Source organism: Indicator indicator, chromosome 4, assembly GCF_027791375.1.
Source record: "Indicator indicator isolate 239-I01 chromosome 4, UM_Iind_1.1, whole genome shotgun sequence".
NCBI lineage: Eukaryota > Metazoa > Chordata > Aves > Piciformes > Indicatoridae > Indicator > Indicator indicator.
In genome coordinates this window covers 5,217,625-5,288,892 of record NC_072013.1, presented here as the reverse complement: position 1 = coordinate 5,288,892, position 71,268 = coordinate 5,217,625, and the positions used below count along the sequence as shown (strand labels likewise).

Sequence of the window (71,268 nt, the reverse complement as noted above, 5' to 3'; positions counted from 1 at the left end):
AGCTGGTTTGTTGTTCTGTGCTTCTCAAGGTTTGTCCTCTAAACAGAGAAGAGAAACACTCACTGCAAGTGTCCCATGCAGCCTTTAAAAAGCTGCATTTCTGCTGTGCCAGGAAGCATGCTGGGATGCAGCAGGGCAGAGGGGAGATCACCACGCAGGCTGTTCTCACCTGCCACTAGCCCCCGTTTGGGTCAGATATTCTCCTGTGGTGGGTTGAAATTACCCCCCCAACACAAAACTGCCAGACCAGCTCAGTTGGAAAGCAAATGAAGCTGTATTTACAAGCACAACTACAATCTAGAAACATGGAATTCAATGAATATGTACAAAATTTACTATATTTACAGGTATTTACAATTTATAAACAGCACAAGAAGCCAAACCCCTGGCAAAACCAGGGGTTACTAACTGCTTCCTGCTCCCTACCCTCCCCATTGTACACAGGACAAGAGGGAGAAAGGAAAAAAGCAGAGAGAGTTGTTTGTTAGCACTCAGCCACAACAAAGCAATGCAGCCAAGGTCAGAAAACCAGAAGGTAGTATCTGCTAGAGTGAGGAAGCCAAAAAGAGAAAGTTATTTTACAGATCTAACTTTTATGTTAGTTATTATTTTCCTTTTCACATCCCATGGTGATTTATTTACATTCTACTACTTTCTGTTCAAGATCTGTGGAAAATTTTCTAGGCACAGCCTAAAACTACCACAACTGCTCAGTCCAAACACTGCTGTGAGCATCTGAAACAACCTCAGATACTCATGAAAGGAAAGAGGAAGCGTGCCTGTGGCAGCTCTCTCTGTGTACAAGTGTGCACACATGCATGCACACACACACTGTCACCAACCCTGCCAGCTCCCTGAAATCTCAGGGCTGCTGGCAGGATACAATTTGTCTACCTCCAGACCTAAATGTGTGTTTCCCACTCCATGGGCAGCTGCTGCCAAATGCCCAGCTCATGTTTTGTTTTATGAATCCCTTGCCTCTGTGAGGCTTTATTATTATTATTATTTCAGCTAAAATGGATCCATAACCTTGTGGGACAAGGACATCAGCCTGGCTGGCAGTGCACATGTTTTCCTGTGCTCACATTCTCCCTCCTCCCCACAATTACTTTTCACACAGCACAGAAAATAAAACATTGCAGAAAAATATGACTGCCCCCTCTCCCAATAGGAGGTCACTGAGGCTTGGACTAGCACAAGAAAAAGAAAGCCCAGGGAAAGAGCTGCTCCTTTTTGATTTACATGCTGTCTGGGCAACAGGGGAGAGTGCTGAGTGGAAGGAAGGCACTATGAGAGCTGCTAATTGAGTAACTGTAGCTCAGAGCTGCAGAGAAGGTGGCAGGAGCAGGCACGAGAGGCCTTCTCTGCTGGCTGGCAGCAGCCCTTACCTTCCACTCCTTCCCCTGGGTTTGAGAGCGACAGGACAGATACATTTGTCTGCTTTTTGACATTGCATAGCACAGTCACTGTGCCTCTGCCACAGCCAAGTCTGCCCTCCAGCATTTGCCTCTTCTAGTCATGTTTCCCCTCAAACCTGGAAAGTTTAATGTAGTAGTTGTGTGTCTGGGTAGAAAACTCTTTCCTTGAGTCTGTGTCCAGCTCTCCATGGTGCTGAGTTGGGAGGGTGAATGGTGTTGCTTGTGTGCCTTCTCTCCCTGTTTGTGCTGGGCCTGGGATGCTTGGGTTGAACATGCCCTTAGGTGCAGTCCAACATTCATTCTGTTCACACCTGAACATTGAGGCTCTGAGACTGAAATCAGCAAGAGTCAAAAATGCTCCTCCATCTCACAACTGAGTGCCAGGTGCTGAAATCGTCAGGGTTGTGCTAGGGGCATACATTGTCCTCTGTTGTGGCTGGGCTCAGCCAGGGACCTGCTGTTCCTTGCTTCTTCCTCTTGCCATGCTGAGCTTGCACTTGCTGAACTCCCTCTCTGCCTGGATGCAAACTCCAGGCATGTTCCGAAGTGCAGCAAAACTTCATGTCTTCTGGCACTGGCAGTTACCCACTCTCCATGTTCTTGCTGAATCATGCCTGATTGCATGGCCATGCTGGAGCTTGGGCAGCTGCAACTGGAGAAGCAGGGTGTGGGCAAGACCTGAGCCCATTTCACCTACATTCTTTAGTATTTCTGAACCCACTCCAGTCTGGTATAATCATTCCCCTGCTCTGAGCACCACCCCTCCACCTCCTCCATGGATGAGCAGATATTCTTTTTTTTCCTTGTTTTTCTCCTGCTCAGGAGGAAGGTGATTACTGCATCAGTCAGAGCAGGCAAGATGTTTGTTTCTGGCTGCGAGGGAAGCTCAGAGGGGGAGGACAGGCAGAGTCCCTCCAGCATCACTAGAGGTCTCTCTTTATCTGTATGTGCTTGTCTGCAGGGCAATGGGAGAAAAATGCACTACTAGCTCAGAATAATTTCTTCGTCTGCTTCTTGACCTGTCACAGCCTCACAGAACACGTAAGCCCAGCGAAGTCGTAAGGCTGAATTCTGGCTCAGTTTCTCAGGATGTCATCTGCTTGACAGTGTCTTCATCTGGGATCTGCCTTCTGCTGCTCAGTGCTCCCATATCCTTCCAGCACCCTGCTCAGCACTGCGGGGCTCTGCAGCTGGGTGGCATCGATAGCCTTTTGCCCTTGGTCAGCCCATCCAGGCACCTGCTAAGAAAGCCATTTGCCAAAACCACAATCTGAGCTTTCTAGAAACTGAGTAAGATTTGGTCCTCTCCTGACTCATCCAGGCTCCCAGATCCCTTCTATGCCCACCTGTGCAACACCTGTGTGCTAGATGGGTGCTGTAAAGTCCTCCAGCATCTCAGGAAAGAGGAACAGCAGCAAAACCTTGCTGCTGCTTTGGAGATGACACCAGTGGAAAGAGGGGGAATGGCAGTAGCCTAAGAATTTTTGGAGGATTGGTTGTCTCCCCTCCCACATTTCACAATTTCAAGCAAAATCTTCATCTTCAGGCTACCTGGAACACAAGACTTGCTCAGGAGTTGAGGTATCCCCATTTATGAGAACACTTTGCTCAGGACACTGCAGCTTCTTTCTTTCTTGTGTTTTCTATGTGCTGTTTGGTGACAGGCAATGATCCACAGCCTGGTGTCTGTAGACACCAGCACTTCCTTTTGATGTGAAGGCCTGGGCACAGCACTGTGGAGAGTGAAGCTTCAACTCCTTTCTCAAGAGGAGAAGGAAAGTTTGTTTCTAATACTGTGTGTTCTTTCCTGTAATGTGGTGGTACACAGCAGCCATCACTGCTGTGCAGGCAATGCATCAGCAGCCTCTGGCCTCAGAAGTGGTCCTGCAGGGTGTTTTTATCTAGGGCAGGAGTTACCCAGCTCCTGTAGCTGGCCTGGCCTTTCAGGCATTGAATATGCTAGAAGCAGCTCTGGGAGTAGGTATGTGGACTTCATGTAGCTTCCACCTCAGCCCTGGTGCCGTGTTGAGCTTGTGTGTCTCCTGTGCAAAATGACCAGTAGCAGGGGTGCAGGATGTACTCATACAAGGGTGTACAGTGCCAGTGTACTCTGCACTGGTGAGGCCACACCTGCAATACTGTGTTCAGTTTTGGGCCTCTCACTACATGAAGGACATTGATTTACTGAAGCATGCCCAGAGAAAGGCAACAAAGCTGATGAAGAGTCTAGAGAACAAGTCCTCTGAGGGAACTGGGGGTCAATGAGTTTGGAGAAGAGGAGGCTCTCTACAACTACCTGAAAGGAGGCTGTAGTGAGGTGGGGGTTGGTTTCTTCACTCTAGTATCAAGTGACAGAACAAGAAGAAATTGCCTCAAGTTGCATGAGGGAAGGCTGATATTGTATATTAGGGAAAATTTCTTTGTTGAAAGAGTGGTCAGGCATTGGAATAGGCTGCCCAGGGCAGTGTTGGAGTCCCTACCCCTGAAGGCATTCAAAAAACCATGTAGACATGGCACTTCAGGTCATGGCAATGTTGGGTTGATGGTTGGACTTGATGATCTTGAAGATCTTTTCCAACCAAAATGAGTCTGTAATTCTGTGTGCTGCAACTTTTCCTAGCTCTTCCAATCTCCTATGCTCAGCTTCTTGTGCAAAGTTCTCCTTTATTCTCCTGATTGTTTGGGGTTTTATTCTTATAGGTAAAGTGGGTAAAGTTTGTCCTTAGTAAGGTGCTGATGTAATGAGGTAGGCTGCAAAGCCAAGCTGTCCTTCAGAGCTCTGTCAGTGCCCAGTCTCTTCTGAGCAGTTTTCTGCTGGGTCATCCCCCTCCACCAACACTGGCTTGCAGCCCTGAAAGCCCAAGGTAGCAGCTTCATTGGCAGCCACCAATATGATCTGCAGCCCTTGGTGGCAGTGATTGAGCAAAGTGAGCCATGTGGGTCTGGTGGTGTGAAGTGGTCTTTGGAGCACTCCTGCCAGGGCCTGGGAAGGTGGAAGTACTGTTGACAGAAGTGGTGTAATCAGTTTGCAGGTAGCTAGGGATGCCCATCGTGGGAGACTGCTTGTTTTGGAAGCTTTGGTAGATTAAATACTTGTCTTGTTTTGCATTCATTGACTGCTTCCCCTCCCCCAATATGTATCTTTGCTAACCTTCCATGAGGAGAAAGTCTGGCAATTCAGGACATGGCATGGGAGTGACTTTGGAAATGGAGTAACTCCCTGCAAGTTTCATAGAACGGCTTAGGCTGGAAGAGACCTCAGAGATCATCTAATCCAACCTCCCTGCCATGGGCAGGGACACCTCTCAACTAGACCAGGCTACTCAAGGCCCCATCCAACCTGGCCTTGAACATCTCCAAGGAGGGGCATCCACGACCTCTCTGGACAAACTATTCCAGAGTCTTGCTGCCCTCATAGAGAAGAATTTCGTCCTAAGATCCAATCTAAACCTATTCTCCTTCAATTTAAATCCATTTCCCCTTGTCCTATGGGTGGACACTCTTGCAAGGACTCCCTCTCCAGCCTTCCTGTAGGTTCCCTTCAGGTATTAGAAGGCAGTTATAAGGTCCCCCGGAGTCTTCTCTTCTCCAGGCTGAACAATTCCAGTTCCCTTAGCCTGTCCTAATAGTAGAGGTGTTCCAGCCTTGAGATCATCTTTGTGGCTCTCCTCTGGACTTGTTCCAACAGATCTATGTCCCTTTTACGGTGGGGGCACAAGAACTGGATGCAGTTTTCAAGGTCTCACAAGAGCAGAGCAAAGGGGGAGAACAGCCTCTCTGGATCTGCCTTCTTGTGATGTGTTTTGATGCTTCATCCATGTGGTGTTCCCCTGCCCCCATCTGCTCCTTTGCTCTAGTTCCTCTCTCTGTACTAAACACCAGCCAATCCAGTGGGGTTGTAATATCCCATGCCAGTAATGCTTTCTAAGAAGAGCTTACATGTGCTAGTTTCTTACAGAAAATAAAGATGGATGCACCTCAGTTTGGTTCTTCGTGGTGAAGTTCTACCAACTGCTTCTCCTGTCTGCACATGAATCAGATTTTTTATTTTATTTTTTTATTCTATCGCATGGCTAGATTTGCTAAATAGACTACTGCTAGCTTTGCTGCCTGCTATGGGCTCTTCTGTGAGGAGCACTGCAAGGTGAGATGGAGTTAGATGTTCCTGAATGCTGGAGTCCTGTTTGGAAACTGGTGATGACAGTGATGCAGAAACCTGCCTTAATGCACCGAAGGGGCAGAGTGATGATGTGATGGCTGAAGACTGCTCCTCTATCCTTGCTCCTGGAAAGGTGAGATGCAGTGGACCAGATTTGGTCCTGCTAGGTCTCTGCAGCCCAGAGAACTGCTCTGAGACAGCTGCAGAGTGGATGTTGGGATGTGCTATTGTCATTTGTCTTTCTGATAGATCTTTCCCTCGGATAATATCTGTTTGATGGAGCTCCAAAGGAAGAAAGTGCTTCCCAGTGAAGCTTTTCTTCTACATACATGTAGCCTCAGGTCAATAAAATAAACTAGAATGGCAGAGGAGAAAGATGCTTTTGTTTCCCAGGCCAAGAGGTGTGCATAGAGGCCACTGTGTAATAGCCAGTCCAAACATACTGTTGAAAGAACCACTGGCAAACCTCATGTCAGGTGGTCTCCCTCCCTGTCCTGTGAATCCCAGACTGGATGTTCAGCTACAGGATGCAGGGTGAAAGACTTGCTTGGGATACAGAGATCAGAATTTGGTGCTTGGAATTGGACGGCCTCTCTGTGGGGGAGAAACCAATACATTAACTGAGACCCGAAACCCAGAAAGGGCAGACAAGAGGGATGCCACATCAGCTCTTTTCAGTGTGTTACACTGGTATGTAAAACCTTAAACACATTTATCCTGTGACCTCTCATCGACCAGGGAACAGGAAAAAATGAGCAGATACATTGTGAGCTAGTGGAGGAAGGGGTCTTACCTACAGAACAAGCATTTGCCTTCCTCTACCAGCTTCCAGTGCTGTGCAGTTTATGCACAGATGTTAAAATGCCTGTTATGCATGAGGGAAGTGGAAAGAGTAACAGAGAGCTGCTGCTGCTGGTATTTAGGACACCTAAAAACCTGTTTGTGAATACACTTAACCCCTTACTCTGCTGTGTCTGTGCACCTCAGAGATTTACTGCAGGTGTTTGCAGGCATGCAGACAATTATCTGCCTGCATTTCTCTGTGTGCTGATGTGCTGGCAGGTGCCTCGGTCTTTCCATGTACCTGTGTCTCTGCCTGTGGGTACAGGACAGTGCCATAACCAGGAATGTCTTGGAGCCAAAGCTGCTGTAGTAATTACAGCAGATAAACTGCTCTGCTTGAGGGTTGCAGTCCACAGCAGGCTGTGAGGCAGGCAGCCTGGCTTCACCACCAAGTCTATTCATTTTAATAAGAGGGACACCCTGTGTTATTAAGAAGAGTGTTTATTACTGTCGCTGCACACTGACAGCAGCTTCCATCATCGTTAAAAGGCAGATGGGGGGGAGGAGGGTAGAGAGCTGTGTGCTCCTGTCTCACAGGCTAGGACCCAGTTGGCAAGGAGACTGGGGGCTGCAGGGCTTCCCCTTCAGCCCAGAGCAAAGTTGTCAGTGACGAGGAGGCCTTCAGGAAGGATGGAGAGGGAAGTGTGGGGTCCTGTTCAGTCTTGTCTACAGGCCCAAGGAGTTTTGCCTCCAGGTCCCAGCCTAGATGAAGTCTCTTCTGTGTGGGAGGCAGATTTCCCTGCCTTCACAGAATGTTAGGGGCTGGAAGGGACCTTGAAAGCTTATCCAGTCCAACCCCCCTGCCAGAGCAGGATCACCTATACCAGATCACACAGGAGCACATCCAGGTGGTGTCTCCAGAGAAGGAGACTCCACGTTCCCCCTGGGCAGCCTGTTCCAGTGTTCTGTCACCCTCACAGTGATAAAATGTTTTCCTCCTGTTTCCATGGAACTTCCTATGCCTCAACTTCCACCCATCACCCCTTGTGCTGTCATTGGGCATCACTGAGCAGAGCCTGGCTCCATCCTCTTGGCACTCCCTTTACATATTTATAAATATGAATGAGGTCACCCCTCAGTCTGCTCTTCTCCAAGCTAAAGAGACCCAGCTCCCTCAGTCTCTCCTCATAAGGGAGTGTTGCCTTGTGCTGTCCAGAGCTGAGGGACTGAAGACAGAGATGGGAAAAACAAGGGGGGCAGCAGCAGTAGGTACTCAGTAGGGCAGGAAGGAGCAGGACATGCATAGATGCTGCTGTGGCTCTGCTGAGCACTCTGCTTGGTCCAAGAGCAGGTCTCAGCACCTCTCTTCTCCCCCTTCCCATTTAGCTGCAACAGCAGCACTGAGCTGTATGGTTTGTAAAGCCCTGTCTGGGGCCCCTCTCCTGGCACATGAGCAGAGATACCTTGGCATACAAGAGCAGGCCCTGGCCCAGGGAATGGCACAAGCAGACCTTCACCCATCACTGCCTGGACACATCTCTCGTTGTAGCAACTGACATTTCTTAAACATGAGAGGATATCTGCTGCAGTGCTGCAAGTGTTGTGAGTTTGTAGGTGTCAGGGGAATGTGAGAGGAGGTGGTCAAAGGTGATGCTTATGAACATACAGCGTCAGTAGCTGGATGTGTTGGTGTTTTCACCATGCAGATGAGATCTGAAGTCTAGAGGAGCCCCTGTGATTGCAGGACAGGATACTGACAGGGCGCCAGTGTAAGAGGTCTGCAAAGTACCTTCCTGCTCTGCCCCCTGTACTTTCACATTTCTGAGCACCTGAGACATGGTAGTTCCCAGATAAAGATTCTTATGGAGCTAAATCCTTCCTGGGCTTCACCTTTCTTGTGTTCAGTCAGAAAGAGCTGCATCCAAAGTTGGAAATAGGCTTCATTACTTTGCTTCTTGAAGAACAAGGGAAAATCATTGATGTTTTTTAGCTTTCAACTGAGAGCTACAATTCCCGCTACCACTTTCAAATAAATTTCCTTACCACTTTCAAATAAATACCACTTTCAAATACTTAAAATTTCCCTGTCTTCCTCCTAGGTGTTTCTCCTTCATTTTCTCTTCCAGTATATTCAAAACTGCCCTGGCTTTTATCTCTGGGCTTCCTTCTTCCAGCACTTCTGGGTTAAAGCTCCTAGACTTCTGCTCTCTGAAGGTGCAGCACTAGGGGAGTTACAGCACTACTGGGAATATCAGCTCTCCCTTGCCACCTTCCCTTGAGAAATATATGGATGAAGGCAACAAGTTGAAATGTAGAAACCCTTGGTGATGACTGTCGAAGGATGGAGTTGATGGTCCAGATGGGTCTTTCTGGTGCACTTCGTCCACTGCAGCACCCATCATAGGTGTTAGTGGACCACGCTCCCTCCTGTACAAAAGTAAAAGGTCTCTGCAGTCCCAAGAGGAGCACTTCTGTCCCGGCAGAGGAGTGATGGGGGATTGTTCTTTGGTGGAACCCTCAGATGTCCTGTATCTTTAAAATGGCAGCACTGACTGATGTACCAGTGATTTCATCCCACCATGCACTAAGTGAGTGCAAGGGAGCAGGTAGAAAGGAGATATATGGCAGAGAGCCTGCGGGTGAGGAGAAGACTGGGGGGGATCTTGGAAGAATGTGCTAGCTGGGGAGAAACCTGTGTCTTGAGCCAGCTGTGGGTGCTCTGATGTGCAGATCCTGCTGCAGTTGTGCTCAGTGGAGATGGAGAAGTACAACTCTGGGGTCTCTTTTCCTGTGTGACTTAGTGCCTTGCTCTGACAGCTAAAGCTTTTGCTGGTCAGATGCCTCTGGCAGCTGGGGACTGCTCTGGCTGCTCCCCTGGCCCTAGCCCACCTCGTTGAGGCTCTCCAGCCATGCATGACATTAAGGCTCCTCTAGGTCTCTTCAGGTTTCGCAAGGTTGATTGGGACCAGCTCATGTCACTCTTGGCCACTTCCTCATCACCATAACTCTGGGCTGAATAACAAGAGGCCGAGAATCTGCTAACGCAGGCCCCGGCAGAGTGCCCCATCACTCTCTTTTATTCGCCCTGCAGATTTATGCTGCCTATCTCCCTTCCCTTTGTCCACCATTGGGGCCCTATAAGTCATGTCCCTGGGCTGACAGGTCACGTGGCTGGTGGCGCTGCCCTGTCAGAGTGACTGATGCCAGGGGGTGATTAAAAGAGAGGAGGGGTGAGAGGTCAGCAGCAGGCGGCGTGATGCGAGCGAGGGGATGTAATTATCACTCCCGTGACATACTGCTGGGGGCTTTCATGGATCGTCACCCGGGCTGCAAGTGGGGAGGGAGGTGCTGGAGAAGGGGGGGGGAGTGGATGGACACAAGGAGAGAGCGGGCAGCAGGGTGATGGGAGGCAGGGCCTTTCCATTTCTGAGAGGAACTAGGAAGTGTAAACCACAGTCTGTGCTCCAAACAGAACTTCTAGCCTCCAGAAAGACAGGAAAAGCATTTGGGCTCAGGAAGCAGCCCTCACTTTGGAGAGGCTTTGGGCCACTTTAAGATGTTTTAAGTTTGCTCTGCCACTGCACCCCACTACTGACAACACAACACAGGCAAGAAGAGAGCCTTCAGACACTCAGAAATGAGATGCGTGAGACTTCTGGTGGGGGCAGTTTGACAGAGAGGTCGTCAGGCTCAGTTACCTGGTGCTCTGTGCTGACACTGCCTGTTTTCCTCTGTAATTCCCATCTGGAGTTTTCTGTGGACAAGATGAGGTTGCCTAGGTGAATAGTCTCCCAGGTACACCATGAAGGCTGTATTTGGAATGTTCCCTTTCTGGCCAAAAGTAGAGATGGGATGTTCAGTGGAGCAAAGAATGAGGAAAAGACAGATCTCTGTCCTGGAGAAGGGGATTTTGAGTGGAAAAGGAGGACAGCCATATGAATGAGAAGTAATTTAGAATGCTGGTTGGAAGACAGGGGCTGAAGAGGCTGAGATATCTTAGCAGTGGCTGTAGTCATGAGTATGGTCAAGCTCCAGTGCTACTGAGATTTGGGGCAAGAACAGAAGATCCATGGGAACATTTTAGACAGTTTACTGTTTCTGTCTCTGATCTGATTTGGGTAATTCCAGGGTATCAGAGTTTTCCTGTGGATGCTGCTTGTGCCTTCCTAAGGCTCCATTGCTTAAACTTCAGTCTCCAGTTTGCTCTTCTTGCAACTGGGTGCCACTTCATCAACATATTCCCTAAGCTAGAACTGAGAGCTGCCAACTACCATTTTCCAAGAGTGAGTATACATGGGAACATTTCCAGTTCCCATGTTTTCAGTAACTCTAACTGTCTTGGTGAGCCACACACAGGTATCTCTCACTATGGACAAGCCCAAAATTTAGTATTAGGACCTTGGACTATGTGTGGGAAGGTGGTGAACATGCAGTACTGTGCTGTTGTGCCCTCAGAAGCAAGGGATACAGGAATATCCCCTCAGAGTAGGCTAGTGGTCCACCTAGTTCAATACCTAGCCTCTAATAGTGGTTGTCACCACTGTATGTGACAGGGAAGTTCATGAAGCAGGCAGATGTGCTTCACCACTAAGATCTTGCCCTGGACTTCTGTAGTTGGAGGATGGTGATGCAGACAGCTGTGCTTAGTGCCACTCTGAGCTTTTGACTCTTTCTTTGACACTACAGGGAATGACAGCCCTTCAGACTCAGGGGATGGATGTGTAAATCAGAGTTACTCTATTCCTCTCTCAGAGGAAGAGATGGAACTTCTTGGTGATCCACAGGTCAGGGATATATTTTGTTCATGGTACTTCCTGATTACATACAGATGTCAGAGGGCAAAAGCTACCTGAAATAAAATAAAACCAATCTGAACCAGAAAGAACAAAAAGGAACCAACCAACCTCAGAAGCTTCTCATATAATTATTTCCACACTGGTATGGCTCTAAAGGCAGCCAGAGAAGTAATTTATGGTTAGAGGGAAAATATTTCTGAATAAAGTAAATATTATTCATGCAGTCTGAATTAAAGACTAAGTGTATTCTAAATATTGTCTTTTTTGCCAGTCCTGGACAGAACTATTGTCATACCTCATTGAAGCTCAAGGGCTCAGAGCTTAATTTATCATGAAATTACCTAAACTTAGAAAGAATCACAGAACTCAGCATTATCTGCAGCAGGCAATTTTCAGTCTCCAAATTATGCATCTTGGCCTTTAATGAAGAGAAAAGGACACACTCCTTCAGATTCTTAGCAATGTCATGGTAGATGTATAGCAGCTCTTCTCCTCTTTGCTTCACTCTGTCATAGCCATGCTGAGCAGTATAGACAGGAGTTAGCTAAGGTCTCATATTATCATTCACATGCTAGTGTGGCTCCACTGTTAGGTGTTTATTTCTGAAAGGGACTATGTATTATGGGTAGTACCCATCAAGTTAGAAGAGTGTTACTGATGCATTTACAGCTTCAGAAAAAATATAGCTGAAAATTCATCTAATCCAGCCCAAAGGTACCTATGTGATTCCTTCCAGATGCTTGCCTAACTTGGTATTTATTATGGTGCTATTACAGCCTCTCTAATCAAATTATTTCAAAACTTGACTAAACAGAGAGCTAAGTTCTCTGAGCTTTCTAAATCTCCTTCCATGCAGTTTAAAACTACTCTTTCTCCTTTTCTCCTACTCTCCAAGACCCTGTCTCTTCAGAGCAACCTGCTATGTATTTGAAGGTTGCCATCATGTCTTCTTCAGTCTTTTTTCCTTCTCTGGACTGAAAAAAAAACTCAGTTACCATCTTCCCTGCAGACCAGGATTTCTATCTCTTCAATCATTCTTGCTTAACTTCCTTGGGTCCTTCTGGCTTGTCCCCTTTTTTTATCTTGAACTTCAGTGTGCAGAGAAGAACAAGGAAAGGCCAAGAAGTCCAGCTCAGGCCTTATTAACGCTAAGAGAAGCACAAGGATTAGTTCTTATGCCTTACAGACTGTTCTCTTGTTTGTGCATCCCAGTACATTCTCTATCTTTTCACAACAGCTTGTCACAGGGATTTGTCTTCAGCTTGTGATCCACTGTTTCTCCTTACCTCCATTTCTGCAGTGCTGCTACCTAGCTGATTCTTCTCCATACCTATGGCTGTGCAGTAAATTATTCAGGCTCAGAGGTACTGGAGAAGGGGGTATACTAAGGAATCATACTGGTCCGTCTCCTTTATTGCTCTGAACATGCATGCAATATGTCCTGTGCTGAGGAAACGTGGCTCTGCAAGTCTCTCACCTTCTGTTTGGTTGTATAGGCCCTTGTGTGATTCCGACCTGGTGGCTGAGTGTGACCTGCCTCTGCCAGACCTTTTCTCCAATTTGTCAAGGTCATTTTGGATTCCTACCCCATCCTACAATATCCACTCAGTCCCTTCCATCTTAAGTAATCTGTACATTTATGAGCTAACTCTCTGGTACAGTGAAGCTTGTGTGACTACCTCCTGGAAAAAAGGAAAAGATTACACCTCATTGGGAATCAGCCACAAAATCTATTGAAAATTAGAAAGGTGGGGAGTGGGAACTGAAAATTATGAACTGAACCAAGCATTGTCCACTGACCATCTTATTTAGTGATGTTGAAAAAGTTGCCTTTTATTAGTGTGACTTAAATCCTGTCACTTGAAGTACCAGAGACTGAAACTGAATGTGACTGGGAAATGAGAGACCAAGACTAATGCCGAGTAGAAAGGTACACATCCAAGATATTTTGAAATCATTAACTCTAATAAAAAGTAGGATTCCTTTCCCTTGTGCTCCTGTTTCATAAGAGTTATAGGTCATGGGCACTGGCAAGAAATGTTTGGTGAACTGCAAATTTTAAACTGAGGAGGAGTTCCAGATGTGAAATCTGAGCATTTGTGTCAGAAGCTTTAGTTGCAGGGCTGTGCTAGGATAGTACAGCATATGGACTACAAAAAGCTCTTCCACACTGAACAATTAAGTTGCAATCTCTCACACCAAGTGAAATATCCCTCTTTTATTCTGCCTTTAAGCCCAGATTCGTTCCTCAAAACTGTTTGATAAATTCCAAACAGCAACTCCACTTGAGAGAATTCAGCTCAAACAAGCAACCCATCAATGGAGAAACAGGTTAAATTTGTCAAAGAGTATTTGCTAGGTATTGCTTGTTTACCTTTATGGGGGACTGGAAGGAACAAACCAAAACAACTGTTCTTAGTCTGCACCAGTGAAGTTTCCTCAAGGAGTACAAGGAGAGAGGCTGGGAGATCTGTTTGGAAGAACTAATTTGGAAGAGAGAAGTCTAAGAAGAGATGTCAATGATGCATATAAATATCTAAAGGGTGGAGGTTATGAGGATGGGTCTGGGCTCTTCTCAGTGCTGGCCAGTGATAGAACAAGGGACAATAGGTGCAAGCTAGAACACAGGAGGTTCCATTTAAAATTAAGGAGGAATTTCTTTACTTTGAGGGTGACTGGAACAGGCTGCCCAGAGAAATTGTGGAGTTCTCTTCTCTGGAGACTTTCAAAACCTGCCTGGATACACTTGTGTGCCACCTGATCTAGTGTAACAGTATAAAACCATTACATCTAGGCATAGTGTGGGGGTTGGATTAGATATCTCCAGAGGTCCCTTCCAACCCCTATCAAAAGGATACAGTGGTGAAGAGAGGGACTGGATGTGGATAAATAGGGAGAATGAGAGTAACAGATTGGAGTGGCAGATACCAGAGGGGTGGTGGGGAAGGGGGAGGAGGTGAGGGAGTGAGCCAAGAGAAGACAGCGTGACTGTGTCTGATCCACGCTGACGAGTACCAATGTTAACTGTCACCTCTCATCTCCAAACTAAATCACACCTGGAATTGGAGGCAGCAGGGAGCTGATAGAGTCAGCCTTAGAAAGCCGACAAGTCAATCAGAGTGGAGGCGCGTGGAGAGACACCAGCTTTACAGGGCTCGATGCCTTTATTCATCGCGGGATTTACAACTGTCAGCCTCCCAGGGGGGTCGGCGCACCGGGGCTCGCTTCAGCACCGCTTAAAACGGGACAGCAGACACGTTAGCGCCATCACCCTCTGCTTCGCCTTTCCTCGGGAGGGGGCGGTTCAGATTACAGGGAGCTCATCTGCCATTGCGAGTTGCGTTTGAAGTTGAATGCACCTCCTGCCATGAAAGGACTGTCTGCAGGTCAGGACCTGCAGGGCTCTTCCCTACACAACCACAACGCCCCAGACCAAAGTCAGAGGAAGGGCTGTGCAGGGTGGGGGAAATGGCAGGGCAACTGCTTGCTAACCAAAGGGCTTCAGGAGCTCTGTAGGCTGCACAAACCCATCTCATTATCTGAGTTTGTCATGATATTTATTAGAAGAGGTCAGCGAAGGCCAGACCAAGAGATCAGCCTCCCTGCCTCCTACCAGCTCTTCTCAAATACCTGCAGTGCTCCATAAAGACCCTCCTCTCCTTTCAAAAGGGCCCCCAGATCAGAACTCTTCCCTGCTGGCTAAATCCTGGGTACCAAAGCTTGTGATACAGGCTTTGAGCTGCCTGATCTCTTAATCCAGCTGTGTGTATTCATTTGAAACTGAAAGCAGCTCCTTTTTGTCGTCTGCTTCTCAGCATTAACTTCTCTTTGATGTAATTCTTGCTTCCGATGCTCTCTCCCTTCATGGGGAAGATTAGTGTGAAATTGGCCTGTTCCTCCAGAGACTGCACTGTTAAGCCTCCAACACTTGGTCCTTATTGGAAATCCTTAACCCACATCGAAGGAGGGGGAGGAAAGGCAAGTATAAGAGTCCCAGACTTGACTCTGCCAGGACTCTTTTTGCTTTCACTGCTGTGGGAGTGGGCAGCATGGATGTTGAAGGAAGTGAGGCTGTGCTCTGAGCAATTCAGGTATTTTAAAGCAGGGACAAAGATGGCATCCTAGCCACTAGGCATGTGTTCTCTCCAGTTAAGGAGAGAGGGGGTGTCAGTGGAGGGGTAATCCCAGTGATCTGTGAGCATGCAAACAGTGTGCCCAGGCTGGTCAGAGTGACATCCATGTTTTGAGATCTTAGCCACAAAAGTGGTCATTGCTAATCTGCTTTGAAGAAGTAGGCTTGGAGATGGACTCCCTATGCCCATGTGGTGGGGATGGAGCACAGGAAACAAAAATTCCCTCCACTTCTGGGAGGGAGCAGATCATCTTGGGTGCCAGTATGCAGCATGGGCAGGGCAACCAGGTGATCAGGCCTAGTCAGCACAGGTTCATGAAGGGCAGGTCCCACCTGCTGAACCTGATCTCTTGCTATGACAAGGTGACCCACTTAGTGCATGAGGGAAAGGCTGCGGATGTTATCTGCCTGGACTTTAGTAAAGCATCTCACACTGTCTCCCTCAGCATTCTCCTAGAGAAGCTGGTGGTTCAGGCTTAGACAAGTGCACTCTGTGCTGGGCAAAAACTGTCTGGATTGCTGGGCCCACAGAGCAGTGGTAAATGAAGTTAAATCCAGCTGGTGCCTGGTCACAAGTGATGTCACCAGGGCTCAGTTTAGGGGCCAGTCTTCATATCTTTATCAATGATCTGGATGAGGGAATTGAGTGGTCCCTCAGTAAGTTTGCAGATGACACTAAATTGGGTAAGAGTGGTGATCTCCTTGAAGGCAGAAAGGCTCTGCAGAGCGATATGGACAGTCTGGATTGATGAGCTGAGGGCAATGGCATGAGGTTTAACAAAGTTAAGTGCTGGATCCTTCACTTAGGTCACAACAACCCCATGCAACACTGCAGGCTTGGAGGAGAGTGGTTGGGGCAGGGGAGGCTTAGATTAGATTTTAGGAAAAAATTCTTTGCTGAAAGAGTGGTCAGGTATTGGAATGGGCTGCCCAGGGAGGTGGTGGAGCCACCATCCCATGGAGGTGTTCAAAAACTGTGTGGACATGGTACTTCAGGACATGGTTTAATGGCCATGGTGATGTTAGGTTAACAGTTGGACTCAATGATCTTAGTGGTCCTTTCTAACTCAATTCTATGATTCTATGTGGCTGCAGGGTTGCCTTGTTCTTCTTGTGGATTTTTTTTTCTCATGACAGGAGTGATGGGCTCAGTGAGGATGAACTTCAGTGAGCTCTGTAACTCCAGTGCCTGTATGTATCAGAAAGGTTACTTGTGAAGGTCTCCCTTTCCTGGCAGTGCCAGGACAGCAACCCTTGCTCTCCCTTTCACCCTGCTTCTTGTGAACCCTCACATGACTGCTTTTTGCTTATCATCCATTATCCCACCATTACATGTTTTTCTGCTTCAGCTTTACTCCATCAGCCCCTTTCACCAGTCCTTGCACCTGCTCCTGCTGCTTCCTTCTCCACCAGCCTCTCCTGCCCACACTGCTGTCCCTGGTGGCTCTTCCCTGCTCCCCCAGCCTCAGGTCCTGACATGTGTTGCACTCCAGCCCCACCATCCTCTCCTTCTTGGTCCTGCTCTGTTGCCCTCCCCACAAACACACAGTGCCATTATCTCAGGGAAGGGCCTTGAGCACCCCCCTTGGTTTAGCCTTGTGCTTTTGCGTGCTTGGTCACCCCCCTCCCTTCCCCAGGTCTGCAAATCACTCCTTCCCATGTCAGCCAGCAAATTGGTTTATCCTCCCCCCATCCCAGCTTTCATTACCTTGCCGAAATGAAGCGATATCTCCTTGGTGGAGGCTTCCCGTCGCTGCAGCCAGTACCCAAATCATGAGAGCTGGCATAATAAATGAAGACAAAGTGTCGGCGGCCTGGGCCATCTCTCCCACCGCGCCACTAGCCGCTGCCAGCTTCATTATTCGCTTAAGTTGCCGGAGAAAATTACTTAACCCTGACCCGTGTATTAGGGCCCTGTATTAATGCTGCGACAGGCGTCTCTTACAGCAAAGAACAATTTATTAGAGCCGAAACAGGCTGCTTTTCTCTGTCATTTTTCCAATCTGAGCTTTGAACACACATCATTAAACTTGTCTGACTCTCTCCCCTTCTCCATCATTCCTTTTTTATTTTTTTTAAACAGAAAGCACTGTAGAGAATGGAGATTGTTCTGAACTCACAGAGTGCCTCCGACTTTGCCCCCTCCTTTCTCCCCCCAACGCTCTTTCCTTCAAGCACAGCCCATGTCACCATCTCTCTCTGTCTAATTCACCCTCACCCTTCGCTTTGTAGTCACATTTCTATTCTTCAAACTCTTCCTCTTGCAATTCTCTGGCATTCTCTTCTTGCAGCTCTGTTTGTTTGCCTGTCCCTGTTTGTGCAGGTGCAATGTTCTGTTTTGCTCTGTGAGTTTGGCTAATCTCACTTCTTTCTGAGTGCTGATCTGGAGGAAATAGGCTGGGAAGTGCATGTTCCCTATGCCAGGATAGGGTTTGTCCCATTTTGCCCTGCCCTGGGACTCCCTGGGACACCAGAGATCATAAGAGCATCTTAGAATTGCCCCATGAACTGGTCTTAAGCATTTTTACCCCTATTCCGTTCTCTCCAAGGTGTCCACCTCACCACTGTTTGGTCCTCTACATCACCCAGCAGTACCCAAGCAGTATGAGCAACAGGAAGGGTTTCAGCACATCTGGCTCTGTGTGTGCGAGGGAGCTTTCTTCCTGGTGAGATAATTCCATATGCTCTTATGGGTCGGTTATGCTTTTATTTTTGTAGCTGAGTCTTTATAAGATCTAGATTAATGTGTGATAAAATGCAGAAATGTGGGGTCAAAATAATGGTACTGTCCCTGTTGAATCCCATACTGACAGGCCAGGCATGTGGAGGCAAAGAGAAGGTGGATAGACAGTGATGACCAAGAAAGCACTAAAAAATAGCAACGTTGGTTGTTTCAGCTCAGTAGCATTGAGATGACATGCACTGTCCTGCTTGGTTCCCCACCTTCCTTCTGCTAATTCACTTGATTTTTTTTTTTCCCTTTTTGTATACCATCTATCAACTTCCATGTTGTTTTCTCACTGACCCATTTAATGAAATGACTGTGTAGGTCTTATATCACTGTAATATTTAAGTTCTTTTTCCCTTTTTTCAGTGCTTTCCTCTGTTTGAGGAGCTGCAATCCTCTCTTCTTTCCCATCCATCTTCTTGTGTTATCTCAGTCACTGTCCTTGGTTTACTGTCATTACTTGGCTTTTTTTCCCCCCAAACACCTCCCCTTTCTGTTCCTTTTACATATTCCAGTTGTCCTCTTTCCCAGACTCATTCCACTCTAGTCACTATAATTGACACTTCAGAGCCATCAATTGGGATGGATTAGCAGGAAGCTGACCATGCAGGCTCTCTCCTTTGCCTCTCTCTGCAGCCTATCAGGAAGTAGAAATGACGAGCAGTCACACAGCCTTTTCTTCAGACCGTGTTGCTGTAGCCTTGCAAAGTTGGTGGCTGAATACTGTCTGAGGAAGAAAACAGCCAATAGTGGAGGCTTTTGCAAATGCCTGATCAGGTTTGGTTTGAGATGCAAAGCCTGGACATCCCCACTGGAAGGCAAACAGAACAAAAGCTCAGACTGGGTATCCAAAGCCAGAGGCTTCTGGTTTGCAGTAATCTCTGTGGAGTCCTAGCTGTTTAAGGCTTGGTGAGATGGTGTTAGTGTCTAGCTGCCCACAACTGAGTGCTTAGTCCCTAAATCAGGCTGCCTATTGTGCTATTGTATTTTGTCTCTAGAACCCCTCTGGCCAGAGGTGAGAATATCTGTGGGGTTGGCACGAACCCTGTGTTGGCCTTATTACCAATTGTATTAGACTAGAGCTACCTATCAATATGGGATCTTCTTCCTTATTTGAGTTGACTGGTGATACTAGACATTCAAAGCTAAGCCCTCATCATCTTTGGAAGAAGACAACATGAGTAACCCAGAATTTCAGGACATAAACTACTTATGACAAGCAATCTTCTCTGTTTCCATTTTACAGGTGATTTGCACAAGAGAGCAGCGAGAAATGGGCACTTTATTAAAGACAAAAGGCTAAATACACAGACTCTCACAAATCATTCTGGCTTCAAAGATTTCTAAGCCTGGCTCTGGGCCTACTCTTAACTGTCTGTTAACAATCTCCTCTTTGCCAGTAGTTGTCCCATGGGGATAAGTGAATGAAGAGAAATTACTAAGGATTGAGTGGATCTTGGTCACCACTCTGCCCTCTAACTAGCTTTACAAGAAACCATATATTTCTGGATATGTCTTCCACTTGTTGGTGATGAAACTTGGTGTTAAATGGGAGGGCTTGCCTTGTGTGGAGGGTCTGTTTCTGTCTGGATCTCCCAGAGGAGCTGGAAATTACTAGATCTCAACACATGGTCATGGGTAGATGGGATTAGGTTAAGAGGTAGGAGATCTGGCTGCGGTGGGAGTTAGGGGAGGTTGGTTTTGCTGCTTTACACAGAACTCTGCACACTATGACAGTGAGCACTTCTGTCTGCCTTTGCGTTCTTCTGCATGATCCAGATGAGAAGCATTTCTATTTTCACATCAATTTATTGCAAATGCCATGCCAGCATTGAGTACCCTGTGGTCTATGGATTGCGGCAATCTGTCCCTCAACCTGAACCTAGAGGAATGGCTTTTGTCAGAGGAAGTGGAGAGTTTAAACCCTATTTTTTTTTTTAAAATCTGCAGCTGCTCATCTGACTTCTCTGTTTTAGCTTTCCTCTACAGTATTGGCCTTGCCAAAACCCATTTTGTCATCTCAGAGCAGAATTTTTGACAGTCTTAAGAACAGCATTGGCAATAGACTAACAACAACAGCCAAAAAATCCTAGTAACTAAGGCATTAACTAAAGTAAAAGTGATGGGGTTTGTCACTGCATTGTTCACATGCAAGGTGGGAGAAGTCCAAGTTTTCATCCTAGTCCCATCCCCTAGTGTTTGTGGGCTGGATGAATTTTCCAAGGCTCCTTACCTTCCCAAAGACAGTTATTTTTAGTAATGACAGAAATCAAGAGGATTCTGTAGCCATTTGTCAGGGGGAGTGATTGTGAACTGAAGGACAGCAAATTCATTAAGATGTAAACATTGTGCATGGCTTGGGGGCTGGTAGGCTGTATCCCAGCAGTGATACCTCTATAAAAGTGGAAAGATTTTAGGAGACGTGCATGGAAAGAGTGGTACGAAAGCTGGACCATAGTACAATCTGGGGTATTTTGCTTCCATTTGTACATCATTTCTATTTGTGAGATGGACAGGAGTTCTAGTTTTTAGCAACCTGTTAAGGAATCAGCTAATGAGAAATGCTCTGAATAGCCATGCATGACCTCTGCATGCAGTTGGTAGGGAGGCCAACATTCTTGTGCATCTTCTTCTTTGACCATTGGGGAGAGGCATTTAAGATGAGCTGTCAGCTGGGCCTTTAGTAGCTGAACACCTCCAGTGGGCTTTTGAGTGTGCAGGCTCTGCCATCATGTAAAGCATCTCTCACAGACACTAAAACTGCTCCTCTTTGGAACTTCTTTATTGCTTTTTCCACAGATGTGGGTAGGGGGTCACCGGGGCTGATGCAGAGAGGAGGGGTGAAGGAGATGGCAGTGAGGGTGAGAGGGGATGGTTGGTTGGTGTGGCTGCCCTTCTGCTGGGAGTCCCTCCCGATTTCCCTGCCATTCTCCTGCTTAGCCTGATAGCTCTTCCAAGTTCTCTAATCACCTTCTTGCTGTAATGAGCCTCTCATCTCACTGATGGAAATCAGGGTATTTGGTTATGAAAGGGACACTGTTAATAACACAGATCTCTCTCTTCCCCACTCCATCCCCCACTCCCCCCTGCCAGCCCCCCTCCCAGCTCTCAACACAATTCTCTCAATTAACGATAGGCAGAAATTAATTTTTCCCCTGGACTGAAACAATTGCTTGGCAGAGGATTGCCAGCTCGGCTCCAGATAGGGCCCTTTCCCAGCAGGGCCCAGAGAAAGGAGGAGAGACCGAGGCGATAAGCAGGGCCCTATCAGCAGCCACAGGACGCAGTAATACAAATGTTATCCTTAGAAATGTATTTAAAGAGGATATGTTTATAATTCGAAGGGGATTGTCAGGCTGCTCCCTTCCCCCTCCCTGCAGATCCATGCTGCTGCCTTCTTCCTTACCATGAAGTGCACTCAAGGCCTCCAAAAGGCTTGCAATGCCAGCACCAAAGGCTCTCCTGGCCACAGCATGAGGTAGGAGCAGGGAGTGCCTGTGCTGGGAATGACCGTGGAAGGCCACAGCACCTGGCACATGAAAGCCAGGAAAGGCAGTGAGCAGGATCTGCTCAAGGGGCAGGGGCTTGCAGTACATCTGCTGGGGTCTGGAGCAACAAGAGGCAAGGACCAGGCAAACACACTCTGCAGAAAAAAAAACAGCAATAGGAGGAATGAGCAAGCACATGGAGATAAGAGAGTTGAGTCCTATCTGCAGGCTGGTCTGGAGGGCAGGAAGAGGATGAGTGCAGCCTAGGGCAGGGGTCTGGCTGCTTTTGCATGCATCTATGTTCTAGTGACACTTGTGACTCAGAAAATCCTTTGTGCACAATAGCTCTATATTTAAAAATAAGCCCTTTGGCCTCAACCAACCAGTCAGTCATCCTGCAGGGCTATTCCAATGGTGTGCCCCTGGCTGAAACACCCAGCAAGTAGAGCACCTTCACCTTCCCCTTGAATAAATAATGATATCCAGTGAAGCCTTTTGGCAACCCCTGCTTGCCTACTTTATGCAGAATTGTGACATGCCTTGCAGCTCTACATAAGACCTGCTCTTCTTGTGTACCAATTGATCTTACTGCAACACGTAGACAATTGCAATTGAGAGACATTTCATACTGGACTATGTTAGATGGAGCCTGGCCTTGAAAACTTCCAGGCTTGGAGACTTCACAACTTCTCTACGCAAATTCTCTTCCAGGAAGCAAAGCCTGCAATCATTATAACTACAAAAAGCATCATTCCAGTCTCCTCGAGGCTTCATGAGTCCTTGTGGGTGATGCCCATACTCGGCTGTGCTGGCTTTGTTTGAGGTCTATAGCTTTTGAAATGTCACTTGTTCTTGCTGAGGGCAAGCTAGCACTCAGTTCCTGCCACCCAACATTAACATCTGCTGTGTTCCATTCCTTACCAGCATCACTGGCTCCACTGCCAGCTCTCTGCTCCCATGGCAAATGCAATTCTTTTCTGAATATCAAAGCAGTCTCAGGAAATTTAGTTGTGTCCCTGAGGCTGGCTGGGAGACTGCTTCATGCTCCTCTAGATGACTCAGAGGCTACTGTTGTCACACCAGCAATGGCAGGTGGACAGGGACTGTATTAAGAACCCAGACTATTCCAGTCCTACAGAAGTCCTTGATCTATTGCCAAATCAAGCAAAATTATCAAATTAAACGTGCTGGATAAGAAATGAGTAGCTTCATGATCAAGCTTTCAGTTGCAATACGAAGGAAGAAGATTCCTATAATTTGTTTAGTGGGTCTTTAGCTCCTGCCTTGCTAGTGCTCAATTTATTTTTTAATTTGGTTCTTGCTTCTAAGTTACAGTATTATTAACACACAGCTTGCTATATTTAAATGGCAGGTCCATGGAAGTATCCAAGTAAAACTGATGTCTCTTAATTTTAAAAATTTCTTTCCTAAGGGACTTTGCATCTGTGACATCTTGTTTCTCACCTGTCACAGTAATAACCACATTTGTTTTAGATTGCCTCACATCTGTATTTACTGAGTACTCTCCACAGCAGTCAAGAATTTGGCTTGTCCATATCAGCAGGAGTGGAACCTTGTGCTCTGCCCATGGATGGTCATTGGTCAGCTGACTGCTAGCAGCCACAGAGTCTCTGAATTCTGGCTGAGGTAGGATCTGCATCTCTATTCAGTGCTCAGCACACCATACTGGAAGGAGGGCAGCCCTCCAAATTCCCCTCACTTCAGCTCATTCTATCTGCATCATGCAGACTTTGTCCATCCTCTGCCAGATGTGAAAAGGCAGGCAGCCTCTCTGTGACTAGTGAGGCAGAAAGGGTGGAGAGGGTGATTTGATAGACCCTGCTGGCCTGCCAGTGCAGAGGAGTAGTATTAAACCAGAGAAAATCTAATTCAGTGAGTCTAAAGAAAAGATGTATGGTTTAAAATACAAAATTCACTTATTGCTGTTAAGTGTGAAAACCTCTTCTGCCTGCTGTGTGCAAGTGAAGTCTTTTGGATTCATGAAGAGATAATGTGGGCAAACAACCTCTAAAAGCCAGCCCACACTTAATGGGACTAGCTTGACCCACTGGGAGATTAAAATGCAACACTTACAGACATGCCATCCCCACTTTCTATATTACTTCAAGTTCATAGCTAGCAAGTTCTTTTAGACATCTCTCCACAGCATACTAGAATCACTGGAAATTAACCATGGGTCTGTCACAGGACACTGAAATACAGATCATCCCTGACTATTGGGACTATCAGGAATCTTTCAAAGTCCACCCTAAATGAACATCAAAGATGCTGACAGGAATTCACTCAAAGGAACATAGATACAGGCCTGATACTCACTTCACCCTCAAAGACACTTCAGGACCATTAGGGAAACACTAGCTGACGTTTGTAGAACAGTAACCAGAAATAAACTGACCCTCTCTGCTTCACAGCCACTGGCAAGAGTCCTGATGTTGGCCCACGAAAGAGATTTCACTGTAGAGAAAAAAATACCTGCTGTGATGTTTTGCAAAAGAATGAAGAGAGGATATCTGTCTTGCAACTGACATCAAAGCAGCAAAAAATGAAAACACCAAATTTCTTTTTTCTGTCTCACTTGCCTCCTGCTCTGACTCCCTCAGCAGCTCAGTTCCAGCTCCCAGGGCTGCTGGACATCTGCCTCAGGTCAGAATGTAACAATACGAATAGAATTGTTGTGGTAATCTCTGTCACGGGTAAGCACGTAGTGCCTCATGCTTCCAAGGCCCTGGGAGTCACTAATTTGAACTGTGTCTGGCTTCTTTGGCAATACCTCTGCAATAATACTGATGAGTAAAATTGTGATGGTACCCTGTGTGAAGGAAGGCCACAGAGCTGTCTCTGCACTTGGCTGATGTGCTTGAGATCCTTGTGTTGAAGTCCTGGATTCTCCTCATGGCGTTTGCTCCTCTCCCTCAGCATCTTCCACTGCTGCCAACCTGACAATCCTCAGGGAGGCTGTGGAGCCACCTATCTTGGTAGCATTTCTTCATATTTGATAGTAGTAAAATATTCTTAATTATTAGTAGTGGCATACTTGGCTACCCAGAAAGGGCCGAGGCTAACATGAGAAGGCAAGATCCATGGCCTTTATTAGCAGAAGTTCCTATGAAGGCAGTGGTACAAAATGCTAGGAAGAGAAGCTGAACTCTGTAAGCGTGATGGGTTTTATGGCACTGTCCTCTGATAGCTGTATTCTTGGGGCTGATATTCATTGAGTGTAGCCTCAGGCACATGGCCAGAGCTTGCATGGCAGCCTCTTCCTTTCTCTACCATATTCTTTCAGCTTTTGTCACTGGGCTGCCCATGCTGAGCCAGCCTGTGGCAGTCACCTCATGCACATGTCCAGACTGGCCTCTTCAGGGCCCCAAGTGCCTTGAAGCAATCCAAAGAAGACTGTACCATTTGCTAGGAGGAGGCACCAGGGAGGGTCTTGTCAAGTGCAGAGCATCCCAGACACCATTTATTTTCACATTCAGGTGCTGTTTTGGCTTGGACAGTGGTGGAAGTTGGGAAACTCACCTTTGAATGTGTTTGAGGGGGCATTCTTAGAAGACAAATTCACACAGCCTGTTAATCACATCAGGGTGCTGGGTTTTGTAGCAAAGATGCAGAGAAGGTCTCTCCTGTTTCTGGTAAGGGCTGGATCTCTGAGCCAGGGTACATCCCACCAAACCCACACAGCTTGACTAAACTGACAGCCTGAAACTTTCTGATGGGGATCTCACAGCTTGATAGCCAAAGTGTTCAGACACTCCTTCTGGGTGGTGGGGCAGGAGGAAAATGTGGCAGCATAGCCTTGTCCACCATGCGCTTCTTCGCTCCCTCCCTTTGAGCCCTGTCCTTTCTCAATACTCAGGAAAGATTAACTCCTCTCTGTGTGCCAGAGAAAGTTATTATCATTAATGAAGAATTAAAAGGGAGCGATTAATAAAGGGCCCTTATCTGGCAGTGAGGAGGAGGCTGGACAATGGGAGGAAGATGGAGAAAATGAAAAACAATAAATATGAAGCGTAAAAGGAGGCGAGCACTGCTCCCACTTGTTAGATCTCAGCTGCATCTCCTGAGGGGGGAAGGCTCCAAATTGCTAATTACTGCCTCTGAAAAGACCTCGCTCTGATATGTTTTCTGCTGAAAGGTTCCCATTAATGAAGCAGCGATGATGCCGTTTCCCTTTGACTTGCCTTCAATTCCCTCCCTGAGCTTCCTCCCAAGCCGGGAACAATGAGGCCCTGGGAGCTGGCGGCTCCCACAGGCCTCTCAGAGACTGGGCCGGGGGCAGCCGAGTGAGGGGAGACGAGCTGGCTGTGAAATATGGAGGGGGGAGATAAGGCAAAGACAGAGGAAAGAGGCTCACTCCCAGGAGCCCAGGGAAAATTTGCAGTTATTATGAAGGAGATGAGACAGATTAAAAGCCCTTGTGTTCTGTGCTGCCCTTTTATTTAGTGGCTTCATCTCTGAGATGAAAGAAGTTGGAAATGACTTTCTCTGCGTTTTGCTGCAAGAAGCTTCACGGCACATTTTTTGACTTTATTCCTCCCTTTGTCTCTTGTCCCCTTTCTGTCTTTCTCTTTTTTCCTTTTAACCCCTAGAAGGTTTCACTGAGAAACACCATGGGACCAGGCAGATAATTTGCTGGGGTAGAGCAAAATCCCTCTACTCTCCCTGTTTTACTGGCCTGTACCTCCCTGCTGCCTGCCAGAGAAGAGAGAGTTGGGCAAAGGTTTTGCAGCAAGAGCCAAGCTTCCTCTACTGCTCACCTTGGAAACATGTCTCACAGTGAACATCTCCTCTCCCACCTCCAGGCCCAGCAACAGTTTAGCACTGGTAACCACAGTCTCTGAACAGGAAAAAGAACCCCCTATGTACAAAACCCAGTCGCGTATAAAAATCTAACTGGGATAAGAGTGCTGAATGCTTTGCATCCCTACAGCATTTCATGGGCAAAAACAGTGCTGAGAAGACAGGCCAGTTCCCATTTTCCATGCAGGTTCCCTTGCAGGCTGCACAGAGAGTAAATAATTTCCAGGACAAAGTTGAATGCAGGCAAGGGTTCAAAATTCACAGTCACTAGCCCTATTAGAGTGAACCTTCTAAGACAGGAAATACCATAAACTGCTCAAAGTTACCTTAACCAAACTCTTCTGTTACATTTCTCTAACTCCTACTCCCAGTTTTCTGAATTTCCCCGTGCACATCAATGCTCCTTTTATGGAGCTGCTGCTTCGTTCTTGGGACTCTTGTAATTCCAACAGCTTCACCTTCTCTTTTGCTTTTGCCCTATCCCTTTACCAAAAAAATTAACCATTTGCACCAGTCTGTGGTCTTGATTCAGGCCAAATGCTAAGATCTGTTGTAATGTGGTTTGAAATGTGACAAATGGCAAATGAAACTGGACATGGGAAGTAGAGTTTTATACCAGTTACAAAACAATTTGTTGGCCAACAGAAAAAACAGACAACTAGTTGGGAAAATGAAGAGAGAAGAAAAGTAATTAGAGTGGGCTTCTGCTGCCATCTCTGCAGGACATCCAAACATAGTATTTTGCGTACATAATTGTTTGACTGGTTTGTTATCCTGCCTGGAATGACAGTCAGTACTGAGTGCTTGAAATGAAGGGGTAAGAAGCTCTGAAGTGGATGTTTACAGAATAACCTTCCCATCAGGGGAGTTTCTCTCTAACCCAGACAATTTGTAGCTGGTTTATATCCTGAAGCATGAAAAAGGATTGCAGCGGTGAAACAGGATTAGATTTTAGGAAGGATTTGCTCTCAGATCTGAGAGTAAAAAGAAACCCCCTGTATTAGAAGTAGGAAGCTGGCAGAAAAACAAAATAGTGTAGACAAGTAGGGTGACTTACTGCCACCAAAAGTGTTGTAAAAAACCCAAACCAAACAAAAAAAAACCAACCCCAAACAACCAAAGACAGAATTCTACAGGCAGATAGGTACACAGAAAGTAACTTAAATGAAGTCAGCTATTGGAAATGGGATAAGAATTATCTACCTAGTGACTGTTTTTCTTCTTTTAATATTTCTTTTCCAAGGAAATTTCTCAAAGAACTTAAAGGTAATGAAAATGTTAAAGTGACAGCTCAGACTGACATAGAGGGCTAGTTGGAGAAATGGCATGTAGAAAGCTCCATGAAGCAAAACAATGACTGTCCTATTGGGGTGCAGGAATTAAGAGCAAAGTCGAGGATTTGCTTGTTTTTAAGTATCTTGACAAACTAGGGAGGGTGCCAGAGGACTAAGGAAAAGCAAGTGCTGTACCAGTCTTTGAGCAGGGAGCAGGGAAGAGGCAGTGATCTTGGCAATTACCACACTGAGTAACTTCTGTTTCTGGTGACATGATGGAATAAAAAGAGGCAGATAAAATGTTAGTAAAAATATAAAGGGTAAGAGGTCTATGAGCAATAACCAGCAGCATGGATTTATAGAGAACAAATCACATCAGACAAACCTGGTAACTTTCTCTAATTAAATTTACAAAATTAGTGAAGAGATTGCCATGAACATCATATACCTGAACTTCAGCAAAGCCTGATACTCTGCCTTGGAAAACAACTGGTATTGGCTTGAATCAATGCAGCTGCCTGAGTTAAAGAACAACCCAACAAAACAAAGGTGGAAGAGGGGAAATAAATAGGAATGCTAAGCAAAACTGGATGGTGTCAGGGTCACACCTGGCTTTACTCTAATGGCTGCGTAGAGCAAGAGGAAGAAAGATGCCAGGCTTAAGGAGGACCAGTGTGAGGTGGTAATTTAGGTGATAACTAATTTCCATCCTGACGTGCACGATTAGAGTGACAGCAGTGAAACAGAGGAGTTTGAAGACGAGTTTATCTAAAGAAAAAGAAAAACCCGACAACTAAAGGATAAGCACAGGGCGAGGGCTGCCTCGTTAGCACGCAAATGATCTGTGATGGTTCCAGCAGCGGCACCAACGGCAGCGTAAACCGAGGGAGAAGTCCCCAACACACACGCAGCCTGGTCTGAGAGGCGGGGCGCGGCTCCCCAGCCAGGACGCCGCCGCGATCGGCACGGCGGTCTCCCGGCCGGGCCATCCCTCCCCCGCCGCGCCGCCGGACCCGCCCCTCAGGCGGGGCGGGAGAGGAGGAAGTGGCCCAGGGAGGCCGGAAGCGCTGGTGACGAGGGGGTGGTGGAGCGGGACGCTGGGCGGTGAGTGGGGTCGGGGTGAGGCCCGGCGGAGGGGCGGTGAGTACGGGAAGGGGAGCGGTGAGGGTAGGGCTTTCCTGGCGGGGTTGCCTGGCAGAAACACTGGTGCTTCCTCAGAGGAAGGAGGCGGTGGGGCCGGGTCGGGTACCTGAGGGCGCTCGGACTGAGGAGGACGGCCTGCGACAGCAGGTGCTCTACCAGGCTGGAGGTGCCGGTGTTTGAGCCCGGTGGGAGGTGGGGAGAAAAATCCCACTACTGTGAGACACGGGTAGGGAGAGGCGGGTGGTGAGGTGAGGGATCTGGCCAGGACTTTGGGCTTGGCACACTGACAGCCCTGAGTGGAAGGGATGGGAGTTTTTTGTCAGAGTTGGGGCTCAGTCTCGTACACCCTGTTTTAAGGAGCACAGGGTCCTGCATGCCTCGTTTTCCCCTTGAACTGATGCCGGCTTGCAAAGTACCTGTTCTACCCTCACCTTTGCTGCTTGACTACTTTTTGGAAGACTTTTTGTTTACTGAGCAGGCTAACCCTTTTCTGTGGCTTACTGGCACCAGTTAGTAAACTAGTTGCAAGCTGTCAGAACCTTAAGATGTGTAATACAGTATGTTGCTGCAACGTAAAAGCTGCAACCTTAGGGCCTTTTCAGATAGAAAGCGCTTGACTCACCTGCTGTAATATCAAGGTCTCTACTACTGTGGTTAGAAAAATTGTTTAATCCTCACAAAAGGAGGGAGTAAGAGTTAGCCCAGGAAGTAGCAGTTGTCCTGTGTTGGTTCTCCCAAAGTAATTATGTAACTTGGTTAACGTTTCAGAAGCTGTAGCATGCTGTAGGCCAGTGGCATTTGTGTCTGATGATTGCTTGTTGTCATTTTTTGTAGGCGTTGCCAATGGATGAACTGGTGCATGACTTGGCCTCAGCCTTAGAGCAAACTTCAGAACAAAACAAGCTGGATGAGCTATGGGAAGAGATGGCTCTAAGTCCACGGCAGCAGCGGCGTCAGCTTCGCAAGAGACGGGGTCGTAAACGGCGCTCAGACTTCACACATCAGGCAGAGCACACCTGCTGCTACAGCGAGGCTTCGGAGTCAAGCTTGGACGAAGCTGTCAAGGATTGCCGCGAGGTGTTGACGGCCAATTTTAGTGACTCTGATGACATGGCAGTGGTCAAACGGCACCCAGCTCTCAGTGCCACTCTGAGGAGCAAGCAACACTCTTGGCATGAGTCAGACTCCTTTACAGAGAATGCACCCTGTCGACCTCTCAGGCGCCGACGGAAAGTGAAACGTGTGACCTCTGAGGTGGCTGCCAGTCTCCAGCAAAAGCTCAGGGTGTCGGAGTGGAACTATGAGAGGGGCTGCAGGTTCAAGTCAGCCAAGAAACAGTGTCTTTCACGCTGGAAAGAAAATACCCCTTGGACATCATCTAGTCATGGCCTTTGTGAATCAGGAGAGAACAGGCCCTTCCTGAGCAAAGGTGGAAGGAAGGAGCGGATGGAGTGTGAAGCTGATGAGCAGAAACAGGGCTCAGATGAAAACATGTCAGAATGGTGAGATCTTGGTTTTTTCTTTGTGCTGGTCAGGTGGTCACTTTGCGTGCAGCTGCTTGTGAATCCTGTACTTTGTTTTTAGAAGTTCTTTTCAAAATTATTCATTGCTGTTCTCTTTTTGAAGAGGAGAAATATCTCAGCTGCTTCTAAACTAGATTTCTTTCCTTTCAATGCTGTACTGATGACCAACAACGCTTACTTGAAAGGTTGGCAAGCTAATATGTTTTGGCTAATATGTTATGGCCCTGCAGCTACTACAAAGTGGCATGCTTGTGGCCTAAGGTTTGGAGAGTAAATCCACCTGTTGATACTTGGGTTGCGTGATTGACATGAACTGATCTAATTTCTTGTTTTTAGAATTTGCCGTAAGTAGTAATAGAGAACAGATCTGATCTCCCATAGCGACTGCTAGCCCTCTGAGCAGTTACTCTGTGAACGTCAGTCAAAATATCTTGTTCACAGTTCTGCATCTCTGCTCTGGATGTGGAGTAAGGCTCTGAAAGGCTAACTATGGGGCCAATGTAGCAAGATGTTAAAGAAGTTGGGGGGAACTTGCATTATGTACAAGCTAAGCCTGTGCAGACAGCAGAGTCTGGCATGCCTTCATGTCCAGTTTTGGAGACCTTTGGTGAATTTGTGGCAGAATCTCATACAAGATGTAAAAATGAGACGTAAATGTTGTGGTTTAAATTTGTGTCATTCTTGGGAAGTTTTCCCCTTGAGTGTGACTTTTTTTTATTCTCTTTGTGGAAGGTGTGGGGTTATAAAACTGCTTCTGTATGAAGAGATTTTTTTTTTCAGCTTAGAAAATAACTACTGAGATGGAGATTTCTTAATGGCATACAGAAAGTGAATATGGTTTATTTGCTCATCATATTGTGTAAGAAGAAGGAGACAGAGGAAGCATTAAAAACAATGACAAAAAAAGTAATCTTTTTCATGAAACAAAGTTTGGGATTTTACTGTGCAGCATTGTGGAGGTAAAAAAATTAAGTGTGTCCAGAAGGAGGATGTGGAGCATGGATTTATCAGGGATTCTTAAGCATTGCATTCTAAATGGCAGCTGTGGCTCAGGAAGCCCTGAATCTGCTGAGTATTAGAAGCTTGAGAAATATACGGAGGTAACAGTATTTGTCACGTTCTTGTATTCTTTCCTCAAGCATCCACCACAGTAGATGCTATCAGACAGAGAACAGTGGATTTGGAAAGTAATTGTTTGATCCAGTATAATTGTTCATATGTTAAGGTTCATTGAAGTGTTCTGGCTGCCTAGCTCCTGCAGTTTGTCATAGTGGACAGGTGGCACTTGTGTATCAGAGACTTTGTGGATAATAGCTGGAAGTACAGACTTCTCAATGGTATTATCTAGGAGACAGTGAAAAGCATAGTTTGTAGTACGTCCTTATTGCCCTGATCCGGGGGACCACTCTTGCATTTTTACTGAATTGGTGTGCTATGTATGTAGACATTACAGGGTGGAAACAGGAAAAGAGTAGCCATTTATTCTTCTCCTTAAAAAAGCAATAGTCATTTTTTAATTTTAAAAATTTGGTACACAGTGGGCCTTTTCAAGAGACTCATGGATGCCTTTTTTGCTACTCATTGTTCAAAGCACTTTTATCTTTCCAGAGCTATTTGCTTGTAGCCCAGGAAAGGGAATGTGCTGAGTAGCCCCTGAAATGTTGCATGTCAGTAGTGATGGACTGAGAGATACTCTGACTTGATGTGGCAGTGATGGACAGTGCTCCTTGAGGGTTTTTTCCCACCAGTTAGTCTGTTCCATCATGTCAAACTTGAATGTAAACCAGACGGATTTCATCCAGCCTTTGAAAGAGTAAATAAACAGCTTTGTCTGGACTGTTACTTGAAGACCATGCTGGGAGATCACTCTGTTCTGTCTCACTTGTCCCTTGCTCTCAAACTAATTATTGTGTAAGCATCTGCATCAAATGACATTTACCATCTGCTGCCAAATCCTTGTGATTCTCTTTGGAAAGCCAGAGGTTAGAATATTTGACCTCTCCAACACCACATGTGTGATCTGTGCTATGACTCACTAGAGAGGGTCAAAGTTGGAAAGAGATATACATATAACCCTCTTCACTGTAGAGTATCCCTCAAGGCAGTGAAGGATCGTGTTTTGGTCTCTGCTGTTCTAAATATAGCACTTCGCTGTTAGCAGCAGAGTGAAACTATCTGCGCTTACCTCATTCTCTCTGTGCTGTAGCTGAGCTGTTTTTTCTGGTACTGTAAGATGCTGTACTTTGCACATATGTATAACAAGGGCATACCCTGAGAAAAGGAAAAGAAAGTTAGATGCTTAGGAGAGTGAATGGTATGGTTGCCATCACAAGCTGATGGGAGGGAAAGTGATATGGCTTGTGGGACTTGGAAGAATTCTGTGGTGATCTGGTGATTTAGGAAACACCTAATTGGTTCTACTGTTACTGCTCTAGCAGTGAAGAGTGTCACAAAATTAGGCAAACTATTTTGTTTATTTGTTTTTAAACAAATTAATTTGTTTATTTTTTCCTCCCCTCCACTGACGCTTGCTTTTCTTTGTTATGTAGGCATGAATATCTGTAAATGCTTAAATACCTGGGCTTTTCTCTGCTTTCTAGAGGGCTCCTTATCCTAAGCCAGATCAAAACTGTACTGTATTCAGTGGATGTTCTCCCATTCAGAGAAAGCTTTGGATATGGATCCTATAATGAGAAAGTAGTTTTTATAGTTTACTTGTGGGACTGCACCCTGGACTTTTCCCAAGTGAAGATGTGCTGGCTATTGTGGTTGAAAGCGAGCATGAAATAAAATCTTTGAAATTGTTTGCCAAACATGGAAATACATGAACACAAGCTGAGAGATGGAAGAATGTGCAGGAACACGATGAGGAAAGGGTCATGGTTCTAAACTGGGTAATGATGTAACTCAGAGCCTCATTTTCTGTGGAAACAACAGAAGCAGCATATGGTCTTAGTTTAAGTAACCATTTGTATATCTGTGCAAAGGTAACAACTGCTAAGACTGCACGAAGTAATGTGCCCTTCTGTCCCTTAATGCTTTGAGATTCCCTGCATCCGTAATAAAGCAAAGGCAAGTTATTTATTTGATTACTGAATTCTTTCTCCTGTTGGTCTAAGCTGAGTACTCCCAGAATGGTCTGGATTTGGCTTGAGGACAGAACAAACCATAGTGCAAGAGCTGTCTGAAAAATCTCTGTGCTTACTCGTAAGAGATGTGCAGTTTGTCTCATCTGCTCTGAAGTGTCATAACTCTTAATGTGACTTTTTCAAACTGAGGATTATACTGACCCACCAATGCTGTGTGGACTTCACTGCCTTGATGCTGATGTATTTGTTGTGATTTAATACTGATTAGGCAGCTAAGCCGCACCCCACCACCCACTCACTTGCCTGCAGTGGGATGGGGAGGAGAATTGAAAAAAAATGAGAAAACTTGTAGGTTGAGATAAATTTGGTTTAATAGGTAAAGCAAAAGCCATGTGTGTGCACAAGCAAAGCAAGACAAGGAATTCATTCACTGCTTCCTGTCAGCAGGTGGACATTCAGCCATTTCCAGGAAAGCAAGGCTCCATCATGTTTTCCATGCTTTCCAGGAAAGCAAGGCTACTTGGGGAAGTCAAAACACCATAATCCCCAACTGTTCCCCTCTTCCTCCTTCTTTCCCCCTGCTTTTATTGCTGAGCACAACATCATATGGTGTGGGATATCTCTCTAGTCAGTCGGGGTCAGCTGTCACGACTGTGTTCCCTCCCTGCTTCTTGTGCACCCACAGTCTGCTTGCTGGCAGTGCAACCTAAGAAACAGAGATGGCCTCTTCAACACTGTTCAGCAATAAGTAAAACATCAGTGTGTTACCAGCACTGTTTTGGTTGCAAATCCAAAACATCATGTCATAGATCTGCTATGAGGAAACTGTGACTGTGTTGCAACCAAAACCAGTACAGTATTCTGGCCTAGTTGTGTAACCAGTGCTCATCCCGAGTGTGCTGTATGGTTGCTTTACCCTTGGGGACAGAGCTGTTTTGATGACAGCCTCCAGTGGCCGTCAAGAGCCTGGCTAAGCTGATGAATTGGAGGCTGGTCTCTCCGTAAAGAAAAAAAATTCCTCTCTCTTGGAAGGCAAGTGACAAAGACAGAGTATTCAGCTTCCCCTCCTTCTCCAGCCCAGCCTGACCTTCTGCAGCCCCTCGGTGCCTCTTGTTTTCTTATTTTTATAGAAAATCAATATCCCTCCTGACACAAACAGTAGCTCAGGCAAAAGAATAAATGGGGGAAACCTGAGATCTCTGTCCATCACCTCTCACTTTAACTCTCCCAAACTATTTAATTATAAGCATGCTTTGCTCCAGGTGTTTGCCACAGTGAAATTGCTAAATGAGGACCATTTTAACCAAAGATTGGGTGATCAATAACACTCTATAGCAGTAGCTTGTTGGATCAATAGCATTCATTATGTCATGGTTAAGGTAAGTAGCCTCCTTTGCAAGTGGAGGTCATTAATCAATGCTTACTGGACCTGCAGAAAGGCTTATGTAGGAGTATAGTTTGTGTTCATCCCTGAAGTGTGAAAAGAGTGGTGAAGAGCATAAGATGTGTGAAAGCTTGCTCCGGTAAAGCACTGGCAGTGGTGTGTATCTATAAGGAACTAAAGAGCTCCCAGTACAACAGGATGCTTAAAGTACTATTATGATGGTCAGGAATCTTGATGATGCTTTTTCCTTTCTCAGGCACCTTTCCTCTGAGGATGCTAAAACCCTTATGAAGTAGTCATTCAATGCTTGCATCTGCTGCTTCAGAGGACTGTTAATCCAGGCTTTCAAAAGGGAGAGCAGACACACTAAAATTTGCCGAGGGTCATAACAGTGAGTTGGTAGGAGAGCTAGGAGTGAAATGAATGGCTTGTAGTTCTCAGTCTTCGGCCTTAGTTGCTATGGTATATATGTGGGAGGCTGAATAGGTGGTCAAACTCTAAAGAATTGATTTGGAATTTGATATTAACTTACATATTGAATTGTGGGGATGATGTACAGATTTTCTATCCTTTAAATGACCTTTATACAACGATGAATATGCAGAGTTTGTAGGTAACCCATCATGAGGAGTTGATTTGACTACCCTTTAGACTTTATCTTCTAAGAGCAATAATATGCTGACAAAATGGACTTCATTATGTGCCTGCAGTTCTTTGGGGTGACGCATCTTCTGGTCCCTCATCCTTCAGCCTTTTGAATTGAGGGGTCTCCATTTGATACTGGTGTGTAATATGATCCAATTTCCTTGGGAAAGAGGGACCTGTGGTTGCTTTCTAGCAGTGTGCCCTGACTGGAGATTGGTTCTAGTGCTGGGTTACACCTGACACTTGTATCTAGGGCCTTAGTGCTGAGGAGGTGAGCAGTAAGTAGTGTCCGCTTGTTCTGATCTCTCTCAGCTAAATCAGGGGAAGTATTGCTCAAAGTGTCCAAGGACTGAATTAGTATCAGCGTTAAAGCCATCAGATGCTTAGGGCTGACCTGAGCATGTACTGACGCTACAAATATTCATCCAGCTTTATGGTCAATTAATGGCTTTCTACACATTAATTTCTAGTTTAGTGCTTTGGTTTGAGAATTAAGTCTTCTGTAACTGCTTCAGCAAATGCAAAGTGTGCTGTAATGAGGTTGCATTTAGCAGTAGCAAGTCATGCTGTGCTAAAGCATTTAGCTGAAGAGTTGTGCATGCACCAGCTGCTCTTCCCTCCAAATAAAATAAATTTGCCGTAGATTGAAGGGGATGTTTCTGTACCTGTGTCACACCTTGAAGAAAAAGTAATCTGAGAGAAAAACTCAGAGGATTTTCAGTAGCTGTAAATTGATCTAAGGAAAGAATTGTCAACTGCATGCGTTTTCCTAGTGAGTGTTATGGACAATGTCATAGTTAGGTTATTAACTCTAGTACCCGAGGCAAATGCTGTTGTATTAATTACTTTTTGACAATTTGGAACTAGACTAGATAGAGGATTCTGTTTCAAGTGGTGCAGCATTGCTAGGTTTTAACAGAAAGCAATTATGTCTCATGCTAGAGTCAGCAATGCAGTTTTTGTGAGATAAGTAAAGCATTTTGGGCTCAGAGAAGCTAGTAAAATGTGATCAAGTGGGGTTTGGTTTGTATCTGCTGCAATTGTAACAGTGGGGCATTGTTGTTTTGTTTTGTTTTTTTTTTGTTGCAGTGAATCCAGCAGTGTGTGCAGCAGCAGTGATACTGGCCTGTTCACCAATGATGAGGGCCGTCAAGGTAACAATTGTCTGATTTTTTTTTCTTCTGTATTGCTGGAGATTTTTTTTTTTCACTTTCTTTACAAAGAAAAATCCATGACTGAAGAGAGACAGAGAGGGAAGTATGGGAGAAAGGCCAATGGCTTTGAGGGGCTAGAAATTAAGAAGTGAACCTAGGGCTACAAAGGTGTGATTCTGCTTACAGTACACTCTTCCTGCTGAAATATTTTGTGTATGAGATCCATAATATTTGCAGTATAACAATCCACTATTACGGAAAGGCACAGAAATACAAGAGGAGTTCTAGAAGTCTCCATAATGAAAGAGCAGTGCTTATGATTTGTTTCTATGGGTGTTTTAATTGTTGTCGACATACAATTAGTGCCTGAATCTGTTAGTTGTTTTCTCTGTGGGCAGAAAGAGAAGATGGGGAAAAAACATTCTATTAGTACTGCCAGGTCATGTAAGAACTGTGCTAAGACAATAGTAATGTGTGATAGGATTTATTTCTTTATGTACACATTCCTCCCTTGCGCTTTTATTCATTAGCTGACTCTAGTATTTTCACTCTCTGTTGCAGAAATGGTTTCTTAGGATGTTTGAGTGTGGAGTGTACTCTGGTTTTATTTATCAGTGACAGCACAGTGTCCAGTTTATGGGGGGATATGGCAGAAGTAAGTATGAAAGAGGTTGTACTAGTCACAGAGGCACTCAGGACTATTATATTTGGAGCAGGTGGAATGTGACCCTGGAGACCTGTAATTCTGCACCACTTCTGCTGATGCGCATTCTCATTTTGTCACATTTCACAAGCTAAGATTTCTATGAGATCTCTCCTGGGAATATATGAGAGCTAAAAAAAGTAGTATCAGGAACTCAGTAGGAAATGCTGCTTCCACTAGCTTGTTACTAACCCAAGTATCTGTGTGTGAGGCAACACACCAGCAAATATGCTTACAGGTTTTCTGATGATGTGTTAGGCTGTGGAGATCATATGTTGTGGTCTTAGGTAGCTCTAATACTTTCCTTTTGAGGATTTCATGTACTGGCTTTGACCTTTGCTGAAAAATAACTGTTTCCAGCTTCCCATTCTTCAAAAGCAAGAGAGAAGTCTAATCTTTTGTCCTCTCTTTCTACTGATGACTGTTCTGGGGGAGCTGAAATTAGTGAGCACTTGCATATCAGGTAATAAAGCAGGGTGGTGACTGAAGTGGTGAGTTTTCACTAAATCGCCTGAGGCAAGATCAGTGTAGACTGGATAACGTGTGTGTGTGTGTATAAGAAAAAAAAATCAGAAAAAAACAAAACTTGTCTACACGCTTGCCCTGTATACTTGCCCTGGATTTATCTGCTATTTTAGACATTAACTATTGGCTTCTACTATGAGTAGAATACTCAATATACAAGAGCATATAGAATATACTACTAAAATAAATTAATAAAATCCAATTACAACTTATCCTGTCTAGATACTAGAAGAGGTTTGATATTCTAGTCATCATGCCTTTGTCTGTTCAAACATTTTATACTGTAATAGCTTTCTGGCCAAGATGGTTTAGATTACAGTTACGTTAAAAAGGGTAAAAAAAATCTTGTTGCACTTTGAAGTTAAATAAGAAACATCTCACTTTGCTTTTTTTTTTTTCGGCAACAGCTCTCCACTTCATTGAGATGGAGAGAGCACAAAACTTTTTTTTTTGGTGTGTGTCACGTATCATCATCTTAGAAATAGTTTTCTAGTACAATTCCAAACTGAATAATGGGAAATTTAAAATAGCAGTGTACTTAAATTGAATGTAATTTCCCCGCCTCCTCCTTTTGAGGTTATGCCATGTAATATTTGTGCTGTTGCTAATTAAATAGGTTATCTTTGCAATTCCAGCTACTGGTCCACTTGTGTGAGCACAGAATGGTACTAGTTTATAATTAGATTGTAAGCTTTCTGTTTGTTTGTTGTGGGGTGTTTTTGTTGTTTTATTTGGTTTAAATGAGTTGGGATCTCTCACTGCAAAAATTACTGTGATATCAGCATATGATCCTGGTTGTTAAAGTTTGTCTTGTGCAACTAGTGATTTGAAATACGACAGTGCTATGCTCACATAGCCAAAAACTGGAGGGATATTTTGTGTACAAATTCTGATTGCTTAGAAGAACTATCCAATATTACTTAGTTTTAATTTACTCTAAGGTGAGTAGGGATGTTTATATTTCAAAATATTTGTCACCAGTGTGCTAGGTCAACTGAGAGATTGCAGAAATACAAACCAATGTCAGAGCTTTGGGATAAAGTGTTTTGGCACATTTGAGTTGGTTTTGGGTGTTGCTTCTGTTACAGCATTCTTACTAAGATGAAGGTTTTTTTCTTGTGTTCCTTTTTATTGTTGTTGTGGTCTGGTTTTTGTTTGCTTGTTTTTTCTGGCAAGGTTTGCTGGTAGGCATAATGGGCTTCAATCAGGAATAATGTAACTTGGTGAAGAAAAGAGAGTAAGCGGAGGTAGATGCTTGAGGTGAGACATAATTGCAGGTAAACGGGACTTTTCCCTAAGTCAAGTGTGTTAGTTTTTTAAGGCCAGGTGAAGTACCTTGAAATTACTTGGGACTGTTAGTTGTACTACTGAAAAGCAAAGTGTGTCAGGGTCTTTGCCCTCTCCCTGGTTTTTTCTTACACTGTTCATGTGCTACTATGCTCAGGGAATTTCTAGCCAGGCAGGTCTGCCATGAATAATGTCTGATGGCAGTTCAGTTTTGTCACAGTTGCAGTCTAAAACTAATTACAGTGACCCTGCTTTATGGAGGCTTTGGTCATGAGTTCTGTTGCTGCTGCTGGAGTTTTGCGGAGTATTTGTGCTTCTGACAGATTTTAAGAAATTTTGTTTGAGAGAATCACAGCACGGTCAGTACTTACACTCAGAGTGACCATTTCTAATGGGTGTGTTCTCCTCTTTGCTGTCTTCAGGGACCAGGGATCTTTCTCATCAGTGAGTTTGCTCTTCTTGCTTACTCTGTAAGCCTGTTCATCTCCTGTTTTGAAGTCTCTCCAGTGACAGCCTATAGCATATAGCAAATGATTGGCCTCTACTTCTGTCACAGTAATTACTTCAGAGAAAGGATTCTGCATGAGACATTACACAACACTGAACTGAGGTTGATGAGATTCAGTCGCAACAGAGTGCTAAAGCTGCCTTAGGCAGGTCTATAAAGAAGGCTTTGTTCTATAGGGAAAGTCTGTATACTGATGAATTGGATAGTTTAAAGCATTTAGTGGGGCCCTGTACTTACTGCAGATCATTGAAACAGAATACAAATATAAGGCTCTTCAGGAAGAAATTCTTCATGAGTCTTCAGCTGTTTCACATCCAGAAATGCCTACCTGTAATATTTTGTGGGGCTGTCACAGGTCACATTGGTGTTAATTGTGGATAATTCTGTCTTATTTCCTTAGGAGATGATGAGCAAAGTGATTGGTTTTATGAAGGAGAATGTGTTCCAGGATTCACTGTCCCCAACCTTCTTCCCAAGTGGGGAGCTGACCACCGATCTGAAGTGGAGCATATTGATTCAGGCCTTGACAAGCTCTCAGATTCCACATTCCTTTTGCCCTCACGGCCTGCTCAGAGAGGTAAGGTCCGTAAAGAATATTATGTGTTGGGAACTTTTGATGTGATGGAAAGAGTAGATTCTGTTCATAGGTGCTGCAATTTAAACACAGGGGTTTTTTCATGTTCCAATTAAAAATAGCTGCACTACTGGAGAGGATACTGAAATACTTGTACCAGCTGCCCACATTCTTGAGTCTTTTGGGGTTTTTTTGAAAACAGGGATTTTATTTGATTTCTGAGTAAACAAATATCTAACTCTTGCAGAGTGAGAAATGAGACAGAGGGTCTGATTTGTCAACTGAACTGTTTTTCCTGGTGGTTCTTTCAGGAAGAATCTTTTGTATTCGTTGTTCAGTTTCTCTGGGTTTGGTTTTCAGGATTTCATGCTCGCCTGAATCGCCTTCCAGGAGCTGCTGCCCGTTGTCTCCGAAGAGGTCGGAGGAGGCTTATTGGCAAGGTAGTTCTTTTTTGCAGGATAATAGTTTTGTATTTCCAAGGCTGATCAGTTCTGAAGTACTATTCTAAGATAAGCAAGGTGGTTTTAGCAGTTGCATTTTTAGTGGGGAGACAGAGGAACAAAAAGGTATATGGAATAATGCAGACCCAAAGCCATTGACCAGGTTTATCGTATATAGAGTGAACAACAGACAAAATATTGGTTCTGTTTTAAAAGAGTAAGTGATACTGTGCAGATGCCTGTCTAGAAGATGCAGGGATACACCTGACTGGGTCTAGATCTTGGAGAGTGGAGTGCTGGTGTCTGTTGTAAAATATGCTTCTGAGACGGAAGGTGTTGGCTGTGTTTGGCTATTTTTTTTTATTGAGATGTGCTTTTGAAAATACTGGCCTATGTTCTGAGCTGACTAACTTTAGAGAATCTGTTAGCTAGGTGTGTTAGAGGGGCCTAGAGGAATATGACTTCTTCCTTCTATTCACTCACACCTGAAAGATCCCTGATTGTCCCCTTTTCCTTCCACTTACCTTGCTTAGTTGTAACCAGTGTTTAAAATATGTCTCCACAGCTGGCAAGATACCAACTTTGGGTAGGGTTCCTCAGGCCACCTGCAAGTGACTGGGCCTTCCAGTAGCATCTCTAATGATCCAAATGAGAAGGATAATATTTACTTGTTTAATTCATCTTCATCACCTTAAAGGGATCTTTGTCATTTGCAGTGGAGGTCACTACTCCCCCTTCCCCATCTCTCTAAATTGTAATCATAAATAATGAGTTTCATTCAGAGCTCCCCGCCAGCGAGCTGCTAATTACCAAAAGTACGGCTTGTAATTTACACAGTAATAAACCGTAAATTTAAACATTACAGCAGTTTAAGTTAATAATTTTCCTGCTGTAACAAATAGGCCATCTTTTACCCCTGCTGCTACAACTCCCTCCAAACTTTGAGTGCATTTTGTCTATGTACCTGGCAAAAAATGAATCTTACCTGTGAAAGCCTTTTGCCCTCATCTTCAGACCCTTAGTGCAAAGCGTGTTTCTATCCTGGAGGTAGTTGCTGTGCAGATAGGAACAGCTGGTGCTTCAGGCGGTGTGTATGTGTAGGGCAACATCAAGCACATACACAGGGCAGGGAGAAATGTTCTCCCAGAGCGTGTCCTTTTTCCTAGGCTCTACCTTTTTCTTTAGCTGCTAGACATCCTGCTGATGATTTGATGTTTTCAGAAAGGGCTAAACCTTCATGCATACTCCTTGTTTCATTTACCTGGTTTTGGTGAATCCCCATTGTTAGTGAGTCTTGTCTCTTGTCTGCTTCTGGCCCAGCTGACCCCAGCAACCTTTTAAGTAAGCAGTTTTCAGCCATTTCTCCTGTTCTTAACTGCATCTTTGTGCTGCATACTTTCTACTGGTTCAGTCCTTGGTTCACCTCTGTGTAAGCATATATCGTCCCTAAAATAACAAAACTCAAGACCCACAAATAAAACTGAATTATTTTTGTGCCATTCTAATTAGTTAAATCATCTCAATTGCTCTAAAAGTACAGGGTGAAGGTGATAAGCTGAGGGTGGGCTTGGAAGGAAAGCATGTGGCTCAGGGAAGTAGAATCTGTTCTTACTGGTAGTGAAAAACTATTATTTCTGCTCACTGTGTGAGAGTCTGCAACCTTTTACCTATCTTTGTGTTTCAGGAGACCTCCATGAGCACTCTGGGCACCGAGAGGCTAGGTCATATTGTTAGTGATCCACGCCAGAAAGAGTAAGGCCCTTAACAGCTGTTGTGTAGAATTTTGGGAGGGAAGGAATAACTATAGGGTCCTCTTCTTTCCTGGAACTGAAGGGAATGAAGAGCTAGGTAGTAATTTAAGCATGCACTGATGTGTGGAATGGGAGACAATCATCTACTGATGGCTTCTCCATTTTCTTACATGCAAATTGCTGACTTCCCTTTTGCTTATTAGGCTGCCATTATGTGTGGACACTGCTCAGATGCCCTTTTGGCTGCAATCAGCTTTTTGCCTTAACTGTAGTGCAGTGTTTCCAGCCTTCACCAGCTGTTGATATCCAGTTTTCTTCCTTGGATCTGAAATTTATTGTTCTTAGTATGAGTCCTGCTGATGTTTAATCTTTCTCTTTCTCCCTGCATCTCTGTTCTTCCCTTCCCCATCTCTCCTTACCCCCAACCCTCTGACTCCTCCCTGCCCTGTGTTCGTTCCTTTCCATGGTTTTGCTCCCACCTGTCCTTCAAACTTTGCCTCTTTCCAGTTTTTGGTTACCATCCATGGGGAAGAGAGATCGCAACCAGGTAAGCTGACTCTGGTTTTCCTTTTTTTATTTTCTTGGCTTCCCTCTCTCTAGAAAGAACAAAGTGCTGGCTTCTGATTTCCCAAACACAGTGGCCTGTGCCCATGAGGTAAGGCAGCCCTGTTCCTTCTCCTTTTGTAAACTGATGTCTTCTGGGCTTTGAACACAACCCATATCTCAAGCATTATATTGTCTATTTAAACTGAACAGCTCAGGAACTCCTTTTGTTTATCTTCCTGTTTCAGGTTAGTGTAGGCCTTCCACTTCAACAGTGAGTGGAAGGGAAAATGCCTATTGACAGGAGGAGCTTTGACCTCTCAAAACTCCCTAAGAATTGGAACATTTTTCTCTTTCCAAGTGATTTGATTTGCCTCATTTGGCTCAGGCTTCTAACTGGTAGTCTCATCAACTTAGGAGAAAAATTGTGAGCTGATTGTAGTTAAATAGAAGCCATAACAAGAAGCTGTAAGAGGTGATAAGCAAGAGAACTAGGCATACTTGTAGCTGAAACTTGTATATGCACTTCTATATTCTCCAGTAAGTCTTTCATAACTTCAGTAATAGGAGGCTTTTAAACTTAAGAGCTTTGGTTCTTAGTATTAGAAAGCAAAAAGGATCTTCCATTTGAGCAATCATGTTGCACCAGGGTTGCTAGTCACGCACACTCTCTTCTGTTCCCTTGTGAGCTGGTTATTGGTTGGTGAGCAGTAGGACTGAAATCTGTTCTACCCTCCAGGTGACTGAAAGTACATACATGGTAAGAAATCGTTTTCAGGCCTTCGCTCAATTGTGTATTTTCTGTTAATGCAAATATGTCACATACAGCTCTTATATTGCTAAAGATAAGAATGATAGCTACATAAACTTTAAAATGACCAAAATAAATTACTTTTGTTTTTCTTAAATGAACTTGGATCACCTACAGAGGGTTACTGGTGATTTTGCTCTACTGTGCAGCTGCAGTGCTAACTGACAGTAAACTAACAGTCCAGCTTAAGAAGGAGCTCCCTGACAGCAGCACCTTTTTAGTGGATAGTGCCCCTTCTTTCTCAGAAAGGTTGAAGGCAAAGGTCTAGTACTGAGTTCTAGAGTTGCAGATAGGTTTTATGATGAGTCCTGCTACAGCTATGGATTATTCATTTGTCCTTACATCAGTAATCCTAGTAATACAAGTGGAGTGTCCTGGAGTTTTGTGTAGCACATTGCAAAGCAGATTGAAATTAATTTCCTTCCTGTGGTGCGAATGATAAATAAAGAGCTGCTGAATGGAAGTGTAGTGCAGGTACCCTAGAGAAACCAGTAGTTTGCTCCATACGTTCATTGACTGGATTATTCCATTTCTGTACTTTAAAAAATAATCTTAAGGGTTGCATCTTCTACACCAAACTGTCTTGCATTGTTTTTTCTGCCTTCGAGCCTGCTATCTGTCTAACAAAGGATGTAAGATTAGCCTGACCATGCATTGTTTCAAAAATCAGTTTTAAACAGTGTGAAAAGAAAGCTTGTGAGGTGGCTTGGGTGTATGAGAGCAGCTCGCTTGTTGTGGAGTGAACTGGGAGCTCATTGTGAGCTGAGCCTGGGATGCATCAAGAAAGGTGTGTCCAGCAGGTCTAGGGAAGTTTCTCTACCTCTCTACTCTGCCCTGGTGAGACCACACCTGGAATACTGCATCCAATATTTGGGTTCCCCAGTTCAAGAGAGACAGAGACCTGCTGGAGAGAATCCAACGGAGAGCCAGGAGGATGATTAGGGAACTTGAGCATCTCCCCTGTGAAGAGAGACTGAGAGCCCTGGGGCTATTTAATCTGGAGAAGAAAGGACTGAGAGGGGATCTGATCAATGTCTATCAATAGCTGAGGGGTGGGTGTCAAGGGGAGGGGGCCAGGCTCTTTTTGGTGGTTCACAGTGATAAGACAAAGAACAATGGGTTCAAACTTGAACATAAAGGATTTCACCTCAACATGAGGAGAAACTTCTTTTCAGTGAGGGTGACAGAGCCCTGGAACAGGCTCCTCAGGGGGGTTGTGGAGTCTCCTTCTCTGGAGAGTTTCAAAACCCACCTGGATGTATTCCTGTGTGGACTACCTTAAGTGATGCTGCTCTGGCAGGGGGTTGGACTTGATGATCTCTTGAGGTCACTTCCAACCTCTGATATACTGTGATACTGTGATCTGAATCTTCTAGAAGTCTTTTTCAGTGATACATATGACTATCTGAAATATTGGAGCTGCCCTGTGTGAAGTTCTGGGCTTGCACCATTCATAACAGTGACTTTTCTCTTTACAATGTAAAAGTAGACAAGAGGCTTCCTGAAAGGGAAGCAGACTTTTTGCTTAGGGCACGAAGCAGTAGAACATTTCGAGTATGCTGTTAGTCAACCAGCACACTGCTAGCCTTTTGTCTGAAGTGAGAGTCAGTTCTCACCTAGTCTTACTTCTTGATGTGTTGGAAAAGTCTCCTTGTATGAACAACTATAGGGAATAGACATGAGCAGCTGTATCTGGAAACTATTTCTTTTAACACTTTGCTTAAATTCTTTTGACTTTCCAGTTCAATCCATTATCTCCTCTGTACTCTCTGGATGTGCTTGCTGATGCTTCCCACCGAAGATGCTCACCAGCACACTGCACTGCCAGGTAACTCTCTTGCTCTGCTCTATTGGGATTCTCTCACTCCTCCCATGGTTGTCTTCAGTAGTACTATGAGGTCTGAACAATATTCATGGACCTGGACCTCTGGCCAGCCTGATCTAGTGTGAGGTGTCCCTGCCCATGGCAGGGGGGTTGGAACTAGATGATCCTTGTGGTCCCTTCCAACCCTGACTGATTCTATGATTCTATGAAAGTCACCACACTCTTCTGTAGGAGGTCTGTATTCAGACGCAGCGTAAAATATACTAACACAGATTATTTGTGAGTCTCAATAGGCCAGATGCTTAGAGTATGTGAAACAGTGAGTGATAGACGGGCAGAACATACTGTGCACTTAGAAATAAATGTGGTCTGTTCTGGGTTGTGCAGTGAGTTGCTACAGTTCTGTTGTACATGTACAAATGGACAGAGTATTGTTGCCTGCTATTAAAGTCAGAACAAGATGAGAGGGAAAGTGCTGACAGGCTTGTGTAGGTGACATGCTGAGGCATTTTGGTATCCTAGATGCCTAAAATAGACCCTCTGAGCAGATTCAGAACTCACCTGAGGTGACTTCTAATGGCTTGATCTCTTTTGCTATAGCTCAAATGTAGATCTGATCTGGCCAAATGTTGAGGTATATTTGAGTCTGCATAGCTGGGGTTAATACACCTTCTGGCACCTTATGCCTACTAATCCTAAATTAAATTCAAGCATTGGCTTTGGAGGTGACTCCTGTTCTTGTGCTGCAGGTGACTATCTAAAGGTAAAGTGCCCTTGAGCTCTTTCTCCATGCAAGGAGACAGAGCCTTGTTTGGGACAAAATTCTGCTTATGTGCTTGTAGGAAGGACCAAAGAAGGACCAAATCTGAAAGAAATGTCTGGACTTTCAGCTTCATGGCTTTCTTTCCCTTGTTAATTAGTAAATAGAGCATGAAAAATGTACTGAGGTTGTATGTGTCTGAACGAAAGCTTGGCACCCACCCAGCAAAGCCTCTCCTCCCACTGGCTTCTGCAGGGAATTTTGTGAGGTTGCACCATGATCTCATGCTGCTGTAGCCATCATGTTAAAGCTAGAAAGGGGGAGAAAGGAAAAAAAAATCAACTTTTAAACATTCAACTGGATGAGAATAAAAATAATTCAGAAGATTGTGCATCAGCAAATTGGTTCCTTTCTGTGCTTTGGGCCCACTTTGGGAATGTTTTGTGTCCATGAAGATTTATTGGTCTCTTCATTTACACCTAGGATAACCTTTCTTCTACCTTGAGTATTTTACTCAGTGCTCTACAGAAGTTTGTCTTTCAGAAAGGAGAATTAGGCAAGTCCTGCTCATGAACAGATCAAAATCTCCACTTTTTTGATGATCACTGAAGGCCCTTTCCAAAACTACTGGTTATGGCAAGGGATTCTAAACCTGGAGGAACTGTTTGCTTGATTTTGCTGAATATGCAGTCTAGGTAACAATTATTATATATGCTTAGTTTCTTCCTCCTATTAACAGGTCATTGGTGTCCTGACAAACATAATCCCTGATGAATTGTAACTGAGTATTGGCAGAGAAGATGTCCCATCTCAGAGGTGGATATGGTTTTAAGTGCCTGTAGTTTAAGAAAGCAGTTCCTGTTTTAGTGTAAAACATGCTCAAGAGTCTTTATAGGAGAAAGCAATATGGAATGAATGAATGAATGTTATGTGGCCCCACGTGGTAGATCTGAACTCTCTGGTATAAGGTGCTTGCTATATGTAAAGGTGCTACCAAGGGAACAGTAGGAAATTGTTCCTTCACTGAAAGATTTTCTTGACAACAGTTATTTTTTAGGTGCTTCAAGAGCCAAGCCCTAGTATTAGTCCATTTTCTTACAGGAGATTCAGGTGATCTCTAAGCACTGTTCAGCCAGTGACTCAGTTAACATCTTCCTCCTTTGCCATGGATGGAGTCAATTCCAGCAGTTTGTGCTTTAGGAAGCTTCTAACAGTTTGCACCTCATCCTGGAGAAACTCTACTCAGAAATTTGGCAGAATGGTATGTGTTGGGGGAAGTTAATCCCCTAAGAACGATAAGAAATGTATTAGAGAAGAAACTGTCTTGGTGTTGTGGACATTCAGTTTCCTTCAACCTGATACCCACCATGGCAGGCAAAATGACCTCTCTCTGCTTAGTTTCTGTTACCACAAATGTCCAATGGATTATAGTTACCAGGTGATAACTATAAGTTTTTCTCTCTCATGGAAATGGTTTCTTTGTCTCAATAATGGATTTTGGTGCAGTTCATCTGGAAGTGTGGTTCATTTTGGAAGACTGGTAACACAGTGCTTCGTTTAGGTAGGGCTGAAGGCCAGGATACTGAGCACAGTTGGAGATGTTCAAGAAAGGCTTTTCAGTGTCAAGGAGGAGGCTCTCTGTGGAGAATTCCTTGGGAAGCCTTATTTGAAAGGCTGTATAAATTGTACACTATCAAGATTACCTTTCTTGCTTTATGTGTGCGATGAGAAGAGATTTCATTCAAAGTGTATACACAGCCCTGGGAATTTCACACCCATCCTTAGAAGCAGTTTTGTGTGTGTGGTGACTGTTATCATTAGTGGTATAATTTTATTTTGTGAAGCGAGGAGAGTTTCCTGCTTTCTTACAGTTCTCCTGAGGGACAGCTGGTGTATTAATTTGCTGTATTGCCTCCTGGCTGTTCCCAGGCTGTTTTTCCTCTTCATCATGGAATTTTTAATGGCCCTGCTGCCTCTCGGGAGGCATGCAAGGAAGAGTACCTCGGGGATCTCTTCCTTTTTTCACATGCCTATAATTACTCTCCTTTAAGAGCACAAAGCATTTGCTAATCATGTCTTGTCTGTTAAGGTTTCAGCTTCACGATGCGGGCTGTTAAAAGCGAGCAAGTAGAGGCTTGCATGGACAGCCCTAGTGATCCTTCCCTTTTTTCCCCTCTGCCCATTTGCCTCACTGGGAGAAAGGAGTGGTCTGAACAGAATTTTATTCTTTAACTCTCTCTACTTAAGGGGATTTTGTACAATCTGAAGCCTAGTATCTTATTAGATTTTGGTTATTTAATAGCTCTATCAGTAGGAAGACATTATAGGTTGTTAGTTGGTGGAATGTTATTCCCTTGAGGCAGGGTAAGAGTTTCAGATGAGCCTAGAGCCAATGTTCCTTCAATCTGAGTTTGAATAGCAGGTAGAATAAGAGAGGAAGGTAGAAGATAAATTCTCTGTAATGCCATTTATTGTTTGCCTAGCGTTGAAAATAGGATTATGGGTGAAAAACTCAATTAAATGTTCCCTCTGGAGGTCATAGGAAAAGTGGATCTCAGATGACAAGTAGATGTTAAAGGTGGAGATTTGAAGAATTATGTTAGAGAGACCTTTGAACAGTATAGATGAATCTGAGAAAATGACTTTGCATGTTCTCTCAGTTAATATTAGCTGTAAACCTAGAGTTTAATTGAGTTTAGAAGGAAGTCTCTCATCTTGCCTGGAACATGGCATAAAGATCAAAAAGGGGGAGTGATCATCTCCTGTTAAACTGCCAGTTGCTCCAAATCCTGAACTTGGTGGTGCTATTAGAGTGAAAAGGCTTGAATGTCTCTAACTCTAGTTCCAGCTCTACAAACATGCTTGTTGAAGGTAATTTTGGTCTTTCTCTTCTGTGCAGCAATCTTAATGTTTCTGCCTCTTACCCAGGCATGTATAAGTACAGGCATTGCCTGGAATGTCAAGCCTTTTCTGAGGCAGCTGAAGGAATGAATGGATGTTCAAAATTGCATACTCTCCCACTTGACCACCAGGACAATATCCAATTCATTCCACAACCTGTCCACACCTTTGTCTTCCAGGAATTGTCTTTATGTAAAAATGTCTGCTGTCAACTGCATTAGGCATTTTTCTCCCCTCCTCCCCCACCTCTTTTTTTGTTTGTTTTGTTTTGTTTTTTGTTTATTTAGCCTGGCTACTATTCCAGTTGGGGATATAACAGAATTCTTGTGGCAGGCATGCAGAGAACAGCAGCTATCAACCTAGTGTCTGAGGCTTAATGCTCCCATTTTGGTGAATTCAAATTCTCCAGAGTAAAAGAGAAATTCCCCTTGGCCTCAGAATTTTGTTTAATTGCTGTTGCTTCCTTCATCTGTAAAGTATGTTGCCATTATCAAATCTGTGTACTCAGCAGGTCTAGCAAATATTAGGACTTTCTGGCACAGATTTCATGTGATTCAGTATGAAAATAGAATGCAATTTATGGCATCACACCATCTCTGTTTAGAACACTTACATGAAAAAGCAGAAGGAAATGTGTTCACTTGCATTTGCCACACACAGACTTTTAGAAATGGAAATGCTTACTTGGGGAACAGGCTGCTACTGCTTGAAGACCTGTGAGATTTGCTTGATTAAAGAAGTGAGCTGACCTGTTAGTGAATTTGGAATCTGAAAATGTGCTCTAGAAGCTCTCCCATGAGGCTCTGCAGGACAGAGGAAATGGCTGTGCATAGGAAATAAGTACAGTGTGATGTGTTAGCAAGAAGCACTTGCATGCATGGGAGCTTTACATGCAGATTGGATGATTGACTTGTATTGATTTGCACATGTTATGTGCAGATCAGACTTTGGTGCCCAGCTGGCTCTGTAGTCAAAAACGAGGAAGAACTCTGCTTATACGATTAATTTTGTGAAGCCACTATCAACAGCCTCAGGTAACACCTCAGGGCTTAGAGAAAGAGCCTTTTATTTGGGATACGTTTGCGGGGAATGCAGCATCACAACAGCAACAGCTGGACTGTGTAGAGTTTTAGCAGCAATATCCTTGTTAGAAAGCTCTCTCTGCTGAACATTAACATGAGGATAATAGCATCCCTTGTTTGTATGACAGTAGATTAATAGCTGCCCCTCACTTTCACTACATAAACCAAGTCCTTTGCTTTCTCTGAGGCTAAGGTTAGAATGAAGGTTGTCATCAGAGAAGTTGGATGATTGCAGCAAGATGCACACATCCCCTAGTGTGTGATGTGCCTTCTGCCTTCCTCCAAGGCTGGCACAGTTAGTGCTGTAGGTTCTTCTCAGAGACCGCAGTTGTGAGATTGTGGTGCTTTTTTACCCTGAATTTTGAGAGAGTCATTTTACAATCTAGTCTTTTCTTTGCAGATAGTGAAGACTTCAGGGGCCTAATGATGTTCAGTAAGCTTTTCTGTGGGTGCTGTCTGCTTATGCTGTCCATTGTATTTCTTTACTGAAAAAGTGGTCAAGCCTTGGAACAGGCTCCCCAGGAAAGTGTTGGAATCATCATCCCTGAGGGGTATTCAGCAAGCATGTCGACCTGACACTTCAGAACATGCTTTAGTGGGAGTGGTGGTGTTGGGTTGATGATTGGACTTGATGATCTTGGACGTCTTTGCCAAGCTTCACGATCCTGTGATTCTTTTGCTTCCCACAGATGGCACTGCCAATACTAATTTTCTGCTGAAATCCTGTGGTTGATGTAACATAGTGGCAAGCTCCTGTGACAATATAGTCCAACATGTGGTCACCTTGAACTATAGGAGTGAGCTAGGAGCCTGGTGTATGCGATTACAGTTCATTACAGCAAGAAAAAGGTCATAGTATAGATCTGTGGAAAAGAAAGGAAGTGTTACTTCTGGCATGTTAGAGACAGCAATGAATTTCAGCTTTCTACATAGCAAGCCCCCTTTTTCTCCAGCATGGCCAGCACGCAGAATCAGGTACCTTAACTACTATATGAAGAACAAGAGAAAAATCAACGCTTCGTGGATAATTCCTTTAGCTTGTGATTAAAATAAATAAATAAAATAATCACTGTCAGAAAGACATTATGAACTTTTTTCATATAAAACCATTCTTTCTCTATGTAATTTTTCATTCACTAACTCCTGGCAGTGAGTGGCTGCAGTCTTGAGTTGGGTACGTTGCAGCCATCAGTGTAGCTGCAGTTTGGATCTTACTTAGTCTTGGCAGGTGTGTTCTGCTTTAACCCATTTCAGGTTAGAATTTCAGTCCTCTCCAGACTGTAAACTGGATTTTCTCATGAGCCACTGGTCACTTAGCAGATCCAACTGTGACTGAGCACTGGGATTTTTTTTTTCTTTCTTCCTTGTGGTCTACCACCCATGACCCCAAAGTAACCAAGTAATTATTTTCTCATTACTGCTTGTGCAACATTGAAGAAAGTATAGAAGCCTAGCAGAAGAGATTGAAAACCAGTAAGGACAGAGTAAGTACCATTCTAATTTCTCAGTTTAGGCCCAGGTATTTCATCCCATAAAGGTCTGTGCTTCAGGCTTCTTCACAGAGGGACTCATGTACATTCATGCATTATCTGACATCCTTTCCTCTCAGCTCTCTTCTGTTCTACTTCAGAGTAGTGCTTAAGCTATTCAGAAGAGTTGATGAAATACTGCTTTGGCAGAAAGTTGGCTGTAGCCTGTCAGTGAGATTGTCATAATTCATAGCTCAGCCTGTCCACTGTAATGGACAGTGTGCTGTGCATAGCACCTGACTTTCCTGGTAGTGGTGGTTTTATTTTCCACGAGTCTGCTCTTAAACTGGGATTCACCAATTTGACTCTTACTATAGCATCTCTATGCAAGCTAGTGATGAGAAATTTAGATTTTAAAAGTGTGGTATCTGCCAAAAAATATGTGCCAGAAGTTCTACTTCAGACACCCTTTCTGTCCATGACTGAATGAAGACTATCATCCCTGTGTGCATTCCTCTGCTCCTCTCTCTCCCAAGCTACCTACCACCTGCAGATTCCCTATATGCAGATTTATGGTGCCTATAAAGCACACCAGCTGTTTGAAAATGACACTTTTGCCACCAGGTCAGTCAAAGCCAGTGAGTAATCAATAGGTTCTTGATTTACTAACTGAAGTGTGATTGATCAATAAGGAATAAACCTGAATGAAATACATGTTACAGGGACAATTTATGATCTCTGAGCCTTTGTGTGTTAGAGGCGGGACTGCTAGACACAGCGTCCTTGCTATTAGTGTCCAGCTGGAGTGTGACTTACATTCAGTTTTACTACAAGAAGGGATTTTGAAATTCTCATTCTGGGGTGGTGGTTGGTTGGTTTGTTTGTGGGGGGGTTTGTTTATTTGTTGGTGTGGTGGTGTTTGTTGGTTGGTTTTGTTGGGTGTTTTTTTGTTTTGGGCTTTTTCATTGCCCCCTGTATGATCATGAGATAAGAGTAGGTGTGGTTTGAGCATGGAGCTGAGAGGGGTTGTAACATTTGTGAACTGGGAAAAATGGAATCAAGTTTCTTGGAAATGATAGTGCATACTTTCCTAGTTTATAGTGATTCTTCACCAAGGATCAGCTGGCTAATGATAGAAGCTCAGAAAATTAAAGAGGGAACCTTATTACAGCATAAAAGGAGTTGGATTATTTTATATGGTTATGTGGTCATCTAGTTAGTAATCTAATACTGTGTCAGTGATGCAAAATAAGTATCTAAAATTCCACTTTGCACATCAGACCTGATGCAGAGTGTGACCAAGGAACTTGCCAAAGAAACTCTGTTATCCCAAAGCAGGAATTTGAACCCAAAGTCGTTCCTAAATTACACATTTATATTGATAATGGATTATATTTGAGAAAGTGCTCTGCTGCCAAGACTTTCTTTTCTGAACTAAATTCCTCTTTTTCCTACATCCAGAAGTTGGAGGAGCGTTCAGTCAGTCTCAGTAATGCAGGTTTCTTCTTAATTGGCAAATAATTAAACTGAAGTGGTCATCAGTAGGCTTCAGACTTAGCAGTTGATATGACTGGGACAGATGATACCTTTCAGCCAGTTCACAGGTGCAGGAAGGCTTGATTGCCATAAGCCAGCTTCAGCTGTTTTCACAGCACTTAGCTAAGGAAATAATAATTTTGAAAATTCATGAGACAGTTTTGCATTCCCAACTTCACAAACTTCATACTGTCGTGGAATGATGCATGGACATTTGGAATGTAGGTGCATTCTAAGATGACTCTATGCTATTAAATAAATAGGTTGCAAAATAATTTCTGAATAAAGGAGTAAGTATGATGTGATTTCTTTAAAAAGCAATCTTGCAGACATTTGTTACACTTGCACAGAAGTAATGGTAGGGCACATTTCTAATGCTGCTTGATTGCATCTTTACTTTTGCAAAGAATTTTTAAAGTTAATGCAAAACCAGGTCTCTAAGGCTGAGAAGTAATTATTCTGAGCAGTTTGTATGTGAGCTCTTAAAAGAAATGGAGCAGAATGGTATTTTGACTAGGAATGTAAGCAAAACTTTCCTGAGAAGCTTTTGATTTGTTTTCCTGCTAGTTAAGAAGCCGATGGGAAGATGGGAGTTAAGGGGTGATTGGCCAGAGTTTTACACGAAGGTGATAGTGGAACAGAGTTGAATTTCTTTTAATTTCTCTGTAGGCAAGGAAATGTACACCTGGGACCACCATGTTCAAGGGACATCAAGAGGAAACGAAAGCCAGCTGCAGCCTCCATATCCAGTCCAACATCAGGTAACCTGAATGTATCTGTCTGCCAGCATCTCTGAAGTCATATCCCTCTTGAGCCAAGTGCCAGAGTCACAACAGTCAATGCAGCCTTACCTGGATTTGGAAGTAATGAAACGTGTGTGAGAGAGTATCATGTGTGTTTTGTACAGCTCAAAAGCTGCCTACTAAACAAATCTTTGATGATGAAAGTTAATATAATTGTTGGTGCTTCACTGTACAGTGCCTAATAAACTGTTTCTTCATAAGGTGTTATTTCCACTGTTCCTAAATTATGCCATCCATGGTAACAAGGAGGTGATCACTATACAGCGTGTTTCTCCAGTGTTGGGCTGACATTTGCTGGTGACTCTGGTGCTCTTTTTCAGAGCACCTTTTTCAGTGTTTCTAGACACTTTCACAGGAGCAGAAACAGAAATATGGCAACTTTTGTATCATCACTGAGGCCAGACCTTCCCCTGGAGCTGTCTTACTCCTCTCCTGTGGATGAAAATACTCTGTTCTCTTTCTTTTTCTGGGGATGTAGTGATTAAAATGTTGATTTATTTCTAGATGGCATATTTCTGAAAATGTGTAGAACATAGAGGGATTTAGGAAATATCTTTCTGGCCTTTCACCCTACCCTCTCTTGAAATACTTTTCCTACTCTCAAGTGATCCATGTTTTCCAAGTAGCTAAAACTATTCTTGGAATCTAGTAACAAAGTGGTGGGTACACTGATGGGAAAAGTGGTGATGTGAAAATTGTGAGGAAGGCTGAAGGAACTGATGATGAATAGGAGGAATGAAATTCAGATTTCTTGCTTGGGCTGGTGAAAAAAAAATTCTGCTAACTCTCCAGCCCACAGGTCTGGATTACAGACTATCAGAAAGGTTCTGTGTTTAAAAAGAGAAAAGAACACTTACTTAATAAACAGTTGTCCAAGAAAGCCATCACATGTTACGGACTGTTTATTTAGGATATTGTGTCTTGGCTTTTGAGTATTCCGTACTAGGATGTTCAAATTTCTGTAGTGAAAGGTTTAGTAAAATCATATCTGTAGCCACAGGATTTTAGTTCTCATATACCATGAATGTTAGTGTCTTTGTCCATTTGTTTATTCTGTACTACATTGCTGGTCACTTTCTGTAGGGAGAGATTCTATTTCTATGCCTGTGTGTTTCAGATTTTGTAGAAATCCTACCTACCTACCTGACAAGGCAAATTGAGTAGTAAATGCTTTTTGAAGAGTTGAATCTGTATCTGGAGTGGAACTTAGCACTGGGAAATAGCACAGAAGTTTGCAAGGTAGGGTCTGAGGGACAGAAAATCAGAGTGTATATATTACAAAATAAGGAAGGAAAGTGTAACTGTTGGAATCTGGACAGGATGCTTGTGCTGGTCATGAGGAAAGTGCTGCAAGATCTATAATGGTCAGAAATGGTACAGATCTCTTCCCTAGACCCTGTTTAGAAATGCCCCCCAGCAAAGTTAGCAGCTCTGGGCAGAGTTTGCCACAATACTGACTTGTGGAAGGAAACTTCTATGACTGAGTAACTGAAGCTGTCTCCTAGCTGACTTTTTACGACAGTCTCCCAATTGCAACTAGAGCACAACCTGGCATGTAACTTGAAACTTCTGAATTGGAATTACTAATGCCTAAAGAAATGCATAGGATTACTCTGCAATCATGTAGCATTAGTTAAGGACTCATATGCTTGTTAGGTATTGATGATACAGATACAGATTTTTCTCCTTTGCCATTTGTCTACTTGCCCCTGCATAAGTATTTTACACTGGCGTTCCCCTGTGCCTGAGGAATCACGGAAGTCTCGTTTTCTTACTAGAGGTTTTTTGTGTTAGTAGTATTTTACTTCTGCAAAGATGAAACACAGGTGAATCTGAACACAGGCCCACAGAGTGCTGGATTTCTTCACCTTTAAATAGCTCCTTAGCCGAGTCCCACTCAGTGCTCTCGTCTCACTTGTTGACCAGGTCCTGCTTGAGTGATCTCCTTTTTTGCACCCCGAGTGCCCCGTGGAGGTGAAGGACACAGCCCGAGCCGGCTCCATCAGTCAGCAGAACAAATGGGCTGGCTGTGCCGAACATCGGGCCATCTCGGATTCCACCTCTTTTATAGAGATGAGTGATGAAGAGGGGCTCGTTCCGCTTTGCCGCTGTATTAATACACATCAGGGGCCAGCTCCTGGCACTAAATCACGCTACGGCATACATCTGTTATCGGACTCCTCACCAGTGTGATGAACAAGAGTGCAGATAGAGGCTTCCTCGTGTCATTCTTTATAGGATTTTCCTAAAAGAATAAATAGCTCAAATCTCTGCCAACGCTCTCCCCTGTCATTGTGATGAATTTAGCTTCTTTCTTAAACATGCAGCTACAAATCTTCTCCTGTCGCCTCACCCCCCGCCTCCCATCCCCCTGTCCACAGAAAGTTTTGACTTGAATTTGGCTGAAATCAGAAGATGCTAATAAGGAGTATATGAGATGTGAATTCTAGCTGCAGGAATGAGAGAAAGCAGCTAGAGATATTTCTATTTGGGAGCCAAGCAAACTGAGTTTGTCTTGTTGTTTCATGTACTTTCATGAACCACAGGTTCTCATGAAGCATCTTGTGTCAGAGACACTTACATGAACATTAAAAAAAAAAAAAAGTGCCTCGGTCTCTATTGTGTTGTTACAGCATTAAACTTCTGGTATTAGTCCTGCCCTTTGGGACTAACTGGCCTAAATATCATAACTGAGATAGCTGTTAAAGGATAGTGTTGTGGAACAAAGCCTGGCTGTTGAGAGCAGCAAAAAGTGGGTAGAAAATGCAGAATTCATTTGTACTTCAGGAAACGATTGTTAACAAAATGAAGTTGGTCAAGTTTATGCAAATGTTGAGAGAGATGGAAGATGAAAGTTTGCTTTCCACACTACACAATGGAGCAGTATGTGAGCCCTAAACATGAGGTTTTCACCATCTAACAGTGAAAAGTCTGGCTGGTGTAGTCTGACAGTAGAATATGGAAATGTGGAGGAAGTAAGACTGGTTATACTGGGTTAGACCAGAAGTTCATCCGACTCAGTGACCAACAGCTAGTACCTAGGGAGGACAAAAGTCTGTAAGTGATAAAGGTTCCTTGAACTTTCAGTGATCTAAGACTTAGGGACTTCAAAAGGCATGGATAATGTCCTTGTGTTTAGTTACTTTCTGTTGCAGTGCAATAAATTTGGAATAATGTCCCCAGCAGCACAGTAGGGCTTGACTGGAAAATACTGTATATAATGTTATTTGCATGGTAGTTTGAAAGGGATCTGATGAAGACTGTCATATATCACTTCTGATGGTCAGGACACAAATATAGATGGTTGTGAAATAAATGGTGAACAATTCTCCAACTTTACACTGATGTTTTTAATGTCTGTGTAGTCCAATCCCCTATATATGTAGCAGTGCACATGGTAACTGGCATCCTATTAAATTACTACAGGGAGTCTGGTGTAAAAATCTGCATAAGTAGATTTTTTCCTACCTTGGCATGTATTCACGCTTAGCTTGGGAAAAATAATAATTTCTAACAGGTGCCAGTTAGCCTCTGAAACTGTTTATCAGAGAGCAGCCTGATGAGTAGCAGCAATTTGGTGAATTTTCACTCTCTGATATCTTGCTAATGCATTCACTCTGTCATGGTATGATGGTATCAGGCAACAAGAACCTTGTTTTTCTCCTTGGCTTTTTTTGGTTTTATGGGTAAAGGTGGTCATCCTGAGTGGCAAGGCTGCTGGTGATGGGCCCATAGCGTAATATTTGTGGTGATAATTGATTTAAGGATTTTGACTTACATTTGTTTTGTGTGTGTCATACAAAGTTCAGATGGAGGAAGTTGATGAGCTGGAGGTAAAATAAATTATTTACTGTTTTCAGCTATGTCATTGTGGTTCTATGGGAATGCCTCACTGATTTGGATGTACAGAAGTAGGCAGGATTGTTGGGGTTCCAGATCTAGAGAGTGTGGAACCTTAGGCACTGAACCAGCTTTTTATTTAAACTTCAAAATAATCAGTACTCTAGTAGAGATTCATTATGGTCTCTTTATCCTTCATCCAGTATAGAATAGCACATCCTAGGGTGCTGAAAGAGCTGGCAGATGAGCTGGCCAAGCCTCTCTCCATCATTTTCCATCAGTCCCGGCTCCCTGGAGAGGTCCCAGAAGACTGGAAACTGGCCAATGTGACACCCATCCACAAGAAGGGACGGACAGAAGAACCTGGGAACTACAGGCCTGTCAGCCTGACCTCAGTGCCAGGGAAAATCATGGAGCAGATTGTCTTGGGGGCAATCACTGCTCACCTGAAGGATAGCCAAGGAATCAGGCCCAGCCAACATGGATTTAGGAAGGGCAGGTCCTGCCTCACCAACCTGATCTCCTTCTATGATCAGGTGACAGCCTGGTGGATGTAGGAAAGGCTGTGGATGTAGTCTACCTGGACTTCAGCAAGGCCTTTGACACTGTCCCCCACAGCAAACTCCTGGCCAAGCTGTCAGCCTGTGGCTTGGACAGCAGCACTCTGCGCTGGGTTAGGAACTGGCTGGAGGGCTGAGCCCAGAGAGTGGTGGTGAATGGTGCCACATCCAGCTGGCAGCCAGGCACTAGTGGTGTCCCCCAGGGATCAGTGCTGGGCCCCATCCTGTTCAATATCTTTATTGATGATCTGGATGAGGGGATTGAGTCCATCATCAGTAAATTTGCAGATGACACCAAGCTGGGAGCAGGTGTTGATCTGTTAGAAGGTAGAAGGGCTCTGCAGAGGGACCTTGACAGGCTGGACAGATGGGCAGAGTCCAACAGGATGGCATTCAACAAATCCAAGTGCTGGGTGCTGCACTTTGGCCACAACAACCCCATGCAGAGCTACAGGCTGGGGTCAGAGTGGCTGGAGAGCAGCCAGGTGGAAAGGGACCTGGGGGTACTGGTTGACAGCAGCTGAACATGAGCCAGCAGTGTGCCCAGGTGGCCAAGAGAGCCAGTGGCATCCTGGCCTGCATCAGGAATAGTGTGGCCAGCAGGAGCAGGGAGGTCATTGTCCCCCTGTACACAGCACTGGTTAGGCCACACCTTGAGTACTGTGTCCAGTTCTGGGCCCCTCAGTTTAGGAAAGATGTTGAATTGCTGGAGCATGTCCAGAGAAGGGCAACGAGGCTGGTGAGAGGCCTTGAGCACAAGCCCTATGAGGAGAGGCTGAGGGAGCTGGGACTGTTTAGCCTGGAGAAGAGGAGGCTCAGGGGTGACCTCATTGCTGTCTACAACTACCTGAAGGGAGGTTGTAGCCAGGTGGGAGTTGGTCTCTTCTCCCAGGTAACCAGCACCAGAACAAGAGGACACAGTCTCAAGCTGTTCAGGGGAGGTTTAGGCTGGAGGTGTGGAGAAAGTTCTTCACAGAGAGAGTGGTGGCCATTGGAATGGGCTGCCCAGGGAGGTGGTGGAGTCACCATCCCTGGAGGTGTTCAAGAGGGGATTGGAGGTGGCACTTGGTGCCATGGTTTAGATAGTCATGAGGTTTAGGGTGACAGGTTGGACTCGATGATCTTTGAGGTCTCTTCCAGCCTTCTTGATTCTATGATTCTATGCAACTTGCAGTAAACCCACAGAAACAGAGAATACAATGAAAAAGAGGTGTGTTCTGTACTGAAGCAGTTACTTGTTCAAAAAGATTCTGGTTGCCCCAAAAACTTCTGGGGCAGTTTTTTTTTTTATCCTGTTCTGCTTGTGAGGATTGAGTGATTCAGGATACTAAGAATGGGAGTAAGCTGTCATTTGGGAGTAATTTGACAATCCTCTGGAAATTTAGGTGACTGTTGGATTGAGCTATGGATCTGCAAATCTCTCTTGCTAATTAAAGCCTGTCTCATTTTGAAGCAGTGGTTGAATTGAAAAAAAAGATAATGGATTCCAATGTAGCTTAGCAAGTAGCTTCTTTTTATTATATGCTGATTTACCTTACTGAATATATGTGGAGGTTCATGGTACTGTCTTTACTGTGTAAGGAGGAGACATATTTTCCTCTTTAACTGAGCTTTGCAACCTGAAATTTGCCAAGCCTTCAGAGACTTTTAAATTCTCAGATACAGGGTTAATTGAGTCTTTGTGGAGAGATCAAGTTATCTTTAGCTGAGTGATTATGAATGGATTCAGTTAAGGTATGGAACAGTTAAAGCTCTTCATTTTCCAACAGGCTCTTTGACTAGTGGAACTAGTCAGTGGACTGGGAGTTCTGAATATGAGAATCCTTAGGGCAAAGGTGTTAATGCTGTCAAGAACCTGGATTTCAAAGGGATTTGGTGGGGGAACATGTAGGAGCTCAGTAAATAACACCTTCATATGAGAAATTATATATATGAGACATTTGCATGAAGTCACTTGTTTTAACTTTTTTTTTCTTATTGCCTTTTCCTACTCTTCCTCTGTTCCCCCTTTTCCAGCAACTTTACCTGCCCACACGGATGCAGCAGAGTCAGAGCTACCAGCAACACCATCCCTGAGATCCCAGAACTCTGAGTGGACAAGGAAAGCACCAGCAGCTGAGAAAGCCACTATTGCTGCTTCTTGTAACTTTTTTAAAATGCCACCAGAGAAGAGCCCTGGATACAGCTAAAAGGAAGCACTGCAACTGTCAAAGCTTGCTGGATTTTGGACCCTGGTGTGTGTCTTCACCAGACATCTTGTTTGGCAGTGATCTCTTCAGTATTGGTGCGTGATGTGTGCCATCATCCAGACTGAGCTGCATGGCCTATGTACCAGATCTAGTTGAGGATGCCCCTGCTTCTTGCAGAGGGGGTTGGACTAGATGACCTTTGGAGGTCCCTTCCAACCCAGACCATTCTATGATTCTATGATCATGTTTGTGAATCTGTGTTTTAAACAAAGATAATCAACGTTGGGACTCCAGTAGCTTTAAAAAGTGTTCTTGCTATTGCTGTATTTATTATGCATTCATCTCCTTTCCTGATGCCAGCTCATATGTGCTCTGTCATGTACAGATTCTTTTGGGTTTTTAGATCGCTCCTGGACACGTTGCTTGTTTGTGCATTTGGTAATTTTTTGGTTAAAGTTCCACTGCTGATTGGGAAGGCAAAAGTGTCCCCATGCTTTTTTTCCAGGCCAGGAGGGTTTCTTGGCTGGGGAATGAGGAGAGAATGTAAACAAGTTGAAACACAGAACCTGAATTCTGTGTTAGCAGAATATTATCAGGCCTTGTACTAATGGACCTGAATCATGTTGTTTCTAGTGAAGCAAATACTGTGCTTGTCCATTTGCTCACTGGTGGCATAGTCCATTTAGACTTTCTCCTTTTCTCTTGTTCTGAATGTCTTTACTCTCGCTTGCATGTTCTTTCTTAAACATCGTACTGAATTATGATGTGGGAGAGCTACTTGGACATTAATGTGCAAGCTAGTAACCTGGAAATGAACCTGAGCCCTTGGATATCCTTGGAGTGTTGTAGAGGATACGCAAACCTTCAATTTCTTGGTGTATAAATTAAAAAATTACCATTAGTGTTTCTGAAGGATGCTCACCATTGAAGCGAACACGTCACTGAACAAAAAAAGCCATTGAAGTCTCACCTGAGTTCAGAGCATTCTGGGTATTGATCAGCCATTTCTGCCTCATGTTTTTCCTCCCTTCAAAAAGTATTGTCTGCTGCATCTACTGGAGGTATCTCCACCTGCTGATGATTGTACTTTGCAGCACACACAAAAGATGTATACTCTTCATAGCACTTCCACTTGGTCTCCTATTACTCTCTGTGTTGCAGAATATATGGATAGTGATTTGTTTCCTCTCTTTTATTGAGTTCTTGATCACACTCCACTCACCTTTCTTGAATTAATCCGTCTGGAGCTCATTTTGGGCTATGTTATCAGAATACAAGCCTGCATAACATGTGTCAAGGAACAGGTGGCCTCATAACTCCTGAAGTCCTTGATATATTTGTATATAGAACTCTTTTTGCTTTCCTTACTGCCTGGAGATTTCAGAGGACTTTTAAAGCTTGTAAAACTCATTTTGGATGTGGAGATGCAGTTAGCACTCTTAAGTATATAACAAAACTTGCATGTTTTTAGTGGTTTTGCAATGTTCTGCTCTCCCTTATAAATCAAGTAGCTGAGGGACAGTTCTGATTGTGAGGATATAAAGCAGTGATTTATATTTAACTCTATTAAAATGTTAAATGGTCATAACACACAAAAATTGAATGAGTCACTAAATCATGATTGACAAATACAGTTATATTACAGACACACTGTCTGTGTCTGATCCCCATTAATACCTACTTATTCTTGGGGAGAGATCCAAATTGGATTTGTATTTCACAGCCCAGGCAAACTGTCAGATCTGTCCATGTAAATCCCTCTCAAAACTTTTTTTTTTTTCCTCAGAACTAATTAGAATATGGAAAGCCTTTTTACCTTGCTGAAGGAGTACAGAGGCCAGTCTGAATTATGGAGAGAGGAAGTCTTCCTTTCTTTAAAGGTTGAGTATACCTGTGGCAGTACTGAAGCATAACTAGTAGGCCTTGGTAAGCTATACTTTCTATAATAACAACTCTCTGGAAGAGCCAGAAGACTCAGGTTCTTGCAGCTGCCCTGCCTTTCATATTACTAGCTTAGAATCCCATTTGCAGGTCAGTCAGGCTCTCAACCAAATTGATTCTCCTGAGTGGTAGACAAATATATCTTACTCCAGGGTATTTATCAAAATTCATCTTCAGACTTCAAGTGGCTTGATACAGATTTGAATATTTTGCAGCGTTCGTAGATGATTGAACTGGGTGCATTTTTTTTGTGTGTCTCTTCTAAGTCAGATTTGTTAGAACTCACACTGTACTCACACATTACTTGCAGTGAAGGACACAGAGCTTCAGATGTAGTTTGCTTGAGTAGAAAGGAATAATAATGTGCCTTGATTTGGTAGCTGTGTGTCTGCTAGGGTGGTCCAGTGTGTGATTATTGCTTCAAAGATATATAGCTTGTTCATATTCCACTCACTCAGCAAGCTAGTTAGCAGTGTCCCCTGGGAATCGGCTTTTGAGGGTTTAGGGGTCCATGAGAGCTGGTCCAGTTTTAAGAACTGCCTTTTAAAAGCACAAATGGAGGCAATCCCTTTGTGCCAGAAGTCAAGCAAGTGGTGCAGAAGACCAGCTTAGCTGACCGGGGAAATCCTTTTGGAACTCAGGAGGAAAAAGAAACTGTACGATCTCTGGAAGCAAGGTCAGGCTTTGCAGGAAGATTACAGAGCTGTGGTTCACATGTGCAGGGACAAAACATCAAAGGCCTGAGCTTAATTAAATTTAAAACTGTACAGTGTTGTGTCAGACAGCAAGAAAGGTTTTCATGAAGTACATTAGTAGCAAGAGGAGGTCTAAGGAAAGCTTTGGATCAAATCAGGATGAAGTAAAAGCAGAGGCATTCATTGATTTTTTTTTTTTTTTTTCTTCCCCCCCCCCCCCCCCCCTGTTTTTTGCCTCAATCTCTAACAGTACTGACAGATCTTGGGCTGCCCAGTGCTCTGAGTTGGCGGGCCATGACTGCAGGAACAGGGACCTTCTATTAATGGACACTGAAACTGTAATGGTAACAGCTGTATCAGTTGAATGTTCATTAGGCCGGATGGGAATCATCCCAGAGTACTGAAGGAGCCAGTGAATGTTACATCAGAACCTCTCTGTCATGTACCAAAGGTCTTGGGAGTCTAGGGAGGTTTCTGCTGACTGGAAGCTGGCCAGTGTTTTTCCAATTTACAAGAAGGTTATGAGGAAAAACTCACGGAACTCAGATCTGTTAATCTAACCTCAATACCTGGGAAAATGGTGGAGAAGATCCTACTGAGTGCTATTGAAAGGCACTGGAAGAACAATGCAGTGATTTGGCATAGTCATGAATTAACAAAAGGAAAGTCCTGTTTGATACCCTTCTATGATAAGGTCACCCACCTAATGCGTGAAGGGAAGGTGGTGTATATAGTTTCTTTGGATTTTAGTAAAGCATTTGATACTGTTCCTGACAGCATCCATCTGGACAGGTTGTCCAGCTGTGAAATAACCAGATACATGGTGTGCTGGGTGAAGAACTGGCTGAATGGCAGGGCTCAAAGGGTTGTGTATGTGAATGGGGTGATTGTGGTGGCTGCTGACCAGTCAGCAGAAGTGTTCCTCAGGATTCAATTCTAGCAACAGTTCTCTTCTGTGTTCATTATCGATTATTTGGATACAGCAGTTGAATGCACCGTTTGCTGATGGTACTAAGCTGGAAGGCACTGTTGACACTCTCAAGGGACAAGAGGCCAGCACGGCTAGTAGTTCTTTTCACGTTTCCAGTAGTTCTGGCCAGGTCTTCTGAGGTTTAGTACCCAGTTGGGTAGATACTGGAGAAGTGTAAATTAAAAGAATGTAGCTTTGGGGCTAATGGATTTATGATTTTAAGGTAAGGTACAGTAAAGAGTGAAGAAGGCAACAAAATAGTAGCTGGAGAGAAACTCCTAAGAGACTGTGAGAGTGCTACAGAGTGATAGATGAGCTTCATGATTGTGACATGCAGAAGTGTGTCTTGTCAGCGTTCCTGAATAATGACACTGAGACACTTAGTGCTGTCCTCTGAACTGTAGAATCTCATGTTGTTACTTTGTGGATGTTGTGGAGACCTGCTCAGTGGACAGATGAGAAAGGAAACTGGAGGAAGGGCAACAAGAAGGGTGATGGAGTGCCTCTTTTATTATAACTCCTTCTGCACTGAAGAAGGAAGATGCCACAAAAAACAATGTGTGTGCCTGGATACCAAAAAGAAATTCTCTGAAGTGGATAAGAACTTTGCTTTGTTGTCTTGAGGAACAATTTTGTAACCAGAGAATGTTTCAGTGAAGCAAAAATGAAACATGATACCTGTGATTTGTTCAGAGAATGTATTGTAGTAGACTTTAGGAGACTATGAAAGGACAAAGTTCTGTTTTCATTGTGATACTGCATTATTGTGTCTTTGTCCCCTGCATTCTGGACCCCTCAGCTCAAGGAGAGGGAAGTGCTTGAAAGTCCAGCACAGAGCCACAAAAATGATTAAGGGAGTGGAGCATCTTCCTTATGAGGAGAGATTGAGGGAGCTTGGGCTCTTTAGTTTGTAGAAGAGCAGACTGAGGGGTGGCCTCATTCATGTTTATAAATATGTAAAGAGTGAGTGCCAAGAGAATGGAGCCAGGCTCTGCTTGGTTATGCCAAATGATAGGACAAGGGGCAATGGGTGGAAGTTGAGGCATAGGAAATTCCTCTAATATTCTGTGATTCTGTGTGATTCAGTTCCATGTGTTTTGAGCTTGAGACATCTTGCTTTTGTTTTTGTACCATCAAATATGGGGAAAATACTTTACAGCAATGCATAAGGTATAAAGCATAAGGGGGCGCTTTCTATACAGAAAGTAAGACAAGGCAATCTTACTAACTTTTACCCAGAACAGAAATTAAATTCAGCATAAAAGAACATAAAGCCTTAATTAGAACAAACCAGCTCGTTCTGAGGAAAGTAAACTCTGCTGTAGGCAAATGCAGGGAGTCTAAGCTGTCACCACTAGTGCCTGGAGACTGGTGCGTGGCTGGCCCTCAGGTGACAGACTGACATTGTGGAAACAGAGGGAACCTTCAATATGCTTCTCAACATTAATGTGGCAAAATGCCTTCTCAACTGCAAACCTGGCTGTTGGTGTGACTCCAGTAAGCTGACAAAGATGTGTTAACTGGCATTCTAAGAAAAGAGAATTCTTGTGCTAACTCAAAAGAATTGGGAAATGGACTGATGCAGCCTGCTACGTCAGAGGAAGATGCAAAATACATAACCCTACAGTCAGTACTCAGAAAAAGCATTACTGAGCCCTGCATATATGACTTAGAGTATTCTTTGTCTTAAAGCAGAGTCGACAGTATTGTGAAGATGATCAGGGTTTTGCAAAGCTGCCCTCTTTTCCTTGTAACCTCTGGAGGAAATGGGATGAACAGCATAAGAAAGGTTGCACTGGGTCAGACCAAAGATCTGTCTGTCTTGGTAGTCTGACTCTCACAGTGGCCGGGTTTGGACACCTAGCAGACAGATTGATTATATAGTGATACTTTCCTTTTATGCTCTCTTAGCCTAGTCTCCTGTCTCAAAAAGATGTACAAACAGCTTCTTCAAGGCTGGAGAAAATTTTTTTGTGAACCTTTTGGCTATAGTATTTATGCTGCAGCTAGGTTTAATTATATTATTAAACGGAGATGTAATCTGGCTTTAAAAATACTAAGTAAGAAATAGCTCATCTTTCTTGCTCATCAGTTTTCTTGTTAACTACCCTCTCCACAAGAAAATTGCATCTTCACTTGGAATTATTTTTTCTTATATCAGCATCCTGACCTTGTTTCATGCTATACTTTTTGTTTTCAGCAAGGTAGAAAAACATCCTGTTCTTCCTTTGCAGTTAGGCTTCTCTGTCATGTATAAGTACCTATACCGACTCTGCAAGTCCTGTGTAATCCACTAATCCATATCAGTTGTTTTTCATAAGCCTCACACTCTCAGACTTGTCATTTAACCTTTAATTATGCTTCTGCATGAAAATCCCCAGTGTTCCACATTCAGTTCTCGTATCTGCACTTGGAGTATTCTTTACAGAAGCAGGAACATTTGCTTCCTTGTGGCTGTTCAGGCTTCATGTACTTGTATATCCTAATATCATGGTAACCCTTGCCGCCTTAACACTGCGATAATGCTACCATCAAAGTGATACTCAGTTGATTCTGAGTCTAAAGTTCTTGTCACTGCTTTTCAATGCACATGAATTTGACTTGGAAAGAGGATGTGAACTTTGAACTTTTAACAGCAAGGACAGTGTAACCATTGGAACAAAGTGCTGTGGGGAGCAGTAGCTTCTGTGTATCTTCAGGCTTCAGCAGCTTTATGGAAGGAATGTTGTAACCAATTATAAACCCTTGAAATAAATACAGAGGCCTCTGAAAGATATGAATGGTCAGTTTTGTAGCAAAGATCAGTCTGCACAAAACAAGTTGCTTCTGGGTTAGAGCCTCAGAGAAGGCAGAAGACTTCTACAAGATAGAAATCTGTTGAAAAATGGGAAGTGTTTCGGCAAACATAGGGCAAAGTCATAGTGATGGAATTTTTATGGTCTTACCAAAAAGTTGTCAGAAAATTGGCATGGGAAGGTGAAGTGAGAAAAAGTCTGTGCCAACTGAAATGAAGCATCATTTCTGCATGCCAGTCTGTTTCTGTGTAGTATAATGATGTGAGTGTGCAGTCTTCAGAACCTACAGGATCACTCAGATGAAGAGCCTGCTTGGTGAGGATTCCCATTTCCTTGCTGTACTGGCAGCTAGAGTTCTGCTGTCTTGGGATAGTGCTTCCTGTACATGCTCAGCTTCAGCAGCTCGCTCTGAGTCCATTCACTCATCTGTGGGAATTGCCTGCACATTGCACTGGAATAAGAAACAATTTAGAAAGAGCACCAGTGGGCTTTATTAGCTGGATAGGATACTTCCAAAAAAGCATGTAGTACCTTAATCACTGTAGCAGTTGCTTCTGGTTTTTATTCTCATGACACATAAGAAAGATGCCTCCTTGCAGGGAGTGCCCTTTTGGTAGCCTTTACTGTCACACTGAAGGAGCAGATGGTAGGTTTCTCCAAGTGGAAAAGCTCTTCTGTACTCATCTGAGAAGATGGTGTGGCTGGAAGAAGCAGTTTTGTGGTAGTGTGTTCCCTAACATTAGGGAGCACTGACTTGTTCAGCTTTTCTACTGTCCCAGAGGGCTTACCTAGAGATAGTCCATGAACAGGTCTATTCAAAATCTTCAAAGAGCTGCATTGTGCACATTCCAGATGTTTTATGTGATCATAAGATTAAACTGTTTGATAGAGATTGAACTCTGGGTTCTTAGGACTCTATTTGAGGATGGAGGGGGAGGCAACATGTAAATAAGGAAGATTCTTGCTTGAATTTATTTGTCTTAAACGTGTATTTTTGGAACGAGGTCCTTGCAGAATCATTGTTCTGATTACAGAAACTGGAAATAAATCAATATATGGAAGAAGTGTTTTATGTGGCATGAAGTGAACTAAGAGTGGGAGAAAAGAGGTTTCACTAACATCTAGCTAGATTTACAATATTGGAGTGTCCATTAATCTGCATGTTTCCTTGACCATTTCCTTAGGTATAAACTGTAGCCTGAAGATCCATAGGGAGTCTTTGAGCTGTGGATGTGAGTAAAGGATATGCAGTAACTTGCCATGTTTGTTCTTTGTTTTTTTACAGTGATTTTGTTCCCCAGTTTGTCATGATGCTATTTCTAGACAGCTGAGATGCTCCCTGTTTGGAATCTGAAACAATTTCAGAGTTTCTTAACTAGATTTTGACTTCCAAGTTGCTGCTTCAGATCTGCTCAGTCCCAAAAGGGATTTCATTTAAATTAGCAGGTCAGTCTCAGTTGACAGTGTAACGGATATCTGTTCATTTTGCTAACACTAACATCCTTTTAAGATAGATTGGTATCATTCTTTATTTTTACTGTGATAGCAGTGACTTCAAAGATCAAATGAGCAGTGGACTTTGAATTTCCTTTTGCATATATTTGTGTCTCAGTATTGATAGCTGTACACACTTGTGAAAGGAACAAAACAGGACTCCTTCTACATTAACTGTTCCAAGGAATAAATTGCAAAATATTAGATTCTAACTTGATTGAATGATCAATATCCTTTGGAAATTGCTTCAAGCTTTCAACACTATATTGGTAGGAGGAGAGGTGTTCAATTTTTAGAAGTGATGATTTTCCTCTCTTATCTGTAAGCTTCAGTTGCAAGAATTGGGAAGTCTTCCATGGTGAAATGTGCTGATTTCTGTTGGGAGCAAGAGGAAAAGAGCTTTTAAGAACAGATTCTCTTACAGGAAGTGGCAAAGATGATCAGCTATGGGTAGCAGTCAAAAATGCCAGATGGATCTGGTTTAATTTCCATCCACAGCTTGCACTTTAATAATTGGAGGCCTTTCTATTGAAAACAAAACAAAACAAAACAGACCCAAACAAACAAAACCAACTGAATGGTTCTTGATCACATATCCTTAGCTTTACACCCAAAGGCTGAGAATTTTCTTAGTTCAGTTTGCAAATTCAGCAACAAGGCTGACTGTGGTGGCTTTTACTAGTTTGCTTTTTTTTCAGACCATGCTTGCCTCATACATTTCCAGCTCAGAGAATCAACTGAAATTTCAAATGACTACAAATAGACTTGCTACATACTATTGGAGGCTTTCTCACATCTAAATTAAGGGATGTAGGCCTTGGTTTCTACTGAAGAAATGCAGTTATCCAGTAAAAGATACCTGATCATAGTTTTTCAATTACATGTAGTAAAGAGTTTAAAAAACCTAGGTCATGTTAATTTTGCTCGTTTCTAGTGTGAGAGCAACAAGGAGGTATCTAAAGATGAGAACAGCATATCTTAGGAGTTGCTACTGTTAGGCAGGTGAGACAATGGATTTTGCAGAACACACTTTTCTCCATCTGGGTGCAATTTTAAATCTTATTTTGAGAAGAGTCTCATCTTCTTCCTCCCAGATGTCTGCAGGGATAGTGGTGGTGAACCAGTGGTTCTGCTAAAGTAATGCCAGCACTGACACTGTTTTTCTAGTGATATTAACACCAGCTTCCTGAGAGGTTCACCAACACTGCCTGAGCATATTTCCTCATGAAGCTTCACCAATTTATTTGCCAGAGCTTGCACTCACACAACAGCCCACCATGTGTTTTCTTTCTTGGCTTTCTAGCGTCACCGTAAAAGGAGTCTATACAAAGAAGAACAGCAAGGGGAGCTTTCCTGAGCCTCTCTCCTCTTGCTGATACTTTTGGGTACAGTGGAAACAGCAAGGAGCAGGAATGATGAGCAGAGTCTGGTTCCCAGGAGAGAGAGCATGAGGTGTGGTGATTGACCTGTACTCAGTGCAGGAGCTACCACAGGCTCACTCTGGGGCGGATGATGTTTCCCACTCACCACGTCAATAAGCTGCAGAACCTAAGCCATAGGCTTCATACTGGTCCATACTTAGATATTTAACAAGTACCTTCTTTAACCAAGCTCCCCAATAAAAAAGAAAACATACTGGAAAAATTGTACTCCCATAACAAACAAGACTACAGTTCAAGTGACCAGTGTTGCTGTCATCAGTGTCCTGTGTGCGCAGTACAATGCAGTCAAGCAGTTGCATGATTTGTTGTTGGCTTTGAGGGTTGCCTGTTGCCTGCCTCCATCTCCCTCCCCACCCCTTCATACTAGGTTCCTGCCTCAGTCAATGTAGGAGAGCTGAGACTTTCCTGAATATACAGCTGCTTGGGTCTGGGTTTTTTTAACTCCTCATTTAAACTGGCTTCAAGCTTTATATACTGCACAGCATCTAGTCTCCAATCTGAAGAGGGAAGAAGCAATTTCCTTCTTAGTGTCTTCAGGTTACCTCCTGCTATGGCATCTTAGAATCCTAATGAATTTATTTATGTGCTGAGGATTTGGATGTTAGTCCCCCATATTTTTAAGATGGGGAGTTTAAGTGAGAATGACTGAAGCAAAACCCAGGAGTTATCTTTGAATGTGAGGGGCCCAAGATGTGATACCCATGCACTAGCAGTTTGGAGTGGCTTCGTAGCCTTTTGTAGGTTCAAATTACATTTCCTACAAAGTTCCATAGCAGCTGTGGGTGCTCAGAGGTTCTGCAAATCCAGCCACAATTACTGATGAGGTGAGGAGCACTGTCTTCATTACTGAAGTCTCCATCTTCTTACTTACATTAGAGTGATTGCAACAGGCATCCGGCATCTCTCCAGGGCTGGTGGTTGGTTGCTTTCATCACAAGAACCTTGCCTTGACAGTTTCCAGCTTTGTCTCGAGCAGCAAATGAGTCAGACCCAATCTCCTTTAGTTCTTGGCTCTCACTTCTCCAGAAGTGTGTGTTCTGTGCTCTGTCTGAAGCTAGAGTCTCATAGAAAATAAACTCTGTGACCATTTGGTTTGGCATTATTGTAGTATGTATGCACATAGGGATGAATTAGGATGACAGTTCAGTTCATTGCTTTTGAGTATTTTTATCTGTAAACAGATACATGTCTGCAGGTAGATAGATGGATTTAATTTACTTCTGAGCTAGGAATTTTTGGTGTGTATTCACTTTGTGTTGGGGTTTCCTTACAGGGTATTTTAGCTTA

At 43.9% G+C, this 71,268-nt stretch overlaps 1 protein-coding gene across 3 annotated transcripts; it reads left to right on the top strand.

The window, feature by feature from the left end:
* The first annotated feature begins 29,585 nt into the window (after positions 1-29,585).
* GPATCH2L (G-patch domain containing 2 like) lies at positions 29,586-60,738 on the top strand. Of its 3 annotated transcripts, none has more exons than XM_054400357.1 (9): positions 29,586-30,244; positions 36,473-36,537; positions 39,961-40,137; positions 40,495-40,574; positions 42,259-42,326; positions 42,926-42,980; positions 45,422-45,507; positions 53,922-54,013; positions 60,472-60,738. In XM_054400357.1, the coding sequence occupies exons 1-9, from the start codon at positions 29,586-29,588 to the stop codon at positions 60,642-60,644; spliced, it is 1,455 nt and encodes a 484-aa protein (XP_054256332.1). In that variant the 3' UTR covers positions 60,645-60,738. The 3 variants fall into 3 exon arrangements, with proteins under 3 accessions (XP_054256332.1, XP_054256333.1, XP_054256334.1); XM_054400358.1 differs by lacking the exon at positions 42,926-42,980 and adding an exon at positions 42,833-42,872; XM_054400359.1 differs by lacking the exon at positions 60,472-60,738 and adding an exon at positions 56,127-56,248.
* The last annotated feature ends 10,530 nt before the right edge of the window (positions 60,739-71,268 follow it).

Bases quoted from the DNA above. Each gene is read 5' to 3' on its own strand.
- GPATCH2L (XM_054400357.1), top strand. From the start codon at position 29,586: ATGGATGAACTGGTGCATGACTTGGCCTCAGCCTTAGAGCAAACTTCA. The intron at 40,575-42,258 runs GTAGTTCTTTTT...TTTGTGTTTCAG, and splicing joins GGAGGAGGCTTATTGGCAAG to GAGACCTCCATGAGCACTCT. The intron at 42,327-42,925 runs GTAAGGCCCTTA...CCCTCTCTCTAG, and splicing joins AGTGATCCACGCCAGAAAGA to AAAGAACAAAGTGCTGGCTT.